Raw genomic sequence first — 67,884 nt, 5'->3', positions numbered from 1 at the left:
TGTCTTGCGGAGAGGTGGAGGGAGGGTCCAGCCTGGCCCCAGGATGGGCTGCCCAGGCGGACCAGGAGCACACCTGTGCGTGTGCACACACGTGTGTAAGAGCATGCATCCTTTCCTGTGCATAAATGTGGCAGGTGGGATGTGTCGGGTTAAAGCTTGGGCCCTGGAGTCAGAAAACTGAGTTCAAGTCTCAGCTCTGCCACTTGCTGGCTGTGTGAGTTGGGCAAGTGACTTAATGGGCTTGTGCCTCAGTTTCCCCATTTGTAAAATGGGATTGACAATGATACTGACTTGGGAGTGGGTGTGAGTATTCAATGGGTTGAAACGTGTAAAGCACTGATCCCAGTGGCTGGTAGTTTGTTAGAATTTACTAGATGGTCGTCATTGGTACTGTCATCCAGACCAAATCAAAGCTGTGGCACACAGATCTCTAGATCCCAGAGGGGACAGGTGCTTTGCACGTAGGCTCTGGCGTGTCCTTTCAGTTTTCCTCCTCAGTCACTGAAGACATTTATTGCCTGTCTATCATGGACCAGGTGCGGTGAAGCAGGGGTTGGAGGGGGAAGTAGACAGACTCAGTCTCTGCCCTGGTGAGGCCCACAGCTGAGTGTGCCTGGAGGGGGGATGGCAGGTGTGGACTCTGAGTGGGGCCTGAGAAGAGAAAGAGGACAGCAGAGCTCGGGAACATTGGTGGGGCAGGGAATGCCTGCTGCAGACCTGAGGCCACTCACATCTGCATGGATGGCGACAGGTGCAATGCAAGATAATGGGGAGGGGATGAGGTAGGGATTAAGTGGTATTTGATGGGAGAGGTGATTACTCTAGGTTCAAGGCACACAGGAGGGCCCCTCTGATGAGGTGGCATTTAAGCTGCGTCACCTCCCCCATGCCCCAAGGCTTCCTTTGCGTCCCCAGCCCCGCCCCTCGCTCAGTCTTAGCCCAGCATGAACACATCTGTATGTGATTACTGTTACCTCGCTTGCTCGGGCCCCCACTCAGCAGGGGGCATGTGCAAATCCATGCTGGTGTTTTTCCTGTGATTTTACTTTGCACCATGTGCCTGATCTGTTTGTAGGGGTGAGGGAAAGAAGGAGGGCCTGCAACCTGCTCTCTGGTCCTCACTGGGCTTCTAGAGTCCTTACAGTGCAGGAATGTGCCAGAACCTCACCCAAAGGCCTCTTGGGGGGCTTCCTGGAGGGCTGGCCAAGGCCCCTGTGTGATCCTTCCTTTGGACCGCCCCCTACCAGAGACATCTCTTCATGCCTGGTGTGTCCTGGTGTGAGACGGGGCTGGGGACCTGGAAAGGGAGTAACACTGGGTTCCTCTTGGCTGGCCTTGGCACCTCCCCGGCCCCCAAGGATACTTCTCCTTTCTCTGTGCTGCCCCTCCCGTCCCAGGGTCCCTTGAGGAAGGTGAGATGTACAGTTTCCTAATGACAGCAGACTTTAAGCCACTGGGAGGTTGGGACAGAGAGTGATCTGTGACCTTGTCTGCAGGCTCAGTGACAGTAGCAATGAGGACCACTGAGACGCCGGCCAGCACAGGTGCCCTGGCTCTGACCAGCCACGTGTCCAGCCCTGGCCTTCCTCCCTGGTAAGAAAGGCCAAGCCCTTGCTGGGGATTCCTACTGTCCCGGCTTTGACAGTCCCCTGATGGGGATGCTGAGGCTGGGGCACCCCTGGCCCTGGTGTGACACTTTAGTACCCACTGCAGGTCCCAGCTAGAGCCCAGGGCCCCTGGTACTGGCCTCTGCCTCAGTTCTCTGCTCTGTCTCCTTCCCCACCTCTAAGTGTGAGGTCCAATGTTTGGGTTTCCATGATAGCTCCACTTTTTACCAGCAGGGCGATGACACTGGCCAAGTTACTTAACTTCTCTATGCCTCAGTTTCCTCATCTGTAAAAAGAGGGTGATCTTAGTTACTATGGATATTTTATGGCAAAATTTAGCGGCATAATGTAACCACTTACGATGTTTGTGGATTTGGGGGCAGGAATTTGGACCGGGCACAGTAGGGAAATCTGTCTCAGCTCCGGGAGATCTGGAGCCTCAGCTGGAAGACTCAGGTGCTGAGGGCTGGGGTCACTTAGAAAAGCTCTTTCACTTACGTGCTGGTGTTCACTCACCAAGATTCAACAGAGACTGTTGGCTGGACTTGCGCATGTGGCCTCTGCATGTGGTCTTGGCTTCCTTACAATATGGCAGCTGGATTCATGAGCAAGTGTCCCAGAGAGAGAGCCAGGAGGAGACTGTGTCCTTCTTATGACCCGCCACAAGCATAATGACAGCACCGCTCACAGATCCATTGTGAGGAACACCTGAGATGAACTGGGTGAAGCATGAAGCCAGTGTCCCCACAGTGAGCGCCCAGCGTTGTCAGCCACTGGCTGTTCTCTCTTCTGCTCTCCCTCCTGTCTCTCTGCCCCTCACAGGCCTGCCTCTGGGGAACAACTTATGAGAACCAGCATAGGGGCTGCTGATAGCCCATGACTGGTGTCCTGAGCTTGGGATGCAAATGTAGGATATGGAGGGGTCTTCTAGGTGACCGTGTAACAGCCTCTTTCTCCTTGACCCCATTTCCTCAACCAGGCCCTTCCTGCTCTCTGCCAGCTTCCTGTTCCTGGTCCTGCTGAAGGCTGTCCTCTTCCTGAGCTTCAGCTATGCTGCGATTTGGTTGGCCTGGCTTCAGCGTCCCCTCGAGGGACATGTCCATGCACCATGATCAGCCCAGCCCAGAGCACCTGCGGCTTCCATCCCAATGGCTCCCTGTCTGGTGACACAGATCCTGGATTCTCTGCTTCAAACTCAGCCCCGACCCCTCCCTGGGATCCAGACTCAGCCCCAACTCCTCCCTGGGATGTGAAATCGAAAATAAGTTGGCCTCACTAGAGACTTTTGTGCCCAGAAGCTGAGTCACCTTTGCCAAATCCTTTCATGGGGTGGCCTGACAGAGTGGACATGGTGTAAGGACACATGCTCTGGACTTAGACAGATCTGTATTCAGACCCCAGTGGTGCTGACTTACCATGTGGCCCAGGAGAGGCTGTTTGATGGCTCATCGTCTGTTTCTTTGATTTGTATATAACTGAGATGATACATAGAGGGCTTTGACCACACAGGAGGAGCTCCCACATGGAGCTGCCATTACAATTGCTGGCTTGGGTCCACAGCAGCAGAAAGGAGGTGGGCAGGTGAGGGACCTGGGAAGAGTGAGCCAGGCCTCCTGGGCCTCCTGCTTGACTCCAGGCACAATGGGGGAAGGTGGTTTTATCCCCAGAGGGCCATGCCCACGTCTATCTGAATGCACAGTGCTCAACACACATTCAGTAATGGGTGAAGGGGATAAAGAATGGAGGTCTTGCCTTAAAGAGCAGATGAGAGCTCCACTCTTAGGTGCAGTAATGCTGGGAGGAAGGTTTCTTTGTGACAAGTTACAAACAGAGATGGGCTCAGCTCCTTGCTTGAGGGGCAGTGGCCAGACATGAAGGTGGCCTGACCCAGATCCAACTGAACCCTCCCCTCTCACTCTCCTTCTGTCCTCCATACTCAGTGGCCTCTGCCCCTGGGAAGGAGTTCCTTTCTCCTCCCTTAAGGTTCAGCCCTTATACCCTGGGTACAGAAGTCACATCTCAACTATTTCTCTTCTTGATCCCCTCAACCCCTAGATTTGCATGACCTCTAGAAGAAACACACATGCCTTCTGTATCTTCATCCAAGTTGGTAAAAGTTTTGAATGGGTGAGACTCAAGGTAGAGCCTTTGGGCATCCAACTACAGACTACTTACTAGGTAACATGGTCTCTTTCCTCCAGGACAAGGAATGTGGCAGGCACCCCTGATCCTGCCCCTCTAGACAGGTGTGACAACAAGCTATTAATTGGTTAGTGCATCACTTTTGGTTGAAGAAAGATATCCTTTTGATGAGTTAATTGGCGAGACAATAGATCTCTCAACTCTTAGCACCCTGAGTAAGAGGCTTCCTTTCCCTGGGCATGCTGGAGGGCTTACAAAGACATCCCAGTACGAGTTGAGGTGAAGTGAGTGTGACTCACTAGGCTCAACTTAGTGATTTGCTTTTAATGAATAGAATAAGGCAAAGTAACAGGGTGCTGCTCCTGCCATTAGAGTACAAAACGACTCTGGCTTCTGTTTTTTTGGCTTTCACTTGTTTGCTGTCATGGAAACCAGATGTCATGTTGTGAGCTGCCCTATGGAGAGGCCAGTATGGCAAGGAACTGAGAGACGCTTTTGACCAACAGCCAGGACAGCCCTGAGTTCACTGGTCTGTGAGCAACTGAACCTGCCAACAACCACGTGAACAAGCTGAGAAACAGACCCACCCTCGGCCCAGCCTTCAGATGAGATTGCAGCCCCAGCCAATACTGACTGCAGCCTTGTGAGAAACCTCTAGGCAGAGGTGCCCACTGAACTGCACTGGGATTCCTGTGAGATAATATGTGTTCATTGTTTTAAAGTAAGTTTGGAGGTAGTTATTATGCAGCAGAAGATAATCATCATCTCAAGAATGGGATTTTCACCTCCCTCTGCCTCCTCAGGAACTAGCACAGTGATGACACACAGGAGCACAGAAATGGTGAAGTCAAGCTGAAGTCACTGGTGAATGCAGGATTACCCTACCTGGGCAGGAGGCAGAGGTGGGTAGGGGATGTCCACGTGCCCACGTTTGACATAGCTGGTCTCTTTCGTTCAGTTCTCGCTTGTTTCTGGGAATCCCCGGAGCCATGACAATGACTCTCAGCTGGACTCTAAGACCTAAAACCCTGGAAAGTTCACATAGGCACTGATTAGTGATGTTATTCTTTGTGCCTGAGGCAGTGGGTCAGGCTGGACCAGGTCGTTGGTATTTTTCATGACAGCATGAAGATTCATGATGTGCACTTTGTGCCTGGTTTGTATCTACCTGATCAACCCTCTTTAAGACTCTTAAGTCTCAACTCGAGCGGGCTTCCCTGGGTGGAGACATCCCACACATGTCTCTGTAATCCGCAGCTGCAGAGAAATGCACATTTGTGCGAATCTTGCAGGGGAGGGTGACTTGGAAGCCTGCACCCCGCCCCTCTAGCCCTTGCCTGTGGATATCTCTCCTATTATCCCTGCACCGTGTCCTTTGCTGTCGTAAACCTTAGCCATGATGAAAAACTGTTGTTAAGTTATGTGAATCTTTCCAGTGAATCATCAAACTAGTGGGGGGATCATGGGACCCCTGGATCAGAGTGGAATGGTGTTTATAATGTAAAAAGAGGAACTTGTTGCTATAATAAAAAGGCAGTGTGCTCTGTCCCCCACTCCAGCTCCATTATTTGGCAGAATAACAGTCCCTTAAAGATGTGCACATTTAATCCCCAGAACCTGTGAATATTTTACCTTCCACAGCAAAAAGGATTTGGCAGATGTGATTATGTTGAGATGAGGAGATTATCCTGGATCAGCTGCTGGGCCTAATGTTACGGTAAAAATCCTGATAAAACAGAGACAGGAAGATTAGAATCAGAGAAAGGGATGTGATGATGGAAGCCTAGGTGGAGTGATGAGGGGCATGAGCCAATGCAAGAAGCCTCTAGATCCTGGAAAAAGCCAGGGAAACTGCTTTTGGACTTCTGACATCCAGAACTGTAAGAATGGTGTACGTCCCTGCTTCTCTCCATGGGACACTGAAGAGAGTGTTCAGGTCAAAGATGCTTTGAACCGTGCAGGATGTAAACCTTGCTCACAGCTGGACCAGAAACCATCCCCCAAGAGGACCTGCAGTGTGACCACAGCAGGTGGGCACAGCCTGCAGGGTAGGGCCCGAGCTGTGCAAAGCCACCCTGCTGAGAAACAAGGACAGCGTGGGATCCAGTGGAAATGGGCCGGGTGGCCGGGCCGGATCCCTCGCAGGTGAAGTGGGTGTGGGACAAGGTGTCATCAAGCTCCCCCTTGGGGCTGTGATTTGGGGTCATTTTTCTTTTTAGCAGGTTCTCCCCCTTTCCTGATATCTTCAAAGTTTAAAGGGAAGAAACAGCAGAGGAGGGAAACAGATTACAGAAAATATGGACAGGAATTGAGAGTGTGGAGGGCCGGAACTCCTAGGTGAGATGTCAGAAGACAAGGATCTGGATGTTCTGCCTTTTACTAGGTCTGTTTGTAGCTCTGCCCTTTCTGTGCCTCCAGGTGAGTGGGGCTGGGACTTGTCATTTATAGAATCTTCCCTGTGTAGGGACAGGGGATGGAGAAGAGGGGATATGATCAAGGATGTTTGGGAGAGCAGGTAATACACAGGTCTCATGAGAACACTTACCCACCTACTCAGGTGAGTGGGAGGATGTCGAGACCATGGCTGCTCACTGGGAACTGCAGAGGTAGGGGGTGTTTTGTCAGCCCACAGGTGTGTGTGTGTGTGTGTGTGTGTGTGTGTATGTGTGTGTGTGTGTGTGTGTTTGTATGTGTGTGTGTGATACCAGCTACTAGCATTATGCCGCAGTCTGTGCCCGGGATTTGGCATCAATTATCTCATTTATTCTTCACCACAGTCCTTATGAGGTGGATACCATCATCCTCACGAAGAAACTAGGACCTCAGCTGTGCCAGGCAGGAAGAGATGTACCTTCTGAAGGGGCGGGAGGCCAGTGAGTTAAGGGATCAACAGCCAAGCTTCTCATGAGGAGCAGATTGTGGACAAGCCAGAAGCTTGGCAGTTATGGGTGCAGAGCCTCAGAGGAGTAGACCCCTGATTCCTGAGGCATCTGGTGAAGCCGGATCACCTGGTCACGGGGTCGGGGAGGGTGATTGGGGCACCAAAGGACAAGAAACTAAACTGAGATTGGTGAGCTTAATGAGATGATACCTGGTTTCAGGATGTCTCCATGCTTCTGTTTTCATATCTGTAAAGTGGGGATAATGGTACCCACCTTATGGCTTTGTTGTGAACTTTAGAAATAATTTGGGCAAAGCTCTCAGCACTGGGCTTGAGGAAGAACAGGGTTGTTTTTACCAAGAACCCCGTCTAACCTCTTCCGATGGCTGCAGCTCTACCATTTACTGTTTCCCTGAGATGCCCTAGGTCTTCCCCAGAAGCTCCAGATTCCATCCCCACATGGCCAGCTTACGACTTTGTTGTCAACCCAGAATATCTGATTTTCCACTTACAGAGTCCTGCTTAAGAAGAAAGACCCACACCCTTCAGTGGTTGAATAGAACCCACTGACCCGGCCACCATTCTCTTCCCCAGAATCTTGAAAGGAAGTGAGAAATAGCTGTGATGATACGAGCTTTGAGACCCAGACACTTACTTTTATTAATTAAAACCAATTATGTGTTCTCTTCCAAGAATTAACTTTAGCATTTTTAATAAATATAATAACTGTGTTATAATAAAATCATACAATAATGATTTAGACATAAATTCTGAAGTTTAACTGATTTTGTTTCCCACTGTTTTTTCCTTTATATTGCTTCTTCCTCAAACTAAAATTATTTGGGTTGATTTCTCGGTTGGGTGAAGTGTATTGAATTATTTTTTCTTTTCTTTTTTTTTTTTTTTTAAAGACAGTATAAATGGATAGTGTACATTTGGAGTCCCTGCATTTTAAAAATGTGGTTTTGTTTTCCTCTATCAAGTGAGGCATTCGTGGGCATTTTCCCTCTCAAAATCCATGGACATTGCATACGTAAGTATATTTAATTGCATATATATTTAATCACACACATATTCATTTAAATATAAGCTACACCATACTCAGAGAAGACTGTATAAAACATCTATGTGTAGTTTGCAGAATAATTTTAAAAGAGGGTTTACATAATGACCAATGAGGTTAAGAAATTGAACAGAAATCCACTTCTTAGTCACACCCTCTCCATCCCCCACTAGAAATAACCATTACTCTGTTATTTGTGATATTCATTCCCTTGATTTAAAAAGTCAACTTTATTACAGTACACTTTACATATAGTAAAATGCACCTGCTTTATATGTATAGTCCAGTGAATTTTATTGAATCTATACATTCCTGTGACTAACACCATGATCAAGATACAGGACATTTCTTATTATCCCAGAATGTTCCCTTGTGCCCCGTTATAGACAGCCCACATGCCCACCCCAGGCAACCATTGGTCTGATTTCTATCACCTATGTCTTAGCTTCATCTGTTTTAGAACTTCACGTAAATCATTTTTCTTAATTAAAAATATCTTGCCACCTTTATATACATCCAGTATTATAGTTTGGTCTTGCCTACTTTGGGACTTTATATAAGTGGGATCATACGTACGTACTGTTTTACGACTTGTTTCTTTTATGTAACACTGCGCTTGAGATCCATCATGTTGCAGCTGTAGTTTGTCCATTTTCATTGTTGACTAAGATTCCACTGCAAGGATATACCACAATGTGTTTATCCATTCTACTGTGGATGGACATTTTGCTGTTGCCCAGTGTGCTCTGCAATTATGAGCAGGGCAACATTCTGTGCTCATGATCAAGAGAGTCTGTAGGACAGCACACTTGTCATTTGCCTGTTTGCTCTTAGATCCAAGAGCTTCCATCTCTCTCTCTCTCTCTCTCCATCTATCTATCATCTCCTGGCATACCTTATTTTCTTATGTTCATTGTGGAGTTCTATATTCCATCATAATCTTCAAAGCCCTTCTCCCACCTTAGGAAGTGGCACCAGTTTTATGGGCCGAGTTGTGTCCTCTAAAAACTCATACGTTGAAATCCTAACTCCCAGTACCTCAGAATGTGACTGTGTTTGGAGATAGGATCTTTAAAGAGGTAACTAAGTTAGAGTGGGGTCATTAGTGTGAGTCCTGACCCAATGTGACCAGTGTCCTTATAAGAAGAGGAAGTTTGGACACAGACACACACAGAAGGAAGACCATGTGAGGACCCAGGGAGAAGACAGCCATCTACAAAACAGGCCTCAGAAGAAGCCAACCCCACTGACACCTTGATCTTGGACTTCCAGCCTCCAGAATTATGAGAAAACAAACTTCTGTTGTTTAAGACACCCAGCCTGTGACACTTTGTTATGGCAGCTCAAGCGAAAACTGACACCCAGTGGGAATGGTGTGGCTCAAGTGGTAGAGTGCACACTTGGCATGCCTGAGGTGCTGGGTTCAAGCCTTAGTACCTCCTCTAAGAATAAATAAATAAGTAAACCTAATTACCTCCTCCCACCCAAAGGGAAAAAAACTGACACCTAGCTTTGCCCGGAGAAGACCTGGGAGTCACTCTGGATTCCTCCTTTTGCCGACCATCCTACATTTAGTCCATCACAAATCCTGATGGATCTGCCTCCACAGAACACTCAGGGCTGTGCACTTTGGTCCATCACTATGTCAAGCCACCACCACCTTTCTCCTGGATGACAGCAGAGCCTCTGACTCATCTTCGTGCTTCTGCTTTTTCCATGTCCAATCTGTTATCCACATAGTGGAGTGATTATTTTCATACATAAACCAGAATCCACATTACCCAAAACCCTTCAGTGGTTTCCCATTGCTGTCACTTAAAATACAAACTCCTTAACATACTTCACAAGGCCCCCTCTTAGCCTTTCTTACCCTCCCTCCCCGCTTATCAGGCTACAGACTTAACTGGTTTCCTTCCTGTTCTTTAAACACATTAATTGTTCTCTCATTTCAGGGCCTTTGCACGTGCTGTTCCCTCTGCTTGAGATGCTTCTTCCTTAGCTGAGGGTTTCCCAACCTTGGTACTGCTGATATTATGGGAGACTCTAACTCCTCGTGGCTGTAGGGGGTCAAGATGGCTTGATGATTCCCTAAGCCCATCAGTGAAGCTCCCCTTCACTCCATTCTGGGCTGTGGGGACTCTTCATGGATCCCAGCTTTTGAGAGTGAGCTCTGCTCCAGCTCCAATCTGGTATAGACCTGCAGCATCAGCGCCTGTCCCTGAGTGGCTGTTTAAATGCCAGCCTCTCTCCTCCTAAAGCCCACATGCATTTCTTTTTCTTTCTTTCTTTCTTTTTTTTTTTTTATTGAGTTATATTCAGTTTACAATGTTGTGTCAATTTCCAGAGTAGAGCACATTTTTTCAGTTATACATGGAACATACATATATTCATTGTCGCATTCTTTTTCGCTGTGAGCTACCACAAGATCTTGTATGTATTTCCCTGTGCTATACAGCATAATCTTGTTTATCTATTCTACACATGCCTGTCAGTATCTACAAATTTCGAACTCCCAGTCAGTCCCTTCCCACCCCTTTCCCCCCTGCAACCACATCCATTTCTAATAGTTCCCATTAGTTGTATGGTATTAGATCTTGCTCACAGTCCTGGCTTTCAGTTCTCTTAATGTTTCTGGCACCCGGGGATTTCCTTTGCTTGATTTCGACTTCAGTTATGTATTACAACTTTGGCGGCTGCGTTTTATACAGAATTTCTGTTTGGGTCTAGAAGGAAGTCTCTGTATTGACTCATCTACCATATTGCCAGCAATCTGTACTTTCTTACTGAATTGTAATGAAATGTGCCCACATTAGTCGTATTTTATATTTTTCAACCATCAGCACCAGATTTTACTTACTCCCATTTCCTTTATTTTTTAAACGACTCCCAGATCATATTGGGGAAAAAAAGGAAGCAGAAGAAAACAACATAAAAGCAGAACTAAGAAGGGACTGGAGACTTGTTTGATCCTCTCTGCAAGATCAAACAAATCCTTCAGCTGTTGTCCATGCTGAAAAAGTGATATGGGGGAACACAGTAATGCACCTACTGTCAGCTCAGCTCACTTTGGGTCCCCCAGGGGAGTGGGTAGTAACTACATGGGCACAGGACCTGTGTGGCTTGATTGTTCTATCCAAGGCTCAACCTATATGTCATATTTCATTAGACATAGTTGAAGAGGGAAGATAGCAAGTTACAGCAAAAGATTGGAATGGCAAATGATCCAGTAGAGAGTTCTAAAAGATAGTGAATGCTATTCTAAATGAAGTAAGCCAGAAAGAGAAAGAAAATACCGTATGATATCGCTCACATGTGGAATTTAAAAAAAAAAAAATAGAAGAGGACAAACGACCTTAAATATAAAACAGAAACAGACTCATAGACATAGAATACAAGCTTGTGGTTGCCAGCAGGGAGGGGAGTGGGACCCCCAGACTGGGAGTACGAAATTTGTAGATTCTGACAGGTACATATAGAATAGACAAACAAATTTATACTGCATAGCACAGGGGAGTTTACACAAGATCTTGTGGTAGCTCATAGTGAAAAAGAATGTGACAAGGAATATATGCATGTTCGTGTTTGATTGAAAAATTGAGCTCTACCCTGGAAATTGACACAACATTGCAAACTGACTATAACTCAGTAAAATAAAATTAAAAAAACACAATGCATATCCAATAAAAATAGAACTTAACACCTCAAAAAAAAAAAATAAAAGATAGTGAATGTAGAGGTTATGGAGAGCAACCTCTGGGGAAGAGAAGAAAAAGTAGAAGCAACTGATGGGATTGTCAGTGGAATTATATTTTCAGATACCTGTGTCTTAGAGAAAAATATGCTTCTGATGTGTCAGTTACATTGGAGGGAAGGTGCAGAGGGCTGAGAAACCAGGTGAGAAGCTGTTACAGTGGTCCAAGACCATCCTAAAAATATTTAACATTTACTGAACAATTTACTGTTCCAGGCACTGTGCCAAGTGCTTTGCTTTCATTCACTCATTTATTTCCCATAGGATAGGAATGAGTACTCTCACTCTACAGATGCAGAAACTGAGGGTGTGAGTGATTTAACAACATGCCCAAGGGTACATGGTTAGTAAATGATGGCAATGGGGCTTGTGTCTGAATTAGGTTAATAGTGTACATATAACTAGGAGAAGCTTCTCCACAGGAAGCTAGAAAGTTGAGTCTGGAGCCCAGAAGGGATATTAGGCTAAAGGAAGAGGAATGAGGTCATCTACATGGACGTCATGGTTGAGAGAGATTTGGGGAGTCCTAGCCCCAGATCTTTAAGTGGCGGTGTTTTATGATCCAAAAGTAGGCAGCCAGAGAGGCGAGGTGGTTGATTAGACTAAGAAATCAGCCCAAGACAGGAAGAGAGAGAGAGGCAAGGGACAAAGGGTCTCCTTTGTTGGAGTTTTTTGTATTTTGGGATTGACTTTCATGAAAACTCAGGGTGTGACCCAAACCTTATATTGTCACTAAATGAACCAAAAAACCAGCAGATTTCCCTTGCTGATTAGTCTTTTCTCTGAAGTGTCTTTTGCCATCCTTCCCCTTTTTTCTAAGGCTTCAAATTAGGAAGTAGCTAAGAGATTAAAAAGGAAGTGGATGAGAGAGAAATGCAAAGGAAAGTTGAACAAGTAGAAGGTGGCTGACGCAGGCTGTGTTGTAAACACCTGGATTCCAGCCGGGACCTGGATTTTCTGGGGATACCAGCCAGGGAGATAGGACCATGTGGTTGTCCCCAGCTCTGCTCCTTCTCTGCCTTCCAGGTGAGTGGAGCTGGGGGGGTGCTTTGGGAACCTGATGTTGCAGAGGGCAGACAGTGGGTGGAAGGTCTGTCCTGAGTTCACTTTGCCTCTGGGCAAAGTGTCAGCAGAAATGGGAAAGATACATCCATTTATCTATCTGTATATCCTTCTACATTCACCCACAGATCCTACATACCCTTTCTGAGCACCAACTGTGTGCCAGGACTGTTTTGCATGCTGTTATTAAGAGCAACTTCTGCACTCAGAGATTCATGGTTGAATGAGGGAGTCAGGTTACTATGCGACAGCATGGAACTTGGAGAGAAGAAATTCATTCACGTCTGAAGAGAATGCACAACAGGGGCCCCTAACTCTACTCTTAGAAGAATGTGGGTCTTCACTGAGGCATCACCGGAGGTTAGGCTTGAAGGATGAATGAGTTGGCTGAGTGAAAAATGGGAGTAGCTTATGCAAACGTGTGGAGAGAGTAGAGACCATGGAAAGCTCAGGAATTAGCAAAAGTTCTATTTTGTCAGAGCTTAGCTTAAAAGGGTAGGAAAGGTTTATTAGAAGGAATTAATAAAGGGTCTGGGATGCCAATCTAAGCTTCCACCTTAAATGCTCCCTGGAATAAGCTAATAAAATTGTCTCTCAAAGGTTGGACTTTCAGAAGAGAAAATCTTTATAAAGGCATTCAGAGTGCATGAGAGCACATTTTTCTGTGGGAAGTAAATTTATAATAAAAAATCAGAGGGTTTAATAACATCTGTAGAATAATTTTTATGTTGGGTTCCCTCATGAAACAGAACTTGCCCAACATTACAGACTTTTCCAGAAAATTGGATGGAAAAGGCAGAGATTTAAGAGAAGACCAGCTGAGTGACACTGACCAAAACTTAGATTTCTTATCAGGAAAATGAGAGTGGATTAGATGATCGTCAAGGTCTCCTAAGGCTCATCGAGATCTTACACTCAGAAAGACATGTCAAAGTGATGCATCTCGTTACACAAGAGAGGTGTCCAAAATGTCTTAAATGATGATGACAATGACCACGGATGTTTTGCGAATGATTAATAAAGTGGGCACCCAAGCAGTGGTGGCTGGAGGCAGCTTGCACTGGCTCACGAGAGGTGAGTGTGTTTTCCCAACACCACGTTCAGTTACAGCATGTTATTACCTTGAAATCAGTCATGGCGAGAATGTTTACACCTTGGAAACTGGCAAATCAGGGCTTCTTCCCCACCCTTCCCCAGAGAGCTGGTTTACTAGCGTGTCATTGCTATTTTTTTTTTGGCAGGGGGGAAGTAATTAGGTTTATTTATTTGTCTTTCAATGGAGGTACTGGTGATTGAACCCAGGACCTCGTGCATGCTAAGCACGCACTCTACCACTAAGCTATATCCTCCTCCTAGCATGTCGTTGCTTTTTAAAATCTTCTTCCTTAAATCTGATAAAATGACTTAAATGCTCCAGTCTGGGTGCAGTTAAACTGAAGATGGAAACCTCTTTCCACCCCTTTATGTGGAACTGGCTGATGTCTCCAGCCCTACAAGTTTATTTTTCCATCTAGGGTACATTTGCAGCTGACATTCCTCATGGGTTCAGATTAAAACACTGAAGTCATTTGTAAAGATTAAAATTTCAGTTCATCTTTTTCATCCCAGCTCCTGATCCAGCTCCCTCCTATCTTTCCCAGCATTCTCCTCCACCCCTGCACCCATCTGGGGTCATAAACACTGTTTGGGAAAATGTGATTACTTTAAATTTATGGAGGACACCCAAGAGGGTTGTACTGCTAATCTGAGAATGGGGAATGAGGGAGGGATATAAAGAAAGATGTTGAGGGCAATTCCAGAACAAGGAGAGAAAGGATGAAACTGGAGGAAGAGAATTCCCATATTAAGTAAGCAAGGATAGAACTCTTGTTTATTATGTGCTTTACAACCTACAAACACTTTCAAACCTATGACACAATTTAACCCTCTGAGCAACTTTAGGACCCAGGCAGGACAGTTAGCATTATCCCCATTTTACAGATAAGATGGTAAAGGGCTTAGCCTATGACATATCAACTAAGTAAAAGGATTGAAAATGAAATTCAGATCTGCCTCCTCCCAGGGCTCTTCCCTCTGGCCGTGGAGGTATCTAGAACCTCCATGCTGGTAGTATTCACAAAACTGCTCAAGGTGCTTTCTGCAGATCGCTCTGCTACCCCATCTACTGCTTCCATTGTGAACTGATCGCTCTCCTACACTAGCTCCCATGGACTGCAAGCCACCAGCAAAGCACTTTTATTAAAAAATACATGTATGCATCTATATAATCCTATATAAAGCCTGCGAATCTTGCATTCAGACAGCATTCTAGCAGAACAGAGGAGAGTACTCTTCTGGAATGAACAGAATCTTCTTTTTTCTTGACTTTAGGTGCCCAAAATCAGATTGGTCACGGCTCAATACCTTGCCATCATTGGTCCATGCAAAGCCCTTTTTTATATAATATAATAATGTGTAGTTTAACAAGCATCTGTGAACTCATTGGCCAACTTAAGAACTAGAAAGCTACCAACAACAGCTTTCTTCTCAGTCCAATCCTGTTTCCTCTTTCAAACACCAGTAACTTGATATCATTTGTCAACACCCTGCATGAATATTTGCTTCTGACATATTTATGTGTTGGATAGAAAATTGGGCTAAGGTATTAAAAGCCACCTTCTAAATCTGAAGGTCTGTGATGAAACCCAGAGATTTGCTTCTCCTCCCTTGAGAACACATGGAGAGCAGAATAAACAAGAAGTTACACTTTTAAAGAATAAATTTGAGTTACCAAAAAACCCAAAAAACAACCCCCCCCCCCCAAAAAAAAAAACTGGGATGCAGAGGCCTCACTCCAAATCTCATGCCTGGCAAGGGCTGCAGGGCTAAGGACAGGGCAGGACAGCCGGCAATCCCTGGTCCCACCTCCAGCTTTGTTCCTACTCTCCCTCTCCCCAAGGGGCAGGGCCCCTGTGCAGTTACGCAGCATTTCTGGGCTTACAGGGCCCAGGTCTGTACTGGTTCTGCTGACCACAGTTTCCAGACCCTCTGGTTTAGATCTTAAGCTCAGGTGTCCCTCCAGATCCCATCCCCCAGCCTAGAACAGTCCACACCTCCATGGTAACTTTCCCCTTGGGCTTTAAGCAGGTAGCTGCTGCTGAGGACCTTTGGGATGGAGTCCTGGGATGTGGCTTGTGTTTTCCAGGCTGCTTGTCCCTGACGGGCCCCAGCTCTGTGATGGGAACCATGGGAGGCTCTCTGAGAGTGTGGTGTCAGTACGAGAAGGCGTACAAGGGGTATAACAAATACTGGTGCAGAGGAAAGTATGACACCTCATGTGACATCATTGTGGAGACCAAAGGAGAAGAGAAAGAAGAAAGGAATGGCCGCGTGTCCATCAGAGACTACGCTGATGACCTCACCTTCACAGTGACCATGGAGAACCTCAATGCTAATGACGCTGGATCCTACTGGTGTAAAATTCAGAGAGTCTGGATCCTGGACGCGTTGTCATATGACCCCTCAGTCCAGGTTAATGTGTCTGTTTTCCCAGGTAAGAGCTCCCCTTGGTCCAGCAGCAGAGCTTATGGGATATCACTGGACCTGGGGACAAAGATGGGTGCTCTACTGAAGAGTGTCTCTGGGTCTTGTCCTCTGTCTCAGTAGCGTTGGGAAGAGTCTATAATATGGGCAGGGAGAAAGGGGGCTGATCCTTCAGCCTTGGCATGTGTTGCAGGCATAGCTCGAGGTGCCCTAATTCTCATAGAGTCTGGGCCTCACCGCATTACCTGGGAGGCCCCTCCATGCTGAGCCAAGGCTGTTTCCACTCTGCCTTTCAGCAGCTGTACTCTGCATACATACATCTTCAGCTTGCTCACAGAACATTGCCTCTACCACTCTGTCCTGGAGTTGATCTCACTCCTGTGTCAGGAGGCAGGCTCTCAGAGTGGAAGCCACTCTTTCTCCTATTCCCCATATGCCATATGGCCATGAAGTCGTGGCCCCATTCTCCCAACCTCCCATCACAACTTCCAACCTAACACTTTCCCACCTGCTTCCTTTAAAATTTGTGTCATGTGGCCACACCCACCCTCTTCCTCTCCCTAACATGGCCATCCATTGGCTTCCAGATTATTCCTCAACCTTCAGTGGGAACCTAGCAATTTCTCCACCCCAGTCCCTGGCATCATCTTGGGAGGTTTTCATGAATAACTTGTTAAACATCCTTGTCTCAGATTCTATGACTCTCAACTTCAGTGTCCTGCATTTCCACTCTTTCAGAATCCAACTCCATGGCAACAGTGCACATCTTGTTGTCACCCTGAACTGGTCCATGTCCACCAACCTCAAACATTTTACTTTCTCACAGTGTTCCATGCATCAGCCCTCCTGTGCCTTCACCCTACTAACCCCATTCTCAAGCTCACACACACTTCTGGTCCTTTGACCCCCTTCTCCGTTTTCTCCCAATGAGGTCTTGCTTCCCCCTTCCCCGCCCTGACCTCACTTCCCTCCTAAGCCAGCTCCAGCCTTCACGGTAGACTCTATATACTTCTCTTACCAGTACCGTCAACTCTCACGCACCATTTTCCTATCTGCCTTTTGAAACTCTTACCCCTGGATCCATCCTAAAATTACCCTCAGTGTGTGTCCGAGACTGAGGTTTCTTTGGATGCGGGGCTTTCAGTGATAAAACTGCAAAAGTCCCAGGCAAACTAGGGCAAGTTGGTCACCCTACCTAAAATCCATCAGCAGAACCGGGACAGACCTGGTCCCTGTGAGCCCCATCCCACAGTCTCTGTGAGGCTTCTGGGCCACAGGATGAGCTGCCTTCTTCAGACTCATTCCTGCCCTTCCTTCCTCTGGGGCTCTTCACCAGGCTGGGGAAGCCCCTGAGAGACCCCTGCTCTCACCCCAGGCAGAGTCAGACCTGAGATAGAGAAAGGTGGCACTTACGGCCGGGTCTGGAAAAGTCTCATGTGCTCAGGAGGTGGTCTAGCCACAGGGCAACTCCCAAGTCCTTTCTGTGAGTGGATGATTCCTTGCGACATGAGATCCAAGCAGTTGTTAGTACATGGCTGGGGAGAGAGCAGTGCCTGATGTGTGATTTTATCTACAGCACCAAGTACAACCACAGGGCGGACCACATGTCCAGCTGCACCTGCTCCCTTCCCGACCGTGAATGCTGGGCAGAGCCTCAGCACCAAGGAGGTGTCAACACGCTGCACAAGGTCATGGCTCAAGGCCTGGAGACCACGGAGGAGGGGGTCAGCAGCCTTAGGGGACCCTGGGGTGGGGGTTGGCAGCACACCAGGACCTTTTAATCTCACTTTCTGCTGGGTTTTCCTCCAAATCTGGTCCTAATTTTTATATTCTCCAAAGCTGCATTGGGATTCTGAGTGGAAAATGTCACCTCTTCTGTGAACGTCCTCCCCTGTGGTGCAGCTGCAGGGACACAGACAGAGGCTGGTTTCAGGTGGACGAGCAGCCCCTCCTCCCACTCCCACCCCTCCCCTTCTCCTGCCTCAACCAGTTCTGGACTTGGGGTCCTGGTTCCCTGGTCCCTAAGCTGGGCCCACTTCCAGAGGTCTTTGCTGTAACAAAGACCCTGCTACCAGGAGGTGCTTTGTGGGGTCTGTGGGGAGATGGGTTGGCTCTAAGTTGAAGTTTGGGTCTGTTCTCCTCCTCCCAAAGGCGCTCAGAAAAGGCTGTGATGCTGCTGCCATACCCTGAAGGGAAGGGAACTGAGGGACAAGGGCTTTACGCAGGGGTGAGGGTTGGTTAATACGTCAGCTGATAAAGGAAAGCTCTGTGTATGTGGGTAGAGGGGGAAGGGACAGAGAGGGTAAGCTTGAGAGTAGACTTCTGGAAAGCAGCCACCACATGGGCCTCTCTTCTCTCTTTGCTCCATCACCTCTCCCTAAGGAGAGTCCTGAGGGCGTTTCCTGACCAAAAGAGGAGCGCTGACAGGGTCCCTGGAGAGGGTCTGCCTGGCATGGGTCTTTTCCGGGTTTGATTCTGAGTTATCCAGGCTTTAGAGTCAGGGCACAGGGAGAGGTGGAGAGAGAGGTGGTGAGAGGAGGCAGCTCATTTCTTGTCACTGTGTCCCCTGCAGGTCCCTCTTCAGCAGCGTCCACTTCCTGCTCCTGATCTTCCTGAAGCTGCCCCTGTTCCTGAGCATGGTTGGCGCTGTCCTCTGGGTGAACAGACCTCACAGGGGCCCTGGAGGGAGAGACAGTCAGCCTGAGCAGGGGAATCCTGTGCAGCGCACCGTCCCCAGGAATGCCCTGTCCAGGAATACAGCCCTTCAGACTGGACAAGGGAGACCTTTGGACTCTGGACTCCAGGACGGCTAGGCAGCAGAGCGTGGTCTGGAGGGACTCAGGTCTTCTGGGGGAAGTGGTCAAGGGAGAGTCCTGGATCTTAGAAGACACTTGCTCTGAGCCCTTAGGCGGAGGAGGGCTGGGTCTCCTCTGCCCCTGTTTGCAGTCCTCTTTTCTCCTCCACAGACCCCCTGGTTCCTTGCCCTCTTGCCCACCTCCCAAAGGCAAGAATTCTCTGGAAGTTGCATGCTCAGAAGCCTGGCCTTTTTCTCCTCTCCTTGGCACAAAGGCTTCTCAGCTCAGTGTCCCCAGGGAAATAAACACCTCCTTCTTGCAGACAGGAGGTTCTCTGAGGACACAGCACTCACAGCTTCAGTCCTGGGCTCATAGGACCCCCACCCCCTCCTCAGGGACCGTCACAGGGGAGTTTGGCCCTGACAGAGTGTGATCACGAAGCTTCCCTCTGTCTTGCACCCTTGGGCTTCTTCCTCCCTTCCAACTCCTCTTGGGTCTCACTGGGCTTCAATCTCCCTCCTCTTTTTGTCCCTATGACCAATGCATCTCTGCCTGGCTCAGCCATGGCTGAGCATCTTCAATTTAAAGTTCTGGGGCCAGCTGGAGCAGTACTAGGAAAAGGAGGCAGTGGGTGCCCCTGTGTCACTTTTGGAAATCCTTGACTTGGAGGGTCTCCTGTGCATGGAGTTGACAGAGAGTCCGGCTTGATCCATGTTAGGAGAAGTCTGACCGTCTGTTGACAATTAACCCTTTTCACAGAAGAGGCAGATGTGTTTCCAGGCGCAGGTGCAGGTGCAGGTGTGGGACACAGAGGTGAGGAAATAACTTTTACCACATTGGGATGGTATGAGCCACAGCCACTACAGGCAAACCTAGCCCAGGAAAGGGCTCAGTTGGTTTTTGAATGCTTGTCTGTTGCTCTATCCCTGAGTTTGCAAGGAGAAGTTGCACAGTCTGTCACAAGCAAGCGTCACCATTTCCACTCAACTTTCTGCATCCAGACCAATCCTTTCCTCTGGGAGCTCCTCTGAGCATTGAGTTCTCATGCAGGGATGCCTCTCTCTGAGCCTGAGCGCTGATTGGCTCCCACAAGGGTGGGGACATTCATGGCATCTCAAGGAGATCTGGGGCTGGCCCCAAACTCAGCTGAAGGAAAAATTCAATCTAAAGAGGCTAATAATAATAATAATAATAATAATAATAATAATAATAATAATAATAATAAGATACACAGGGTGATGTAGGCAACATAATAATGAGCAAGAGAGGAGATTATGATGCACTTTATAAAAAAGATAAGCTCACAAGTCAATGTAGCATAAGAAGGCTGGTAAGAGCCATAGCACAGTCACCAGCAAGATGCCTCACGATGTCAGAGGGGAAAACATTATGTCATATTGGATGGATCAGTGGAAGGAGGTGACACTGGAGAATGATGTTAAAGGAGGTGTAGAATGTCAGCCGACTGGGGTGGGAGTGGGGTGGAGAGGAAGAAGAGAGAGAGAGGACGTACTTAGAGCAGCAGCAGCATAAGTGAAAACTGAGAGGCAGAAAATCACCATAATAGTCACCCGTAGAGGACTTGTCAGCAAACAGAGTGTGATTGTCACAGTTTCTCGTGGTGGAAGTGTGTCGGGGGGGGGGGGTGTGTGAAACTGTGGCAATGCCGTGGTAGCTGACTTAGGGGAACTAAGGTGGGGCTGTGCCATCAGGGGTTTGGGGGAAGCAAAGCATCTAGGTTGGCCAGGACCCCACTGCAGGTCTGTGTGAGGATCTGAGGAGGTGGTTGCCAGCAGAGCAGCATGAAGTGTGGAGCAGGGCTGGGAGGTAAAGGCTCCAGAGGCCGGGGAGGAGGGAGCAATGGAGACTCGTTGGATCTGCACTTTGGGAAGAACACAGCGCTCAAGGCTCACACCCAGCCTCGCTGAGAAACAGCCCCACCTTAACACCCCTTCCAGGCAGCCCCACCACCGTGCACATCAGACCCTTCCTGCCCTGGGCCATGGTCCCTCCCTGAGTCAGACCCTCTGCCCCTCTTTCAGGACAGCTTCCTCTGTGGTCCTGAGTCACTGTGAAGCAGAGGCCGCTGCGGGGAGGTGATAAGGAAGGAGAAATGCTTTTTGCCTTCACTTCCTTTTGTCCCAGATTCTTCCTCTCCTGCCTCTTTGCATACTTCCCTTGGCTCTGGACTGTTGGCCACTGTACTGCACCGAAATCCCTTATTCTAATGACCTCCTAAGTGACGTTCCCACACATCTCCCCTCTTAGGTGCTTCCCTCCCTCTGTCCCCAGCTCCCTCTCCCTCTCTTCTCTCTTCTTTGCTGAATCCCTCTCCTTGCCCTTGGGTCCCTGCACCCCCACCCCTCTCCCTAGCACCACCTCCACGCACAGGACTGTCACATGTGCATCTCTAGCCAACCTCGTCTCTGGCTCAGTTCTTGACTTTCAAAGTCAATGCTGTTTTGTGGAACTACCTACCCTGTTAGCCGCTCAGATGGGCTCAAAATGATAGCCCTTGTCATCACCAGTCCTCAAACTGAAATGTCACACTTGGTTCGTGGGTTAGGGCTTCCCTTCCCACCTGCCTCCGCCAGACTAGCCTTCCCAAGATGTAGCCAACCGAGTCTTCTTCCTGCCACTTCTCACCCTCAGAGGGCCTTGCAGGGATCGGGGGCTTGGAGGTGAAGTGACAAAGGGCTGTGCCTACAGGAGCAAGAGAGGGTGTGGTGGGCCAGTTCCGGGGAGGGAAGGGTGAGGGAAGAAGAGGCTGAACAGCTTCTGTTTGTGTTTACATCTGAGGGCTGAGCCTTCTTCTGGGATTGGGTGTTCCAGTGAGCCCTGGCGCTATTGCCTGCAGCCAAGAACTTATGAAGGGGCGGGGACAGGACTGCAGGAAACATCGACCCCCTTCCTCCCTCCCTCCCTTCCATTCTTAACAATTTTATTGAAGTGTAATTGGGATAAAATTGACTGCATACATTGAAAGTGCACAGTTGGAAGATTTTTTCTTGCTGTTTTTATTATTTTTCAAATTTTACGTATTGTAAGATTCATTTTGTTGTGATGTACAGTTCTGTGAATTTTTCACACATGCATTATTTCATGAAACCACCATCACACACATGCAACATAACTCCATCACTTTCCCCCAAACGTCTTTAACTGTGAATTCCATTTCTTAAATGGCAGGCAGTCAAGCTGGTGAAATTAGGAATTTTTAGGTGCTGATCTGGCTTCTGAGAACTGGGGTTCCAACTTAGTTCAGCTTTCCCAGCCTTGGAGGTGCATTCGGATCTGGCCCGTGCGCGCCCCCCAGCGGCCAGTCTGTGGCCCTGTTGGTGATCTTCCCCAAAGTTCTCAGTCTTGGGTATTTTCAAGGTCCCACTGGGGCACAGAGTTTAGGAGACGGGTGGATGGCAGCGAGCTGGGAGTTCTAGTAGGGTCCCTTTCTTGAGCTGCTCTCTCTTCTTGATCTCCCCGACCCCCCTTCCAGCTTTCAGAGCCCTCCACCCCACTTCCTGGTCTTTTGGCTGGAAAGCTGCGGTTTTCTCACCTCTGTTACCTGTGTACTTCCTGTGGCCAAGTCCAGGGTCAAGCAGAGGGTGAATAAAGGCAGAGAACATGCCACGACATCCCCCACCCCCCTTCTTCAGACCATGGTTCCTCTGCTCAGAGAGGGCTCTCCTCTTTCAGGGCTCTAGGTGTTGGAAATTCCAGCTGCTGCAGTGGAGTTGCAGCTTCTGCCCTGAGGCTTGCTGGGGCTGGGTGGGAGGGAAAGAGAACAAACAACAAACTCCACCCTTTTATTGTCCCCTCCGGCTCCCTTTTTCCGATCATCCTGGACTCTTACAGTCCCTGATGAGTGTGCAGTTTCAGCATCTGGGCTGCAGGGTTCACACTCAGGCAGGCAGATCTAGAGGAAACAGAACCAGAAAAATCACAGCTGGATTGGCCCTACTTCTGGTTGCGTTCCCCAATCCTTCAGGTGCCACCTATTCAGCAGAATTCTTAGATAGCTGCTCCACGCATGCATCCAGCCTGGGTTCTTATTTCCATCACTTAGATTACTCTTTCCGGATAAGACGAAATCTTACCCGGAACTGGAAGCTGCACCGTCAATGTGCGAGAGCAAAAAGCTGGAAACAGGCTCAACGGCCATCACTGCAGGAACAGTTAATTGTGGTGAAGCACCGCAATTCAGCATCAGGCAGCTGTTTAAAGAATTCAGTAAACATGTATGCAGTGACTTGGAAAGATTTCTGTAGTAAAATATTAAAACTGATTATTGGAATATAAAATACACACAGAAATGAACACATTGAAAGTGCACAGTTCAATAAATGTGCACAAATGAAACACATCCATGCCACGAGCCCCTACCCTAGTTCAAGAAGCAGACACTACCAGCCCCCAGAAGCCCTCTCGTGTTCTCCTCCAGCCACTGCCTACAAAGTCACGGTGTCACAACGTCCTTTCCCCACTAGATTTCTAAACAGCCTAAATTCATTTTGTTGGTTCTGCAACTTTATATGAATGAACCATACAATCCACACTCTTCTGTCTTGTTTCCTTTGGTCACCAATGTGTTTATGAGCTTCGTCTACACTTTCAATGCAGTTTTTATCTGCAGTTTGTTTTTTCTGACTATGATGCTATATTCCACTGTGTGAATAGACCAAATGTGTCCATTCTGTTGCTGATGGGAGTTCGACTAGTGTCAAGTTTTTGGCTGTCATGAGTAATGTTGCTCTCACGTGCTGGCCCACGCCTTCGGTGAACATCTGTATACCTTCCTTCTTAGCATTTAAGGGGCCCCTCATTTCTTTTATCGGGAAGGACAGTTGTGCTGTAGATCAGGCCTGGACCTAATTTTAAGAGAAGTGAAACTTCAGGCAGGGTTAATTTCTTAGCTTCACCAAGTGTTTTAGGGCAAGTGTTTCCTGGTAGGGAAAACTGAGGCCCTGAGACTTGGGCTGACACATCTACCAATGCACTTGAGTATCTGAATCCCCCCACCCTAGTTTCCCTTTGGGTCCCCAGAAGTGGCCTATCCACTTGTTAGAAGATAGGGGCTCCCCACGTTGAAGACTGTGCAGAAGTCTGAAAGGATGCTGACTACACAGCTCACGCTCATGCCCTAAGGACCTGGCCATCATTTCCCCTCCCGACCACCTCACCCCTGACTGACGTTAGGTGCCAGCGTGGCCCACCTAGGGATATGCAGGGCTACCAAGGGAAGAAGAAAATGAAATCGTACTGGCAGGAACCAGGAGGGTGTGTCTGGGAGAGAATCTCCAGGTGCTAGGCTGGGTGGTGGAATATAATGCTGACTTAGGAAGAGTCTGTCAACGTGAGGCTTTCATGCACACAACACAGGGACACTCTGCACACCTGCAAAGCCTGGGAGACTGGGACTAGTGCACGGCTGGGATGGCTCTTAGAAGCTTGGAAGCAATGAAGCCCCACGTTAAACGAAGTCCAGAAGCCAGAATGGCGGTGACAGAGTGTGGAAGGGAGGGTCATAGGCTCAAAGAATTTAGCATGCTAAGACAGAACTGCTATATCTGACCTGAAAACCCACCAAATGAGTATTATCCTTGGGAGGCCCTGGAGGACACTCCATTTACAAGGAAAGTAAGAAATATGCTGGTGAGGGGAACACGAGTATTACCAGAGGTTCCACGGTGGCCGGTCTCTCTGTGCTGGATTCACAGGTGGTGCCATTACACAACTGAGGATCAGTGGGGCTGACAGGGTTCCAGAAGAGCAGAAGGCAGGTGGTAGAACTTACCTGTCTAGGTCAAGGTGAACACACTTGGTGGACCAGGTATCGAATTCTGAATGGCACTCAGCTTCAAGGATTGGTGGCAATGACTAAAAGAACAAGAGGCAAGATCCAGATCGAAAGGCAGGTGAGGTCTCTCAATGGTCATTTTCTTGGTCTGGAAACATACCAGAAATGGAGCTCCCTGACAATGGGCACAATTCTCATATTGATTTCTTGGCCTGTGGGGTAAAAGTGATCACATTGGGGAAGGTCAAGTGGAAGCCCTGAAATGGACCCCCTGCAGTGACCAACAGAGTGAATGGAAATCAACATCCCATCCTGGAGAAATGTCAGAGGTCAGTGCCACCCTCCAAGTTTAAGAACACTGAGCAGGGGGACCATCATATGCATCTTTAAATCTCTAATGACACGGGTTGGTGGAAACCCACCCAAGGGGGAGCCAAGACACAGCTCTGTGTCTGTTGTGGTTGCTGCACTGGAGTCATGGACGCAGCCTGGTGTGTTGGTGCAACTGTAGATCTGGCAAATGCATCCTTTCCAACACCCACCAGGAAGGAGGAACAGAGGCAGTCTGTGTTCACTCAGCATGAACAACAGTATACTTTCATAGTCTTGTCCCAGAATGGTGTCCATTTTCTTCTTTTTCTCTGTCACAATATCATCTGAAGGAGCCTGGATCACCTGGACTTAGCCCACTGTGTAGGTGATAGCAATCTAATCGGTCTTGCTGACAAGAAGAGACAAGTAGCTAGATGTGCTCCAGAGACTGGGGGTGAACCCCCCTCAGATTCAGGGACCTGCTGTGTCAGTGGTTTCAGGGATTTGGTGGTCTGGGACACACTGGGCCCACCCCCAAGGAAGAGGGCAGGTGAAATATACTATATTTTGTGAGTTCTACCTCTAGCTTACCTGCCTGGTAGAACTCAAGGGAGGCTTTGAATTCAGAGTCAGCAGGTGTAATGGAGAGTGTGGCAGAGGTGGGCCTGAAAACTGGGGGAGCGATTGGCGCTCTGGTCAAGGAGCAGTTCCACAAGCACAGGCTTCCTTGCATATTCTCCCAAAACCTGTAGGCAGGCATTAACCCCTAGGCGAAAAATCAGAGAGTCCTTTAACTGAACAAAATAGGAAACCAGTTAGAGAGGATGGTGGAGTTAGAGAGGATGGCAGTTAGAGAGGATGCTGGAGACCAGCTTCAATCCTTTTATTCTGGAATTTAGAAGACTTCTCTCTGCTGCCATACTTTAAAGTGCAGCTTATAAGTCAGGAAGGGATGGGAGGCTCAAGACTCTGGGAGGATGAAACAGAACTACTATACATAGTATTTTGCTCTCATATACTCAAAAGATCGGCCGTTTTTTGGGTCATTTTCATGTGTGATCTGATAACCAAGAATTATCAGACATCTAAGAAAGGCCAAACCAAACCAAAGCCAACAAAAACATGACCACAGAGGAAGAGATATAATTCAGGCAACAGAAGAGAGTTTTAAAAACATCAACAATCAGAGAACAAAGAGCAGCTTTTTGAAATAAAAATATAATTTCTAAAATAAGTATTTCATGCAAGGGTTAAAAGTCAAAAGACAACACAACCCTAAACTAAAACCTCTGAAAAGGCGGGACAGAACTCACCAATATGGAAAGTGTGAAATAGAAAAGAAGAGACAGAAAGAATCAATCCAGAGGGGCCAGGGAGAAGGAGCAGGGTACACAGAGGGAGGGGAGCATCTGAAGGAAGAGGGGAGAGGTCACTCAGGAGGACATTAGAATAAGCAGTTTCATGCAGTGAGGTGGCCAAAAGCCCACAGTCGGAGGAGAAACATGCAGAGGTAGGGGAGGAAGCTTCTGGGACAAAAAGAGATGAAGGGAAAAGGCACTTTTCCTTCTTTATGATCTCTCCTTTGTGGCCTCTGATTCACAGTGACTCAGGATCTCAGAGGAAGCCGTCTAGAAAGCAAGGCAGCGGGTCAGGGGCAGGAAGGAACCATGGCCCAGGGAAGGAAGGGTGGTGTGAGACGCACGATGGTGGGGCTGCCTGGACGGACGGTTAGGATGGGGCTGTTTCTCCAGGGAGGCTGAGTGTGAGCCCTGAGCGCTGCGTTCTTCCCAAAGTACAGACCCACCTTGTGTCCATCACTGCCTTGACCCCTGCTCTGGAGGTCCTCTCCCCTCACTCCCACTGCCAGCTCTGCCCTCTCCTCTCAGCATAGATCCTTCAGCTCCTCGTGTGCAAACTCGCCCAGGCACGGATCATCTGTCTTTCCCATAATGCGCAAAGGTCTTGACACATCTCCTATCACCTAGTGCAAGTCCAACCTCGCCAAGAATGACACCCTTTTCTCCTAATATGTAAAATGCAGAAGTAGGTGTAGACAACGGGAAGCGAATCAGAGATAAATGCGAAGCAGACTCAAGTGGCTTCACTTGAGCCTTGAAGGAGGCTCAGGGTGTTCACCTCCGGCTTCGGCATCAAGTCCTTGAAGGGTACTGAGCGCGTGTGATCACCAGAGATGGGAGGCAGGACCACGTGGCTGCTCCCGGCTCTGCTCCTTCTCCTCCACCCAGGTGAGCGGGGCTGCGCTTCAGGAACTGGAGTGACTCAGGATGGGCAGGAGACAGAGAGGGTCTGTCCTGGGGGAACAGGGCAGGGAAAATTCACTCCTCCAGACACTTATTCATTATACAAAAATCAGGGTTTTGCTACCTCACAGGTTCTATGTTAGGTGCTGGGAAACAACCAAGAAGCGAAACTAAACCAAAACACCCCCCCGTCTAGGACAGTGCTTCTCAACCCTGGCTGTTCCACACAAACAGATCCAAGAATGAAAGAATGAACTAAGGAAGGGATCCACCCCTGATGATCACAGATGCTTAGGCTCCAGCTCAGATCCGCTTGGTCAAGGTGGGGCTCAGGCATCTGGATCGTTTTAAAGCCTCCACCACTGGTCTTGCCTTCCTCTAAAGAGCTCAGAGGACCGGGAGGTAGACAGGCAGTGAAGCCAGTGGGGGACAGGCTCTATGGAGTGTCGCGCAGCCCCACATGTCGGCCTGCCTGAGTTTCTGATCCGGACGAGCCAAAGACCTGCCCATGGTCCAGAGTAGTAAGTGCAATAGTGGAGACATGTGCAGGAGGCTGTGGCCCTGCCCTCAGGGTGGGAGGTGACAGGTGCATGGTTTGTGTTTTCCAGGTTCAGCTGCCATCACGAGTCCAAAAGCAGCGAGAGGCCTGGAGCGGGGCTCGTTGACTGTGCAGTGTCAATACAGCCCTGGGTGGGAGCTCTATGTGAAGTGGTGGTGTCGAGGAGCTGACTGGGGCTGCTGCAAGTTCTTTGTTAAAACCACTGGATCAGAGCAGGAGGTGAAGAAGGACCATGTGTCCATCAAGGACAATCAGAAAAATCGCTCGTTCACTGTGACCATGGAGAAGCTCAGGCTGAACGATGCAGACACTTACTGGTGTGGGATTGAGAGAATTGGAACTGACCTGGGGGTCCAAATTGAAGTGACCGTTGACCCAGGTAAGAGTATGTGTATGTGTGGATGTGTCTTCTCAGGGCCTGCCCTGTCCTGGTCCCTGGGGTCCATCTTAGGTGACTTAACTGTCATGCAGAGGGAACTGTCGCAGGGGGTGGGTGAGTCCTGAGGTCTCATAGGACCCCCCACTGGCCACTTGGGATGGGGAGGGATAGGGCTTCCCTTAGATGCTCTCATGGCTCCCAGGGCCTCCTCCGGGATGGGATCAAGCCCTTCTTGGCACATTATTTTTCCCTTGGCACAGTCAGTGCCTGAGTCTCTTGCCCAAGGAGATAAATATGATGGTCCCAGTTTCAGCCCATGGGCAAAAGGGACCCTCTTCCATGGACCCAGAGACCCCAATTTCTGCCAATGCTTTCCTGGGAGCTTTGGTGCCCAGGGGTTCCTGCCCCTTCTGAAGTTTGGGACTGGGACTTCATAGCTCCTGTTCCCACCCCCTGTTCCACATCCAGTCCCAGAGAAAGAGACCCAGCACAGCGGGGGTGCTGTGGTTAATTCCTGGGGTCTGTAAAGGCCTCCACAGTCAAAGGGCTGCATTCCGGTGGCTGAAATCCCATCCTGAGCCATTTACACATACGGGATTAAGGATGTTCTCTTCCTAAGTCCTTCTAGAATGCAAACACTTCTGGGCACGTTGGCTCAGGGGTCTCAGTGCCTTGGTGCGAATGAGTCTATCTGTTGGGCTCTCCTTCCGCTGACCCTTGGGCAGGCGGCACCAGCTCACAGGGCACCTGTGGCAAGGGGGGCGGGCACACAGCCAACAGAGCCCCCACCACACCCGGAGCCCTTGAGGCACGTTATACTTGCAAAGCACAGCACGATCATTGTCTCCTTGAATCCTGACAATATTCCTGAGAAATACGCATCCCCATCTTAGAAGCCTAATAACTTGCCCCAAGTAAAGGCTCTTCCTGAACCCTATGCTTTTGTTCAGGGCTGGTCGTGACCTTTGAAGTCACAGATCTTGGGTGTGTTACCCCCCAGGGAAGCCCCCATCCTGTTCCTCTCCTTGCTGGATGCATAGGATGGGGGGGGGAGGGGCATTGGCCGAGGCCTGGTCATAAGCAGCTGGAGTATCTAAATTTCAGCTGAACTCCAGCTGCCCGTGTCCTGGGGCAACCCTGGGCCCCTCTAACCTTCCAGGTTCTGCTTGGTGTCCTCCCTGGACCTGTGCCAGCCCCACCTGCCTCTGAGGCTCTGAGGCTCCTAGAGGCCAGGGAAATGTGAAGGTCCAGGCTATAGGCCCCTTGCCGTGGCCCTGCTCCAGAATCCTCAGGCCAGGGCAGCCCGTGCTCCCCCCATCCCCCAGGTTCAGAGCCACGGGCAGGGCTGGGGGCGGGTGAGCAGGCCGAGCAGTGCGTAATCTGGTCTGTACGCCAAGCACCAGGTGCAGTGCCGACCACCACCTCCACTACCACCACGTTCACAGCGCCAGTCACCACGGGAGACACCAGAGGCCACCCCTCCAACGGCGGCAGGTAAGCCAGCTCAGATTGTGCTGTTCCCGGTGGCCCACTCCTCCGACGGCGGGACCCTCTGTGGTCCCGGGTCCCAGCCAGAGCTTGTCTCCGGACCCTCAGGCTCCCTTGAGAGGAGAAAGATGCCAGGGCCTCTTCTGCCTTGCTCTCAGGCTGCACAGGAGACCCCTGATCCTTCGTCCTGGTCCTCAGTGCTATTTGTAGATTTGTTGGTTCATAAATTCATCCATCCATCCATCCATCCCATTTTAACTGAGTTAACCTCTCTGTGGCTGGCACTGCGTTCAGCTCGAGACATAGACCTGGAGCGTCCTCCCGAGGAACTCAGAGATGGAGACTCAGAGTGTGGGAGCTGGACGGGCAGGCGGCCCATGAGGGCGGCACGGCAGATCCTGGGAGGGCAGGGAGGGCCTGTGTAAGTGCTGTTTTCCCTAAGTTCTCTAACGGCAAGAGCAGCGATGCTCATATTTCCCTGCGTCCTTAGAGCACCTGGCGGCTCACAGAGGGGCTTTCTTGTCTTTACTCTGTTAATTCTTTGCCCCCGTCTAGACCACCACGGAATGGGTAGATATGCACTTCCCCATTTCACAGGGGAAGAAACAGAGCCTCGCTCAGGCTCCTTAGTGCCCTGTCCAGCCATTGCAGCTAAACGGGCTTTCTAGAAGATGAGTGGCCTGTTTCACTTCCTCCCTTCTCTCCCCTTGGTCCTCTCAACTTTGTTTCTTTTTCTTTGTTTTAAAGGAGGTACTGGGGATTGAACCCAGAACCTCACGCTAAGCACGCACGGTACCACTGAGCTCTGCCCTCCCCTCCTCAACTTTGTTTCTATTGCTGGGCCTTCCTGCAGAATCCCAGAGGGAGATCCCCAATCTTCCCACCCCCAGGAACCCTTTCCTTCCCCTTTCCCATTTGCTTTCTGTTTTGAAAGTTTCTTCCTACCAAAATGCTTTTAATAAGTAATAGTTAAGAAATGCCCTCACTGTATGAATCAAAGGCATACGTATGTACCAGTGAGGGTCTTTGATCAGCATGAGATGAATAATCCATTCATTTATCCAACCAATGAGCACTGAGCACCGCTCCTCCTATCCTGGTTTTAGGAAATACGAAGAGATGTGAAGATGAACAAAATATCCAGCCGTCTGCCCTCTGGGTACTTATATTACATAATTAACGTACCAAACAGAGTTAAGTACTTGATTGACGAGTTTATTCTACAAATTTCTGTGACTAGTGAAGAATAAGAGACAATTCGTGTATTAGCTTGGCTGCCATAACAAAGAACCACAGGCCCGGCGGCTTAAAGAACAGACATGTATTTTTGCACAATTCTCGAGGCCAGAGTCTGCGATCAAGGAGTTGGCAGAATTGGTTCCTTTTAAGGTCTCTCTCCTTAGCATGTCGATGGCCGTCTTCTCCCTGTGGCGTCACGTAGTTTCCCCTTTGTATGTGTCTATGTCCTAATCTCCTCTCCTTCTTATAAGGACACCTGTCCTTTCCCTCCCAGTAGAGCAGCAAGGGTAGCAACAGTGAGAAACATGGAAGGAGGGTTTAGGGGAGTGCAGGCCACTGTCAGCCTGGGGCCGCAGGCTGGCCCTCACATAGATTATTGGAATCCAGGACCTGGGCACCCGGAAAGATGGGAGGAAGGGGCCTGGGTGGCAGCTCATTTCCTATCACTCTGTTCCTCCCACAGGTCCCCGCTGGGCAGCGCCCACTTCCTGCTCCTGGTCTTCCTGAAGCTGCCCCTGCTCCTGGGCATGCTCGGTGCTGTCCTCTGGGTCAGCAGGCCTCAGAGGAGCTCTGGGAGGAGGCAGAGTCAGCCCCATGAGAACCAGTAGTCCCATGCTCTTCAACGTCTTGTCCAAAGAGAAAGACCCTCAAGTAGAAAAATAAGAAATTTTTATCAGGAAATGACTGTGGTCAGCAGTGACAGTGGTTCTAGAGGCAGCGTGGCCCTGCTTCAGGAGACAGTCCCCTAGTCCCTGGGAACCTGCAACTATGATGCTTGGGCCTCTGGGCCTCACTCTGGTGTCCCCCTTCTCTGTATAGCCTCCGGCCTTCCTTCTCTTGAGGCCTCCAACACAGGAAAAAAAAAATACAAGGAGAAATGCAAAAGAAAATGCCTTTCCCCTGGGCCCAGTTCCTGGAGGACATAGATAATCTCAGGCCTGTGAGCCGCCTGCAATGTAACGGACTAATTTTTGCATTCCATGGGGTTCAGGGCTTCAATAAATAATGGGTTTTGAAATTCTAGACCCCACGGAAACAGAAAAACTGTACTAAACGCTGATCACGTGCCAACCACAAGCGGAGACATGAATCTACAAGTGAACAGAAGACTCTGGCACCCCTGCCCTGATGTATTTTTGCCACTTCTGTGGAAGGAAACCCTGGTACCAGCTCCATCCCTCACCTCCTACGTGCATGGCTGAAGATGAGCATGGCCTCACGTCCCCTCCTGGTCACCAGAGCCCTTCCTGTTAATAGCTCCACATTTTCTTTCCTCTTTTGCATGTACTCAGTTTAACTGCTGCTCTCATTTGGGGTACCGAGGGAGATAACCCCATGCATTTGGGGGACGGTAGGGGTAATTCATCAGTCTGACACCTGAGTTAGAACAGACCAGCAGCTGTGAGCTACGGGTGCCTGGGGAGGGATGAGCCTGGGAATACGGCTCCTCATCCTTCTAAAGAGCCCTAGACCAAGATTCCTCAGATGTGAATTAAGCTCTTTCTGACGATTCATTGTGGAGGAAGGGAGAGGGCACCAGGAGCTCCTTAATGAAGAGAAAAGGACAGCTGTTCCCTTCCTCTTAAGCCCCTCTTCTGGGCTTTGACTTCTGGGCAGCTTCAAGACCAAAGAGGGAGGCCCCTAGAGCAGAGGGACCACTGAGCAGGGGCAGGAGAAGCAGGGGCAGCCCAGGCCAGGAAGGACAGCTTAGGACACAGCTGGAGGAGACCTGGTCTGCAGGGAGACCCTGCTCCCTGCTGGGGCCCTGACACCCAAGCCAAGCAGCCCCTCACTTGAACTCCCTCTGCACTATGCTTGGGCCCCAAGTCCCCCTTTTACCTTCTTATTTTTAACAACGTATTTAAACCGCTGCTTCCCTGCCCTGAAAGACGACGGCTTTTGCATCTTACCTAACTTTGCCCTCCCTCCTCTTTCCAGTACTGATTTGGTTAGTGTAGGATTTTTGTATTTATGAGATTTTTATTCTATTCTGTAAATGTTTGATATGTAAATTAAAAAATAATCATTTAGTTCTTTTTCTAGTTTTCAATCTATTCATTGCTCACCATAGCTTCTGTTTTCTCATGATTTAACTTTTCCGTTTGTTGGCAAATTTTCATCACAATGTAGTTTTTCTCTTTTTAAATGGCTCATGGGTGCTGTATTTCATAGTTCTTGCAGCCATGAGATTGTTGCTTGCTCAAATAGTTGAAAAACAGCAACGCTGAGTATAAAATTCGTGGAACTCCCTGTCTTTTCCTCTGAACGTGTAGATTTTCCTTCACTGTCTCCTGGGATGCAGTGTGGTTGTGATGTCTTTCCATCACATGCACAACTTGCTCTCTCTGATTTGATATCCTTTCTGATATGAGCCCATTAGATTCTATCGTTATGCTTGAAGGTCTGTAATTTCAGAATATTTTTGGTGTCCATCATCAGTATCAGTTCTTTCCCTGGGACACTGTGGACTTTCAGTTGCAGATTGAAGATCTCTTTATTTTAGGTTCATTTTAAACTTATAAATTATTTTTACTTTTTTCTTAGGGAACAGCCAGCATACAGTTGTGGAATCTCCTTTCTCTGCTTCCTGGACCCAAGTCTGCTTCTCCAAACAGTTTTATATTGTGTTGCTTGAAATACCACTTTGTGATATTTCTGCCAGTCACCACTTGCCTTTGGAGTAAAAGTTGGCATTTGCCAAAGACCAGTATGGGGAGGAGAGGTAGCTGGGAGGGGCTGGGAGCTGGAGCAGGTTTGTGGCCTGGCCTCCCCCTCACCCTGAGGGCAGGTATCCTGTTGGTTCTCAGCACACACAACATCACCCGCTTCATGGCTCTGTTTTGCAGTCCATTGCTCCTTCCTCTCGACTCTCTACTTCATCCCCCTTCCTCCAGCAACTTCCTCTCCCTGCGGGTTCAGTTCAGGTCATGCTTGATCAACATGTCAAATCTACCAATCAGACTTGGGAAGATAAAAAATTGACCACATCCAGTGTTTGAGGTGGGGTTTGGCATTTGTTAACACATTTAGGCATGGGTAGAAATTTTTACATCCATCTAAATTGGAAAAGTGCACAGACCTCTAACCCAGCTATTTTATTTACAGGAAATTATCCTATCTTCACAAATGTATATCAAGTCACACATGCAAAAATATGCATTACAGAATTGTATGTAGTTGCAAAAAAACAAAACAAAACTTGAAAACAGCTTAAATGTCCATCAAGAAGGAAAGAACTAAATCATGATATATATAAATTATGAAATACTATGAAACCATTAAAAGCAAAAATTTATAGGTATTGATATGGAATGATTTTCAAAATACTTCAAGGGGAAATAGGGAAGTTTTAGGACAATATCAAAAATGTGCTATTTTTCTGTGATGAGGGGAAAGAATTTCAAATGTTTCTTTATGTCTCTCAATAGAATTTTACAGAATTTTTCAAAATCTGTCCCACATCTTTCTTGAGCTGATTTTTAAGCTTCTTAATATTTTTCATCACCATTGTATATTCTCTTCCCCACTGAATTGTCTAACTGGTCTACTGCTGACAAAAAAGCCAACTTACTCAACTCTGTGGTTGGTTGGTTTGATATATTTTGTTCGACTCTCTTTGCTGAGAAATACAAACCCCTTAAGGATGGCTCAGCTCTGTCTCCAATAACCTCCCTGCAGCACCCCTAGATGGGGCCTTTGTGGCCATGTTGTCTTAAGTGACCTGCGCAGCACCCTCCAACCACAGCCACAGGACAAGGAACTGAAACATTCAGACCTCTGTTGAAATTCTTGAACTTTATTTTAAAAGAATAAGAGCTGAAGGACAGTGACTGTTGTTGTTTAAAGATCATTCTGCCTAGAGTATTGAGGAATGGACTAGATTTGGGCAAAACTGGAAGCAGAGATAATACTAGTGTGCAGATGTACTAACACAGATGAAATAACAAGGGTAGCCTGGACTTGGGTAATTCCAGTGGGTACTGAGAGAAGGGAACACCTTTAAGAGATGTCTGGGAAGCACCCACTAGAGGAATTACTGAATGATTAACCTTGCGGCATGTGGGAGAAGAAGGCTGGCAGGATGACATCTGGGAATGGGGATGACATTTGCTGGACTTGGGAACCCAGGAGAAGGAGCCGGTTGGAAGGGGAGGGCGAAGAAGAATGTGGTTTGCATGGGACAATGTACCAATGAGACTTCCCATAGATGAGGTTGAGTAGGCAGTTGATACATTAATCTGAAACTTCGGGGAAATCTGTGAAGGAAAAACTGATGTAAGAATACTAATGGCAAATAAAATTATGGGTGCAATGAGACCACCCAACAGAAATGGATAGAATAAGGAGGGACAGGTAGGATGGAAATCTCACAAATGGATAAAATTTAAGATAGGAGCAGATGAAGAATGTTTCTTTCCAAGTAGACTAAGAGCAACCAGAGAAATAGGAGAAACAGCTGGAGATTCAGTTGCAGAAAATTTGGGCAGAGGGGTGGGGATGCTGCAAAGAGGTCAAGTTATTTAAGGAGTCAGATAGGGTTTAACACAGATATGGTTGGAGGCGTAGTTTTAATACACCCACACAAAGGAAGTAGAGTCAAAAGATTTATTACTTACAGGTCTCAGAGCTGGATTGGGAAGGCAGGAGGAGGATGGTGGCAATGATCAGGAGGAAGGGCAGTCCTCCATCCCAGGTCACAAGACAGCAGGAGATACAGAGCAAGGTAGCAAGCACCTGTTACTGATAAGGTGTTGGGGCAGAAGTCATTGATTTTTTTGCAGCTTTAACTCTAAGTGGTTATTTTAAAAGGTGCCCTGGGAAAACCAAGGTGGGAACTTATGGTGGGAATCTTAAGCTCAGGTCTTTATCGAAATGTCCAGACTCTGGGTGTGAGTAGGGCTATCGTACTGTAAAATGCCTAGGCAACAAGTCAGAAAAAACAAAACTGGTTTTCTCATAAGCCATTTTTCTCATCAGACATGGTCATGGTCAACATGCGTTTGCTCTGGTTGATGTATACACGGTTCGTGTTCTCCCCCTGCTTTGAGCCAGTGGCCTGAACAAGGATGATGCAGTTATTCTGATCCGCGTCTCGGCACCACCACTTCACATAGTTCTCCCACCCTGGGCTGTAGTGACAGTGAGTGGTCACTTGGAAAAAGTAGAAGGAAGGAAATGATGAAGAAAAGAACAAAAATTAATGAAGTAGAACATAAACATAAAACAGAGATCAACAAAGCCAGCAATTGTTTTTTTAAAAAAAAAAAAAACCTTCATGAGATATTTGTGATAGAAAGAGAAGGGGTCTAAATAATCAACATCAATCATGAAAAGGGGGACATCACCATATACCCTGCACTTATTAAAAAGATAATTTGAGGCTAAGATAAGAAAAGGACAGGATGATAAAATGATATCTAAACAAGTTTATGCCAATAAATTTGAAATTTTAGGTGGAATAACAAATTCTTGGGAAAAACAATATACTAAAATTAGCACAAAAAGAAATAAAAAAGCTGAATAATCTTACAACTATTTAATGAATCAAATCCATTATTAGAAATTTCCCCCAAAGAAAATGCCAGGCCTATACAGTTTCAATGGAGATATTCACTAAACATTTAAGGAAGAAATAATGTCTAGTTTATACCAGAAAATACTGGAACAAAGGAAAAGGGGATGCAATCCCCAGTCCACTCAATGCAATTAGTATAATCTTGATGCCAATCCTACAAGGCTAGTGAATGCAAGAAATATCGTGGGCAAATATCACTCACGAACATAAATGCAAAATTCTGGAACAAAAAATCACATGAATCCAGTGATATACAAGAAGGATAATCCATTGTCACCAATTTGGGTTCATGCCAGAATGCAAAATTGTTTGAACATTAGAAAATCAGTAAGTGTAACATGCTACAATAACAACATAAGAAGAAAAATCGTGATTATCAGACAGAACTATTTGCTAGATTTCAACAGCCCTTTGACCCTGGAGGCCTTTGCAGACCTCAAGAATTAACCACAGAGACCATGACTATGCTGGGTCTCTTCCCCCGCTGAAACTGGATATGGAACAGAGGCTGGGAACAGCAGCTATGAAGTCCCAGCCCCAAACTTCAGAAAGGGCAGGAAAGCATTGGCAGGAATTGGGTTCTCTGGGTCCATGGAAGAGGGTCCCTTTGATCCATGGACTGAAACTGGGACCATCACCTTCATCTCCTTGGGCAAGACTCAGGCACTGACTGTGCCGAGGAAAAAATAATGTGCCACAAAGGGCTTGATCTCATCCTAGAGGAGGCCCTGGGAGCCATGAGAGCATCTAAGGGAAGCCCTGTCCCTCCCCATCCCAAGTGGCCAGTGGGGGTTCTATGAGACCTCAGGACTCACCCACTCCATGTGACAGTTCCCTCTGCATGACAGTCAAGTCACTAAAGAGGGACCCCAGGGACCAGGACAGAGCAGGCCCTGAGGAGACACATCCACACGTACACATACTCTTACCTGGGTCAACAGTCACTTCAACTTGGACCCCCAGGTCAGTTCCAGCTCTCTCAATCCCACACCAGTAAGTGTCTGCATCGTTCAGCCTGAGCTTCTCCATGGTCACAGTGAACGAGCGATTTTTCTGATTGTCCCTGATGGACACACGGTCCTTCTTCACCTCCTGCTCTGATCCAGTGGTTTTAACAACGAACTTGCAGCTGTCCCAGTCAGCTCCTCGACACCACCACTTCACATAGGGCTCCCACCCAGGGCCGTATTGACACTGCACAGTCAACGAGTCCCGCTCCAGGCCACTCACTGCTTTTGGACCCGTGATGGCAGCTGAACCTGGAAAACACAAATCCATGCACCTGTCACCTTCCACCTAAGGGCAGGGTCACAGCCTCCTGCACTGCAGAGAGTTCCAATAAACCTAAGGGCTTCATGAGTTGAGTAACAGTGAAGGAAGAAATATACCTTACACATAAAGATCTTTTGTCCTTCAAACTTCCACTGGGTCAAGCTACCATGAAAATCCTATAAAAGCACAACCACAGATCTCAAGGAAACAAAATGTTGACACTGATTAATAATAGCTTCTTATAGTTCACCCCTTCTCCCTGTGTATGGCCAGTAAGTCTTTATATTTCGATCCATGTTTTTAATGCAACCATCTATGTTATGCTGGTCTGATGGGGAGGAAAGACCAGAGGACCCATTTCCACGGAGGATTATTTTGTACTGATGACCTCAGAGGTCCAGGTGAAGAGGCCCCATCACCCAGCTGTTCCTAAGAGAAGCTGTTCCTAATGGTTCTAATTGCTTCTAGTGGTTCTACAGTAAACCACCCTGGCAGGAACGCCTCTGAAGTCGACCAAAACAGGGATGCCAGTTGGCGCCCCCACACTGTGGAGTCCACATCACACAGGTCTCATCGTCTTCCCAACAAATCGCTTTGGTTCCTTTGACAAAAAGCAAATCTGTGAGTTATTGATGGATTTCCCATTCTGTTCCACTGATCCACTTGTCTGTCTTTATGCCAATCCATCCTGTCTTGAACACTGTAACTCTGCAGTAAGGCAGATATCAGGGTAAAGCAGCATTTTCTCACATGTTCTTCTTCTTCTTTCTTTCACTTTCTGTCCGGGCTCAACTCAGACCCATCCTCATACGGGAAGTTTTTTTCTGTCATTTTCTTTGTGCATCTTGGTCACGGTTGATAGCAGAGAACTGCTACTTTCACACAATTGATCTGGCAGACTTCCAGTTTTTGGTGTTCTGAGATCAGAATGTAAATGGTGCAAAGGAATTTCTGTTTCTTTAGGATCTTAAAAAATTGTCTGTAAAACTATCTGGCAAATTCTTTATTGGAGCAGATTCTTTTTTCCTATCAATATTGACCTATTCAAGTTTTTAAAATTGTTCTCGGGTCACTTCTATTTTTTTTTTTTTTTTTGGTTTTGTTTTTCCTAGAAAGTTACCTATTTTACAGAGTATGTAGTAGTCAAAGTTCTCTAATAATGAAGTACCCTTTTATCCTTGGAATTATTACTAACTGTATTAGACCTTTTTTTCTCTACTTACCTACAGGTTATTTTTGACATATATCTTCTCACAAATTGCTTTTTTAAAAGCTGGAATTCTCTAATAAAAAAAATCAAAACAACCAGGTTAAAAAAAATAAAGTACCCTTTTATAATTAATTTTATCATACTATTATAATGACATATTTTCATTACACTCGCCATTTGATTTAATTGATTACATGTGCGAGGAGATATCTTCCTTCACTGTTTTTGCTCCCGTTCCTCTTCCTCCTTCCTTTTTCCTGTATTAAACCATTTTGAGATTTAGTTACTAAATGCTACTGTTTTTATTTTGAAATTATTAATATCTCATATGTATAATTTTATTCCTTGCAATTATCACTTGCTATCTTTTTCCAATTTGCTAAGTTAAATACTATGATAATTTTCTTCCTTTCTAAAATTAACTAAAGCGTGTTTAAGGCTAAGAATTTACTTTTTTTGCCCACTTTTAAAATTGATATATAATTTAAATATCATAAATTTTACTCTTTGAAAGTTTATCTTTCGGTAGTTTTTAGGATATTCACAAAGTTGTGCAACCATCAGCTCTATCCAATTCCAGGGCGTTTTCATCACCTCAAAAAGAAGCCCTACTGGGGGTAAGGGAGTAACTCAGTGGTAGGGTGCATGCTTAGCATGCATGAGGTCCTGAGTTCAATCCCCAGTACCTCCACTGAAAAAAAAAAGAAGCCGTGTGCCCATTCACAGTCACTGCCCCACTTCACTCTTCCCTGAAGCTTTCGGCAACCTCTAATCTACCTTCTGTCTCTGTGGATTTGCCTTTCTGGACCTTTCTTATAAGTGGAATCATACAATTTAACAAAAAGGTTTGCACAAAGATTTGTTACATAATTATTTACCATACAAAAAATAAAAGAAACAAGGCTAACTTCCATCAACTAGGAGAATAATTATACAACGAAATAGAATGCAGACACTGATAATCGTCCTTGGAAATGAGAGCCGAGAAGAGAGCCCTCATCAGGAGCCGCATAGGCTAGCGCCTTGATCTTGGACTTCCCAACCTTGAGCGCTGTGAGATGAGAAATTTCTACTGTTTAAGCCACTCCAGTCTATGGTGTTCTGCTACGGCACTTCAAGCTAACTTATACACATGTATGTCTCTTTACCCGGATTAATTTCCAGATTAAGCTAATAATAACATGCAAGTTTCCCGAGTGATTTTCCACATGCAAATCTTCCCATCAGAGTTTTGTTTCCTATATAGATGTTGAGTAAGTCAATGGATGAATAAATGGGGTCATTTTATTTCCCATGACAACCTCCTTCCCTGAAGAGACTCTCCTTGCACCATGCCCCGAGCCCTGTGGTTCCCGTTCCTCAGGGGCTCCCCTGGGAGAATGAGAAGTTGCAGAGCCATATGGTCCTACTTCCCTAGAGTCTGTCTTCTCTGAGCATCAAGGACCAGCTGCCCCTCAGGGACTTGACATCGAGCCCAGAACTAGACACCTTCTCATCTCTGGTCTCTCCTCCACCGTGACACCCAGCCCCCACCCCGCCGCCGATGTGTATCCACTATTGTGCTTACTACTTTGGACCATGGGCAGGTCTTTGGCTTGTCCAGGGCAAAAACTCAGGCAGGTTGATGTGTGGGGCTGCGCGACACTCCAGAGAGCCTGTCCCCCACTGGCTTCACTGCCTGTCTGCCTCCCGGTCCTCTGAGCTCTTTAGAGGAAGGCAAGACCAGTGGTGGAGGCTTTTAAACGATCCAGATGCCTGAGCCCCACCTTGACCAAGCAGATCTGAGCTGGAGCCTGAGCATCTGTGATCATCAGGGGTGGATCCCTTCCTTAGTTCATTCTTTCATTCTTGGATCTGTTTGTGTAGAACAGCCAGGGTTGAGAAGCACTGTCCTAGACGGGGGATGTTTTGGTTTGGTTTTGCTTCTTGGTTGTTTCCCAGCACCTAACGTAGAACCTGTGAGGTAGCAAAACCCTGATTTTTGTATAATGAATAAGTGTCTGGAGGAGTGAATTTTCCCTGCCCTGTTCCCTGCCCTGTTCCCGCAGGACAGACCCTCTCTGTCTCCTGCCCAGCCTGAGTCACTCCAGTTCCTGAAGCCCAGCCCCGCTCACCTGGGTGGAAGAGAAGGAGCAGAGCCGGGAGCAGCCACGTGGTCCTGCCTCCCATCTCTGGTGATCACACGCGCTCAATACCCTTCAAGGACTTGATGCCAAAGTTGGAGGTGAACACCCTGAGCCTCCTTCAAGGTTCAAGTGAAGCCACTTGAATCTGCTTTGCATTTATCTCTGATTCACTTCCCATTGTCTACACCTACTTCTGCATTTTACATATTAGGAGAAAAGGGTGTCATTCTTGGTGAGGTTGGACTTGCACTAGGTGACAGGAGATGTGTCAAGACCTATGCGCATTATGGGAAAGACAGATGATCCGTGCCTAGTCGGAGCAGCCAAGGATTCTGCTAAATGAACGGTCGCTGGAGGATTGGGGAAGGAAACCATAAGGAGTCAGACCAGTCCAGATGGGAATTTTCTGGTTCTGTTTCCTCTAGATCCCCCTGCCTGGGTGCAAACCCAGCAGCCCACATCCAATGACTTGAAAACTCAAGACGGGACCTTCAGAGCTCAGGATGAGCAAAACAAGAGGGCTGGGAAGGAAAAAAGTGATGGGGGGAGGTGGTAATTCCCAGAGTTTTCTTGGTGTTTGTTTTCTTTCCCTCTCTACTCCTGCTGGCTTTTTTTTTTCCTTCTAAATCTGGCAATCTTAGCTGTGACCCAAGATACACCTCCTCAAACCTGCATAGGTGACAATTCTCTGTAACTGCTCAAAGGCCTGCTTGTCATCCTTGTTTGGAGCAATGTGTTCAAGGGGAATGCCCAGGCCAGAAATCCACATGTCATCCTCCCAGCCTTCTCCCACGTGCCCCAAGGTTAATCATTCAGTAATTCCTCTAGTGGGTGCTTCCCAGACATCTCTTAAAGGTGTTCCCTTCTCTCAGTACCCACTGGAATTACCCAAGTCCAAGCTACCCTTGTTATTTCATCTGTGTTAGTACATCTGCACACTAGTATTATCTCTGCTTCCAGTTTTGCCCAAATCTAGTCCGTTCCTCAATACTCTAGGCAGAATGATCTTTAAACAACAACAATCACCCTCCTTCAGTGGCTCTTATTCTTTTAAAATAAAGTCCAAGAAATTCAACAGAGCTCTGAATGTTTCAGCTCCTTGTCCTGTGGCTGTGGTTGGAGGATGCTGGGCAGGTCACTTAAGACAACATGGCCACAAAGGCCCCATCTAGGGGTGCTGCAGCGAGGTCCTTGGAGACAGAGCTGGGTTTGTTTTACTCAGCAAAGAGAATCAAACAAACCACTTCAAACAAACAAACCAAAGAGGTGAGTAAGTCGGCCTTTTCCAGGGAGACACACACAAATTGACGGCATTTTTATTTATTAGCAGTTGAAAGTCCACAGTGTCTCAGGGGAGGGAAAATAATGCTGATGATCCACACCAAGTTTATCTTCTAATGTTTTATTGAAGAGTTTTATTTGCATCGATATCTGGAAATGAGGTTGGACTATATTTTCTTTTTCTTGTGTGTTACCTTGGTCAGGTTTGAGTATCAGTATTATGCCAATTTCACCAAAAAATGTTGGCGTCCCCTCCTTTTAGATGCCCAGGAACGGCTTCCGTAGTGTTGGAAGCATCTGTTCTCAAATGCTTTGGAAGGATTCACCTGTGAAATCACTGGGCTTTGTCCATCATTTGGGGGTTGAAGTCAGGACCAGAAAGAGTAAGTTCTCAAATTTTTCCATAGTATTTTAAGAAAACATTTCTATTTCTTCTGCAGTAAGCTTAGTTCATTTATAAGTTCCTAGAAAATTACTCAGTTTACAAGAAGACTTTTGTAAAATGCTCTCCTGCAATTCCCTTAATTTTCTCTTTATCTGGGACTATTCTCCGTTTTAATTCCTCTGTTGTATTTCTCCCTCATTTTCCTCCACGCCCTGGAAAGTCAGTCCTCGGGTTTATTCACGCTTTTACTGCTTTTCTGTTTTCAAATGAACTAAATCCTGCTTTTGTCTTTCTTCTTTGTTTTCTTAGACAGAGAGTGAGAAATCTTTCCCTTCTTATAAGGCCACCCATCCTATCAGACCAGGGCCCCATCCTCATGACCTCATTTAACCCTATTTACCTTCCTGGGGACTCATCTCCAAATCCTGTCACGTAGCTAGGGGCTTAGGGCTTCAACATACGAACTGGGGTTGCGAGGAGACACAGATGTTTGGTCCATGACAGATGATTAACAAACATCTTAAAATTTAAATCAAACTCTGATCTTTGTCCCCAAACCAGCCTTTCCCACTTCAGTTCATTGCAATTCCATTCTTCTACTCAGGCTTTAACCCCTGACCCCTCTCTTCTGCTCATCTGCTGTACTGATCTGGTAGGATGTCCTGTTGCTCTTCCTTCAAAATGCCCATCTCCAGGCTCTGATCCCTCCCTATGCACTCCCTGCTCTTGGCTGAGTGCAAGTCACCACGACTGTTGGACTTTTGGAGACTCCCTGGTCTCCCAGTCCTCACATTAGTCCCCTTCCTCATCTGAACAGTCTGTTCTCCATCCGACAGGAGGAACAATGCTTTGAAAATGTGCGTGGGACGCCACTCCTCCGCTCAAGACCTTTCACGGTCCTCGCTTCACTCTGAATTTCTCTTCAACCTCATGTCCGACTAACCTCCCTCCACGCGGTCTTTGGCAGCCTCCCTGGACTCCATGTGGCCCTTGATCAGTACCACCAAGAGCCTTGACAGCCGGCTTCACGGGGCTGCACCCTGTGTGGTTGCACCGGCTACTTAGAAGGGTCCCGTGGTTGGTCTTAATGCTCTGTGGCCACCATCTTGAAATTCTTAATAATTCTAGAATAAGGCATTTTCACTTTGCACTGGGCCCTGCCAACAGCTGGCCTCATCCAGAGAGGGCCTAGTCATGTCTGGCCACATGGGACTACTCACGGCAGCCACAGAAATGGGCTATTTACAGAGGGGAAGACTTGCTTGGAAATCTTGATAGAAATTAACCGAGCCTGGCGTGGCTGTCTGGGCTATGCTGTGATTTAGAGAAGGGGGGGTGAGCCTGCTGATTGTGGGTAAGGGATGGGAAGGGCATTATCTTCACTGGGAACGGAAACAGGAATCGCCAATTCAACTATGTTTGATGAGGATGAACTTCAGCAAATTTTCAGCATCATTACCAACAGATGACATGATGCACTGGGGCCCCAGCTTCCCTCATTTTCTCACCATCTGTGAGAAAAGCACCAAGAGGCTGACAAAGGAAGCAGAAAATTGCCGAGAAAAGCAGAAGAAGGAGCTGGGTGAGCAAACCCTGGATGAGAAATTTCCAGCCTCAGGACGAGCTGTAGCTGAGGGCATCCCCCAGGGAGTCGGGGCCATGTAGCTGCTGTCAGCTCTGCTGCTTCTCTGGGTTCCAGGTGAGCGGGGCTGTGCTGGGTGTAGGGAAGTATGCGCTGGCAGAAAGGGTGGCGATGGGAGGAGGAGAACTAAAGGCATAAGGAAAAAGGGGATGAGGTGTCTGTGTAAAAACCCCAGCTCACAGTATTTCCTCATTGGGGTGGGATGAGGGCGAAATGTAAAATGTTTCCCACAGAGTGAGCCGTTCTAAGCCCTAAGTAAATTTGGCCACTTGAGTCATTATTACCATCATTTTTAAAATCAGGAATAGCATCTTGATACACCAGAGAGATGAGGAGAAGTTACCCCTCCCCCTGCCTTTCTCCTTTGGTAACTGTAAGTTTGTTTTCTATGTCTGTGAGTCTCTTCGTTTTGTAAATAAGTTCATTTGTAACATTTTTTTAGATTTCACATGTAAATGATATCATATGATATTTGTCTTTCTCTGTCTGACTTACTTACTATGATCATCTCTAGGTCCATCCATATTGCTGCAATGGCATTATTTCATTTTTCATTTTTTATGGCTGAGTAGTATTCCTCTGTGTGTGTGTGTGTGTGTGTGTGTGTGTGTGTGTGTGTGTGTGTATCTCACATCTTTATAATACAATGTATTATAGTACATTATACTTTATAATGCAATACAATATACTACTACTAAGTCCCCCTGTGAATATCCATTTATGCATCTCCAGGCACTGATGCATCTCCACGTGGAAGCCTATGTCTGGCCGGTGGAGGGTGTGGGGGTGGGAGTGGCCTGCCCCTGTCTGATTCCTGGGGCTCTGCACTGTGGACCCCTGGAATGTGACACTGCTGGGAACTTGTCATCAGTCCTGGTCTGAGAATTTCCATAAATGATGGTGGAAGGAGAAATTGAACATTTCTTTTTGAGGCTCTGGTGGGACAAGGAGCTTGATGTAGGGGTGGGCTAGGGTGGGCTGGGGGAGGTGGCCATGCTAGCTCAGGGTCAGGGTCTGGCAGAGCATCAGAGGAGAGGGGGGCTCTGAGTGTCCCTCCCAGGGTCTCTCACGATGTTTTCGATCCAGAGGAAGTGGTTCCCAGATCTTAAAGGGTGGGGCTTCCGCAACTGAAAGAGCCTGCTGAGTCCAAGTCCAGCTCTGAAGCCCCCCGTGTGCCTCGCTTCACCGGGCCCCGCCCCGCCCCCAGAAACGGAGAGAATAGCGCCCCCAGAGCCTGAGCCGAGAACAGCAACGATTGCACAGAGAGGGCTCAGGGCCGCTGCCCCTGCTCCCTAGAGGCCCAAGCCTGAGTCTGGAGGTCTTCAGGTTGAGGCCTTTTGCCCCCTCCAGCAAGGTTCCTCAACCTCAGCACTGCTGACATGGGGGCTGGACCGCTCTGTGTGGTGGGGGGCTGATCCGCGCGCTGTAGGATGTTTAACAGCATCCCTGGTCTCTACTCACTCCATGCCAGTAGCAACTCCCCACCTCAACTGAGACCATCAAAAATGTTTCCAAACTTTGCCAGATCTCCCCCGACACGCAATATCACTCTTGGTTGGAAGTTAAGCCTTTGTTAGTCACATCGTTTGCAAATGTTTTCTCCCAGTCCATAGGTTATCTTTTCGTTCTGTTTATGGTTTCCTTTGCTGTGAAAAATCTTAAAAGTTTAATTAAGTCCCATTTGTTTATTTTTGCTTTTATATCTATTGTCTTGGTAGACTGACCTAGGCAAACATTGCCAAGATTTATGTCAGAGAATGTTTTGCCTATGTTTTCTTCTAGATTTATGGTGTTCTGTCTTATGGTTAAGTCTTTTGGCCACTTGAGTTTATTTTTGTGTATGGTTCTAGCTTCACTGCTTTACATGCGGCTGTCCAGCTTTCCCAGCACTACTCACCAAAGAGACTGTCTTTTCCCCATTGTATAGCCTTGCTTCCTTTGTTGAAGGTCCGTTGACCTTGGGTTTGTGGGTTCACCCTTGATTGGGAACCACTGCTTTAGGGACTGTTGATGGGAGAGGCAGACAGCACTCTGATGTAGAAAACAGGCCACTTTAACTTGCTGGGAAGTAAAGTGAAAAAATGCAAGACGTTCAAAATGAAGAAGCAAAAAGTATGGTTTTTATTTTGATTTTAGGGTGAAAAATAGCAAAAGCCTCACAATCTGTGGATGACAGGATTGCCTGGATGGCTGAATGGGTGGATGGAGGGAGAGGGAAAGGGAAAGGGAGGGATGGAAGGATGGATGGTTGGACAAATGGACAGACATAGAGATGGGCGATAAGTAGATAGATTGCATACCCAGTTCTTTTTCAAAAGTTTAGTATTTTGCCAAAACCATTTCTCAACAGCCCCTTGCCCTGGGTTAACCGCCTTTCTGTCAAAAGCAGATCAGACAGCAGCTGTTCCGTGGAGCACTGATGACGCCTTGGGTGTCTGGAGCCAGCGTGACTCTCCAGGCAGGAAGCAGAGAGTTTAGGGAGCTGGGTCCTAGTTATTTGGAACCAGGGCCTCCAGAGTGACTGGAGGAGGGAGGACAATGTCGTAATCTTGGAGGTGGCAGAGGGCCTGGAGATGAAGCCCCAGGCATGCCAAGGCTAGTGGGGAGCTGCTGAGGAGTTGGGGAGGGAAGGAACCTCTGGTGGGTCATCAGCGTGGAGCAGGGAGCCCCCCAAGACATAGGGTGATGGCAAGTGTTGCTACAGGATTCTATCCCAGGAGGGAAATCAAAGTGTGGCTGTCCTTGGATCATGGCCAAGAAAAGCCCCTTCCTAAGTGGCCTCTTTTTATCCCATGGCCTGTGTCCTGTGTGACCCAGACCTGTGAGCAGAGGCTCCATCTATACCAACAGGGGTTACGAGCCTGGGGCCCATGGATGAGCATTTGAGAAGAGGGCGTAACCAGAAGCTGGAGGCTTCATCCTAGCCCCCTGTACTGCGCTTCACCCAGTTTCTCCTGCTTCCCATTCTTATTTTCTATTTCCTAGTCCATTCATCCATCCATTTATCCATCCATCCATCCATCCATCCATCCATTCATCTATTTATTCAGAGTACACTCAGTGGCTTCATTCAGTTCTTGGTGTTTGATGGGGACAGGTGTCCCCTCACAGGACTGACAATTCTGGGGACCCAGAACCTATCTGGGGCCACCACAGTCTTCTCCCCCTCACATTCCAAGCTGGCTGAGCTCACACAGGCTGGGTGTGGCCTCTTAAGCCTCATAATCCACACCAGATGGCTCCTTAGCTCTCCCCCTGGGGTCTGCAGACAGCTCCTACCTCCCTGGCTCCTGACCCTTCCTTCCTCTGGCTTCAGGGTGACCTCCGGGCTTCCAGAGGACCTGACACCCAAGGCTCCTCTGGCTCAATTTCTTCAGGGTGAAGACAAGACTGATCGTGTTTCCCACGCTTTTTGACTCTGAGTGGCCCCCACAACGTGACAGGCACCGTGAGGGGATCCCGGAGCATGCAGTGTTGGTACAAGAAGGAATATAAGGCCTTTTACAAACACTGTGGCCGACAGCCATGCTTGCTACTTTGGCACCGGATTGTGCAGGCCAGAGGCCAAAGAAGAGGTGAGGTGCGGCCAAGTGTCCATCGTGGACCATCCTGGGGACCTCACCTTCACCGTGACCTTGGAGAACCTCACTGCAGCCGATGCAGGAAAATACAGGTGTGAGGTTACAATGATCCTGCAGGAAGGACTCCTTGGCTTCCTGCCCGAACCCTTTTTCCAAGGTTCAGGTGATTGTTTCCCCGGGTAAGACCCTCCTTTTCTCTGGTGCCAGCGATGAAGGAATCTGAGCTCATCTCTGCAGAGCATCCAAGGAAATTTCAATCCAGGAGAGAAGAACTGAGCTGGTGTTTGTGCATCAGAGATTCAAGACCAAGTGTGTCATGTAAATGTGAGTGTGTGGGAAGTGTGTGTGTGTCAGGTGTGGAAGAGTGAGTGTGGAAGAGTGTGAGGGTGTGAGTAGAGTGTGTGTGACTTCCAGGTCCCTACCACCGCCCTAGGTCCTGACACTCTGGACCTCAGGGATTGGGAGGCTGGCAGAGTTGGGGAGGGCCCTGTATCATCAGCTCCATCAGGACTGAGAGGCTCTTGCCACCTCCCTGTCCTCACAGGGCTTTATGTGTGGGGATGGAGGGTCCAACCAAGGGGTTCCCTTCTCACTCCCCCTTGACTTGAGCTCTCAGGATTTAGGCCTCTCCAGAGCCAGGGCCCCAAGTCTCACCCAGGGTCAGGAGAGGAACCCTGAGATGGTCCAGGCTCAGAGGTGACCCAGACTGCTAGCCTCACCCCTCTGATGGCCTGATCCCTGCTCCAGAAATCCAAGCTGCAGCCCCAGCCCTTCCCCCTGGGCCTTTCCTCAGCCCCTGACGTCTGTGCTAGCCCCGGGGAAAACCCATTTCTTGCATTTTCCGGAGGCCCTGGCCACTGGGCTGTGGGCCAGAGGGGCTTTGTGGGAAAGCCCAAGAGGGGGCCCTCAGCCCTCTGTCTGGCCTCAGTTTATGTCTCTGTCTGTCTGTCTGGCATCCTCTCTGACTTCTGCACCTTCCCTCTCTGGACTCTTGGTCAGGCAGGAGGGAGCCTCAAAACCCCTGGACCCAACAAGGCAGAAGTGGTGGTGGGGGACCTCTAACGCAGCATTTTTCTTTTTGAATTCTGTTTCTTAATCTTTTTATAAGCCTTTCTTTCTTTCCTTCCTTCCTTCCTTCCTTCCTTCTTTCTTTCTCTCTTTCTCTCTCTCTTTCTATCTTTTCTTTATTTCTTTCTTTTCTATCTTCTTTCTTTTCTATCTTCTTTCTTTCTTTCTTTCTTTCTTTCTTTCTTTCTTTCTTTCTTTCTTTCTTTCTTTCTTTCTTTCTTTCTTTCTTTCTTTCTTTCTTTCTTTCTTTCTCTCTCCCTCTCTCTCTTTTCCTTTCTTCCTTCTTTTCTCTCTTTCAGCTTGTTCTTGTTGCATAGGCGCTGTATCACCCCTTATCGATCTAAGGATATTCTTTTTTATTCTTCTGCTTCCTGCATTGTCTCAGCTTCCTCTGAGTTTCGTTTTTTCCTTTGTGTTGGTTCCTCTTTTTCATGTTTCATGAGGTGTTCCTCAGAAGGTCTTGTCTATGTGCATTTCAGAATGTGGCCATACTTGCTTTATGGATTATTAAATTTATAAAACTGTGAAGAAGGAAAGAAGAATCTGAGACTGGCCCTGAGCTTGGAGCTGAGGGAGGGGCTTATGGGGGGTGCTGGGGGAGGCGCCTCACCTTCAGGTGACTGCCGAGACACTCGGCTGTTTTCCTCCGGGTCCCTAGGTGTCTCTGTACTATGTCCTTCTTCCTGGTTGGCCACTGAGCCAGTGCCTATTCTCCAGTCTCCTGCCTGAGGGAATGCAGGTTAAGCTGCCAATGTCTGAGGATCTGGGTGTGCCAAGGGGGTCCCACTTTCCAGAAGGCAGATTCCACCTACCTTCCCTGTTTGGGGCTGGTGGTGCTCTCTAGCCATCAGCCATGTGAGGCATCCCTGCTTTCAAACTCCCCTGAAGCAAGCTCCACAGTCTTCTGTGGGGGTAGACAAAGTCGGGTGGGGGTGGTATGTGGACGCACTGGCTGGGGGCTGGGACCTAACTCCTGTGCTGGCCTTCACGCACTCCTGTTTTCAGCGAGATGAGGAACACTGAAATGCTTACTGGCAGAAGGCGATGATTCTCCGGTCCTGGTTTAAAAAGTGTCCACCCGGCTGCAGAGCAGAGGGAGAGTCTCCTGCACATTGGTCAAGCCTGGGTCTGACTATGGGGGGACGATGGTCCTAGAACATCTGTCCAGCCCCTTCCCTGAGTTCCCTCTGCTTCATGAAGTCAGATCCATGCAGGTGACAGGTAGCCGGTTGGAGAGAGGGCACTGGATCTCTGTTCTTCACCTTTCACTGTTCCCCCCCACCCCTCGGCAACAACCTCCAGCAGCAAGGACACCTGGACCTCTCAGCCAACACCAAGGGTAAGGTGCACGTGTCCCAGGGTCTTCTACCATCTGGATGGCTTCTTCCCTAGGGTAGGGCTTCCTGGACACAGATTTCCTTGGTTAGTCACCACTCAACAAATATTTAATTTACTTGCTGTGTGCTGGGAACATATCCAAAGGCTTGGGAATATGGCAGTGAAAAAAAAAGGCAAGGTTTGCTCTCAAGGAAGTTTCTCTCAAATGGGTAGATGTAAACAGGGGCAAAATGGATAAGACAGATGATAGATAGATAGATAAATGGATAGATAGATATGGATAAATGGGTGGATGAATAATAGATACATACATAGGAATAGACAGATGACCGTTGGTAGAGATGGAGAGATGTGACAGGATGGATAGATAGATGACAGATAAAGGTGGTAGATGGATAGGTAGGTAGATAGTTGGACAGGTAGATAGATAGAGGAAATGTCAGTTAATGGTAATTACTATGGAGGAAAATTAAGCAGGTGTCTAAGGACAGGGTGAGGGTGCATGGGAAGATGATGGAGCATGAAGAAGGCTATTTTGATGCTGAGTGAAAACAAAAAACAAAGAAACTTGTCTTAGTTTGGGTTTTCTCAAAACCAGGTCCTAAGACAAGGATTTAGGTGCAATTAGTTGCAGAGGGGTGATCCCAGGACATATGGTGAGGGAGAGGGAAATGGGGAAAGACAATGGAGTGGACATGAATGAGAGAGTTGTAGCAGCCGGCCTCAGTCCCACTGGCCACCCTCAGAGAGACAGTGTAGAACATTCCTTGGAACTGTCCCACTGCGGCGGGAGGAAGCTGAGGTTGTGATCCACACACATCCGTCCTCGTGGTGGGAGGAGACTGCGGGGTTGCTAATTTCACACAGAGTGATGACAGAAGGCTTCTCAAACAAAGTGTCATTTAAGCAGAGATCTGAAGGAAGTGGGAGAGCCCATCAAACAAGAATCTGGAGAAAGAGTGTCCAGGCAGAAGGTCATTAGTTGGGGCGTGAATTCTGTGGCATGTCTGGCCTACTTTGCTCAGTCAGCCATGTGCCCCCAACCCTGCCCTGAAAGCTAGAGATAGCCCTCGGGCAAAGGATGCAGGAGCTTGAGGTGGGAAACCACAGGCGGGTCCAAGACTGTCCGCAGCTGTGAGCAGCTCAAGTGGGCAAAGAGGATACAGGGCAGGGGACCAGGATACGTGCCAGGAGGGAAGTAATCTTGGAGAGGACCTGGAAGGGCATCTGCTGAACCCTTAGGCTGCAAGCCAGGAAGAGGGTTGGTGGGGAGATTAAACAAAGGCTCAGTGTGAGGAGAGGACACAGCATTTGTGAGGAGCTGGAATGAGGGCAGGTCCTGGGACCCAGGAGGTGAAAGGTGAGCTTGGAGAGGTCACTCCATGGAACTGAGATTGTCGAACCATTTAAGCAGAAGAGCTGCTCCCATGAAGGTACTTAAGCATGAGTGAAGACATTAATTTGACTGAGGAGTGGTTCTAAGAGGACATTTCATCCTTGAAGTTGGTCCCAGCGAGAGCTGAGTTCCTGGGAGTGCTGATGGCTGATAGATCAGCACGTGGGTTCAGAAAGCTGTTTCTGGGGCCAGGGTCCCTACATCTCTCCTCCTCTCTGTTCCTCACCACCACATCCTCCTGCACCTGTCTGCTGGGTCCTGACACTCGAGTTCAGTAGTCTGTGGCCCTCAGCACGGGGTGCTCTGGCCTTGGTACCAACCAGGGGTGATGTCGATACTGACTTTGAGGCCACGGGACCTGGGCACAAAGAGAGATGGGGAGGGGGCGGAGTCTGGGCCAGTCACCATGTCCCCCACAGGTCCCTGCTCAGCAGTGTCCACTTCCTGCTCCTCGTCCTCCTGAAGGTGCCCCTGTTCCTGGGCATGCTCAGTGCTGTCCTCTGGGTCAACAGGCCTCAGTGAGCAACTGGTGGGGAAAAAAGAGTCAGCCTGACCCAGACAATCTGCCTCTCCCCTCGCCCATCGACAACCTGTCCAGAGACACAGCCACTCAGACTAGAGAGGAAGGAACTTCTGACCTTGAACCTTATATCTCTTTTTACCTTATTGCTAGAGACTTATTTTAAAAACTAAAAATTGTAATGAAATATATCACATACACAAAAGTGTGTATATAATGTATGTGTCTGGTGCTTGGCTGGGGAGGACGGGGGAGAGCCTTCCACTAAAGCCCCCAGAACTCCTAACTCCCTAGGAGAGAACGCCAGGCACAGCACGTCTGGCCAGGGGACCCTGAGGTAAGGGGGCTGCTTTTCTGTGATCTTACTCACCTGAGTACTTTTTCTCCCAGGTGTGGATTCTCAACTTAGGATTTCTTTATTCCTTTATTCATTCTTCGAATACTCACAAAGAGCCTAGTAAGTGCCAGGCGTGTTTCTAGGTGTCAGGGGTAGAGCCATCGCCAAAACATGGGCTTTATATTCTAACAGGGGTTTTCAGAAAATAAAGAAATAATACTGGTTTATAATAAGCGTGATGGAGAAAAACAAACCAGAGTTCAGAGGACGGGGTGACAGAAGCCAGGGATGGCCTCTCGGATGACAGCATCAGGCAGGTGAGGGAGCGGAAGTGGAAGGTCTGGGCAAAGGCAGCGGCTGGGTCAAGAAGGAGCCAGGGCAGTGAGGACCCTCATAAGCCCTCTCCCCCACTGTGTTGTTTCCTCTAATCCAACGTCAAAAACACTGTCTCCATAAAATAGAGCCTCTTTCTCTCTGAGAAGTGGGTAGAGATGCAGTTTACCTTGTTGGGAGACTCTCCCGTGTCCGAGTCCCGTGTCAGTCAGCGGGCTTGCTGGTTGAGGAACCATGGAGAACTGACTGTACAGGAGAGGAGCCCCCACCCCCCCGCCTATCTGCCTTCTCAGTTCCACACCTGGGTCTCCTAAAATTACCTGCAGGCTCAGAATTGCTCCAGCTCCAGAACCAGGAAGCAAACACCCCAGCCTGAGAATCCCCTGCTGGACTGGGAGCACCCAAAGCTGCTCACTCAGCCAAGCCAGCCGGGCATCTCTGCATTCCCGAGGGTCTCATCTCTTGCGTACTCCAGTACCCTTAAGTCTCTGCACTCAGCGCTCTTAGGCCCCCTCCTTGGGTAGTGCATTCTTAGAGGACCCACCTTATTTTTCTGTCTGTGATTTCTGTTCTTGCAAAGCACCCTACTCCTACCTGAAACAGGAGTCCAAACCTGAGCTCAAATCTACCTCACTCAAGACCAAATCTCCTTTTCCAAGGGACTGGAGCCTTTCCTTGAGGTCCAGCCTCTGTCGGGAGGGATCTGGAGGGATGGTTGACACAGCCTGATACTCAAGTACAGGAGCATGTCTGTTTCCTGAGCCTGTGGGTAAGAACAGAAATTAACCAGAGCAGGCTTGTGGCAGTTCTTCAAGCCACCAACAGATGGCGCGAGTGACTGTTTGCAGAGATTCACTTCTTCAAGGACTACAAATAATTCTGCTCTAACAAGAGGGTTTCTCAGCTGCTGGGTCCCTCCTGGCTGCCTTGAATATCCTGATCCTGGCCACTAGGAGTATTTGAACTAGACCCATTGTATCCTGACAGCCTTTCCTCTCCAGGCTGGGTCCTACAGCTCCATCTGCTCATCCGCCTGAACCATCTGAGTAGGGATCAACTTGTCTCCTTGGGAACTAGTCAGACGTGGACTCAGACATTCAGGGGTCAGGGCTCAGGGCTCAAGGTACAAGCAGAAGTCTGGAGCCCAATGGGCAGTTCAGCCTGGAGTAGATCAAGGCCCTAAAGACCCAAGCCCTGGCGGAGGGGACAGAACCAGGCAGGAAAGACGAGGTCACGACGGAGTCCAGTCCGAGTCTTCAGCTCTACTGAGAAGCAACACTCACGCTGCCTCTCTGGATTTCTTACCCTCTGGGAGCGGTGGAGAGACCCAGGGCCCCCTGCTGAACACTTTCGGCTAGCGGGGAACTTGGAGTGGCGGCAGCTGTCCGTGTTTCTTCATATTGTCCGTGAACAAGGGAACCAGCTCTATGATCAGTGCCAGGAAAGGCCCAGGGGAGCATGTGAGGATGAGAAACCGAGGTGCAGGGACCAAGAGAGACGGGTAGAAATGGGGGAGACGCCAGGGGGCAGGGTCTGTCTTGCAGTGACAGAGGGGGAGACCTGCAGTCTGGCCCTGGCCTAGCACCCCACGAAGGGCCTCAAATTTAGTCTTTCACGTTATCTCTAAACCAAATGATCTACAGGACCACAGGGCTGCATTGACATAAGTGTTCATCCTACATGCATGTGCTTTATGCCTATCAAACCACCAGTAAATTAAAATTTTAATCCAATAATCATTTTATGGCCCAATTAATGATACTTTATGGCCAATTACGTTACACAAAGTTGATTTGTGAACTTTATACATTTAAAATATACGACTAACAAGGGCCTACTATTTAGTACAGAGAACTCTATTCCATATCTTGTAATAACCTATAATGGAAAAGAGTCTGAAAAAGGAGACAGATATATATGTATACATGTATAACTGAATCCCTTTGCTGTAGACCGAAACATTGTAAATCAACTGTACTTCAATTAGAAATAATAATGATAATTTTAAAAAATTAAAAATTAAAATATACCACAAATTTGTAGCCCTAATTTGGTGTCTCTTTTTTTGAGATGCTGAGATGAGCGTCAAAAAATGTAAGTGGCTCAGGTTTCTCTGGACCTTAGAGAGGCCCTGAAAGCCACAGAGCATGAAAGCAGGTACCCCTGATTCTCCCTCAAAGAAGGACAATCATTTGGCTTTAATTTGATCTTAGTTTAATTATTTCTTCCCTTGGGAAAGAGAGACCCCATTCACTCTGGATGGTCCCCATGCTATTTAATGCTCAGCCTGACTTTTCAGGCTTTTTGCTCTGTTTCCCTAGAGCAGCCCCTTGAAACACGAACATTTCATCAGCTCTGAGGAATGTCTGCGTGAAAGTCACTCTGCAGGTGAGAGGGGGGTCGGCCTGGGGAGATCGGGGGTCTCTCTGTGTCGAGTCCTCACCAGGCTCTTTCTGAGTTAGGTCTTCATGTGCAGTCTTGAGATCTGAAGAAGGAAATTCCTGGGGTTCTCTAGAGAAATAGAGCAAGAGATGTATGTATTTGAAGATATTTAGTATAAGGAATTGACTCACACACTTATGGAGGCTGGGGAATGCCACCATGTACTGTCCACCAGCTGGAGACCCAGGAAAAATGGTAGTGTAATTCATTCCAAGTTCAAAAGTCTAAGAACCAGAAGCAGGGAGCAACCAGGCAGGAAAGGCTGAGTTCCTCCTTCCTTTACCAATAAAATCCATCCTTTACCCAATAAAATCTGCCTGTCATGCTGATTTTTTGGGTCAGATTGGATGCGATGCCCACCTCCACTGGGGAGGGCAACCTGCTTTACCGAGTCTACGCATTCAAGTGCCAATCTCATCTGGAAACATCCTCGTGGACACACCCAGAAAAAAGGTGTAATCTGGGCACCCCATGTATGTGTCAACCTGACACCTAAAATTAACCATCACAACAGGCACTCACACCTAAAACCAAATGCGTTTCCTAAGTTACTGCTGCCATTGCCCTGTCCACCTGTTGGATCTTCCAACCTATCGGCAGAAACTGCTTTTAGTTCAAGAAGTGTTTTCTGAAAAGATGCACCAGGGAAGTGAGAGAGTCAGGAGAAACCGTGGTGAGCGGAAAAGACAGGAAACAGCAACTCCTGGGCCGTTTCTCAATATGGGTTACCATGGCCACCAGCTGCCCAACATTCCTCTCATTCTGTTTCCTGGGTCTGAATTTTGTGCTTCTCCCTTTTGCTAGCCCTTGCCTACTCTCTCTTTCATTTTTTTTTTTTTTATGGAGGTACTGGAGGTTGACCTCCTACATGCTGAGCATGCTCTCTACCACTGAGCTATACCCACCCCCTACACTCTCTCTTTCAGAGTGACGGTGCAGTGGAAAGACACTTGGGCAGTCATGCCAGAGAAATCTGGGTTCAGATCTTGACACTGTCACTTATGGTTTACAATACTCTTCCAGTCAGTTTGCTTACCCTCTGATCTGTTGGAAAGGTAGTTTGGAGGAAGGGACATTCATCTATGTCCTCTTCGCTATGTGAAAAAGACCAAAATAACCCGACAATACCTCCCCGCCCCCAATCAAGCAAACGCTCAGAGGTATAAATTCATGCTTACATTGTCTGCATGTGTATGTGTTCATTTTTTATATTTGTGCTTTGGTTTTTGATTTTTTAATTCTTTTATTGCAGTATAACGTATAAGCAGTAAAAGGGCATGAGGGGGGTTCGGATGGTGAGGGATGTCCCCATGGTCCCCAACTTCCCACTCAGCATCTTCCATGAGTGAACTCTCATCCATTCTCAGTTCTCTGTCCTGAATCTCATGATGTAGTGCACTTTCAAGAGAAGAAACTGAAAAGTGAGGTATGCGGAGGGTTGGTGACAGCTGCTCCAGGTCTACGTCTGGGGATCAGCCCGCCAGGAGGAAAACTATGTCCTGGGGGCTTGGTACCCTGATTGGGAACCCAGAACCAAAATAGGACCTTTGGAGGCATCTGAGGTCATAGTACCATCTTGTGTGGCCAGAAGAGTTGGGGGTCCCACAGGGGCAGAGCTCCATGGGTGCCTGGAGCTGCAGGTTGGGGGACACAGCCCCTCTGTGGTCCCCACCAAGGCCAGAGAGGATGGATGAGTCTGACATCCAACCCTGGGACTGTCTATCCTGACCACAAGGAAATGACAAATCACAGAGGGTGGGGAGGCCCCACCCAGGAAGGACCCAGGTTGGCCCTGCTGTGCGAGAGTGCCTGTGTGAGAGAGAGAGGACCAACTGGGAGCTGTGGGGAGGAGGCAGCATCCCCGACCGAGGGACCCTGGACTTGTCCAGTCACTGGATTGAGCCCAGGGCACTGATCCCGGGATCCCCAAATCTCCTGCACCCTGATCACCTGAACTGACACGGGGCTGGACAAGGAAGCAGAGAGGCCCAGAAAAGCAGAAGTGAGGACCGGAGTGAGTCCTCTGAGGAGGGTCCACCCTGTCCCTGCCCAGGGTCTGGCGCTGCTGCAGGTGACATCTGTGCTGGAGGAATGACCCCGAGGGACGGGGCCCTGTGGCTGCCTTCAGCTCTGCTGCTTCTCCACGTCCCAGGTGAGGGGCTCAGCCCTTTTGGGGGGAGAGGAAGGGGCGGGGGTGGAGGTGGGTGAGCAGCAGCGCAACAGGAGGGAGGGAGGGCAGGCAGAGAATCTTCCAGGAACAGCCAGCACCTGCCTCAGCAGGGACCACGAGGATTCAGTGCACAAGGCAGGTGAGTCTCATCCACTGGGCTGGATAGGGCAGCGCCAGTGAGAGGGGACGCCTGTGGTGGTCACACCTCAATTGTCACAGTCAGAAATGACATCTTGGGGCATCACACACATATACTCACAGAGATTTTCCCATCCTGATCCCATCCTGTCTCCAAGGACACCCTCTCCTTTGTGAGCAGGCTACTCCCCGCTCATCCTCCCCAGGGTCTGAGGAAAGGCTTGTCTCCTGCCTCAGCCTCCTCCAGACCCCAGGGGTCCTTGAGGGACCCACACCCCAGGGTGACCCTGACCCCAGCTCACCTGATGAGGAGCCGGACTCGGCTGTGTTTTCCAGGCTGTTGGTCCCTGAGTGGCCCCCGCAGAGTGACGGGCATCAAGGGAAGATCTCTGAGCATGCAGTGTCAGTATGAGAAGGAATTCATTAAAAATAACAAATACTGGTGCAAATTCCCATGTTTCCTACCAAGGAGGATGGTGGAGACCAGAGAGCCAGAGAGAGAAGTGAGGAGTGGCCGTGTGTCCATCAGGGGCCATCCTGCAAACCTCACCTTCACAGTGACCATGGAGAGCCTTGGAATGGAGGATGCAGGAATTTACCTGTGTGGGATTCACACAGCACTTTCATTGAACTCCGCCTCCCAGGTTGCCCGGGTTGTGGTGTCTGTGTTCCCAGGTGAGCCCCTGACATCAGCACTGGGGCTGCCTGATCTGTACCTGGGACCCTGACCCTCAGGAAAGATCTGGAGTAGGAGCGTGGGGTGGGGGAGTCAGGGATCAGGACCCAGCTTGTGAGTGGTCTGCCTGCTCACAGCGCATGCCCACCTCTGGTTCTTCTAGATTCTCTGTGTCCACCTCGGAAGCTTTCCTGGGTGGAGGGGGCAGAGTGAGCCCGAGTCTGGGGACAGGGTGCCTTCCTGTCCTCACAAGGGTGGAATCCACTTGTAAGGGGACCCTGTGTCTCTTCCTGGCCCTCTCTCAGCTGTCCCTGTAGGAACGGGCCCATCAGGGCCATGAGAGGACATCCCTGTGTCCCCCTTGTTGCCGCCCCAGGAGGGTTCCCAGGGCGGCAACCTCACAGCAGTGGTCCCTGGGGGTCTCCACAGAGAAGGATGGGGAGGAACCCCAGAGCCTGTGTGGGTGTCTGTGATGCTGTGGAGACCACGCTGCCCCTCCAGGCTGGCCCTGTCTCTCTGTCTTTTTCTGGCACCTCGTACCCACAGGAGCAAACCCAGAAAAACCCCAGAAAACCCCAGAAATTGCTCCCCTTAGGCAAAGGGAGAAGGGTGAGGAAACGGGCTCTAAGGAGATGTTCTGGCCCCAAATCGACCGCCATGTGCTGCAAATAATTCCTTAATAGAAGGCTGGTTTGGTTTCCCAAGCGCCTAAACAAGATCGCCTATGTGTTTGCGCTGTCCCTTGAGTTCTCTCACCCTGAGGTTGTCTCCGGTTCCTCTGAGGTCCCTCCCGTTGGTCCTAGTTTTGCTCTCACGAGAGAGGTCTCCCTTACACGCCCTTTGCCTGTTGCTATTTACGAGTGAGGAACCGAAGGTTCGCTGGACTGCGGCGTGTGTGAGGGAAAGGGCTGTCCTTTGACCTCGGGGCAGGCCACGTGCTGCAGGGTCCACAGAGGTCTGTGTCGCTCTAGATCTTTCTTTCTGGTCATTCCCCACCCCCCGGGGGGGGCCCCAGGCCTGGCTGAGAGTTTAGGGGCTGAGAGCAAGACGGGTCTCACCGTTCAGCGCAGACTCTGCTGCACATCTGTTTCATTTGTGTCTCACTCCAGCCATCAGCCGCGCCCGAGGGCCCTGGCGGCTCCGTCGCTCTGCATCACTCCCTGTGCAGTGAACATCACCCTGTCTGTCCCCTGCCAGGGTGGGTGAAGAGGACAAAGGTGTGGCCGTGGCTGGGGGTGACCTGGAGCCAGGTACTCCTTCCATAGACTCTGAAATCTCCTGGTGAGCAAGGACCACGCTGTATCTGAAAGTGCTCACCTGGCCAGGATGCACCTGGAGAGCGACCGGGGAGGGGGACCCAGGGTGCCGGTCATGACCCTGGGTGCAGTCGTGGGGGATGCTGGACACAACACATCTGTCCAGACAACCTGAGTGACCTTGACTATGTGAGCAGAGCCACACCAGTGATGGAGAGTGGGGACCCAGGGAGAGGGCACCTGGCCTGACCTGTGCTTCTCCCTTAGCCCGTGTTACAGCCCCCAGCCCCGAGAGGTCCACAAGTACCCCAGCTTCTCTCACAACCCAGCCAGCACCCACCAGGAGCACCACGTCTCAGCAGGAGATCCCTGATTCCGGTCAACATTCTCGGTAAAGGGCCCGCATCCCAGGACTTTGGTGCCAGGGCTGAACTTTTGGAGGCATTGGGCAGGTACCAGTTTCTCCCTGTGAGTGAAACAGAACAGTCCCTGCCCTCATGGTCATTGTGCTCTACAGGCAAGCAGACATCAAACAAGTCTCTGCATTATTGATTCCTGTACCCTAGATGGTATAACCAAACGTGGAAGGCTTAGGTAGAAATCCTTCTCCTGGCCCAGGTCCCACCAGGATCCCTGGGTCTCCCTCACACTTTTCTCATGGCCACATCCAGCCCTATGTCCACAGTACTAAGTCTTGGGGGAAATTCTTAGGTTGAAGGTCAGGGCCCTACAGGTCCTTCTGTGGGGCTGCCCTGCCCAGGATGGGTCCTTATGTGGACTGTGGTAGCCACAGGACCTGGGCCCAAGGGCCAAGCAGAGTGGAGAGCGTCAGGACCTCCTGTTGAGGGTGGGGCTCACTGTCTGTCACCCTGTTGCTTCCACAGGTCCCTGCTGGGCAGCATCCACTTCCTTCTCCTGGTCTTCCTGAAGGTGCCTCTGCTCCTGGGCATTCTCAGTCTGTCCTCTGGGTCAGCAGGCCTCAGAGGAGCTCTGCAGACAAGGAGAGTCAGCCCAATTATAAGAACCAGTAGCCCCTGTGTTTTCTGATGTCCTGTTCAGGGAGGCAGTCTGCCTGGTGGATGGGAATGATCTTCTGACCCATCAGTCCTGCATTGCTCTCCACCTTTCTCTCAGAATACTGTGTTTGTGACCTTCTTGGTAGCTTTTTTCTAGTGCATGATTCTCATAAACCAAGAGGGTAGCTGACCAACAGGTGCTTCTGAACTACAACCAGAGATCAACATTGCGAACACGCCTTCCAGCTAATCCACGGAGCATCACTAATGTGCTGAACTCTCGGGGGCTCTCCCTGACATCTTCAGTCCCCCAAGGGATGCAGTAGACTTGGTTTTGGTTCCATTTTCCTGGTTTCCAGGCAGTTCTGTGGCTTCCCCCTGACCTGTGCTACCACGGTAACCCCTACTCACAAGTTTGGGATTCCCCCATGGGGAATCTTCCAATTGCTGAGTCCATGTATTTTATTATGCACCCTGAAGGTCAGGAAATAACACAGAGGATCACGGTCCATGCGGCCCACCTGAGTCACAAATCCATCGTTCCTTGACCTCCATAAACCTATGCTCTGTCTCATAGACCAACAGACCATGTTGGGCTCCTCTGATTGGTGTCAGTTCACAACAGAATTCTGCATTCCCTGAACAATCTCATTACTCCCTTCCTCATGCTGAGCCAACCAGATTCGTGTATTCAGGTACTTTGCAGATGGCTCTAGAAGAATAATACTATTAAAATGTTGCAACTTAACAGAGTCCTTTCTTCCTCCTCTTCACGGGTCACTGACCCCTCCCCACATCATGCAAGGCCTGTGGTGTAGAACTGGTTCTAGTTTGCAAACTGTTTTAGTAGCTGAGTGGGTCTTCTTTTCAATAGCCTAGTTCTCTACTAGATGTCCAAGTAAAGGAAGACTTGAGTAGGCTGCCCACTGATTCAGTTCAAGGTGCACCATGGTGAATTTGCCAACACTGATGACCTCTGAAAGGCTGGTTATTATTGCGACTCTTCCATTCCAAGCAGCCTAGACCTGGGTAATTGCACCTACTTTTTCATCCAGCAAGTATGTTGAGAGATGACCAAAGAAGCAGGTGGTGAAATATACCACACCGTAGGCCATTTTCTAATTGATGAGCATTCATTTTGCCTCCATTTTTTTTTTTTTTTTGCTGGATGAATCATTTGCAATAAGCATCTTTAAGTATATACATATATATGTTACATATATATTTGTATATCTCCTTTTCGAGGGTTGAGTTCCAACAATGAATAAACAGGAGAAAGAGCTTAGCTTTATGGAGCTCACATGCCGGTTGGTGGGCTGAGGTAATTAACAGATGAAGCCCCGTGTTCTGATTGTCTCCACACAGCTCATGGCAGTCCCCAGAGACCCAGCGCTCGCCTCAACACCCCCACTCCAGATCCACGTATGCGAGCATGTGGAAATGTACAAGTCCAAGTTGAAGAGTATCTTTGAGTAACATAAAATAAGGTAGGGTATTACTGGTGGGGGGGGAGGGTATAGCTCAGTGGTAGATCATGTGCTTAGCATGCACGAAGTCCTTGGTTCAATCCCCCGGTACCTCCATTAAAACAAATAAATAAGAAATTACCTCCCCACCCTACAAAAATAAGATGGGGTGTTATTGGTACAGTAGTAAGAGGTGACTCTTATCAGGCCCATGAATAGGGTGATATTTAAGCAAGGTTCAGAAGAAAATAATGGAGCACCTGGAGGCACCTGGAGGAAGAACCCTCAGGCAAAGGAAAGGGCAGGTGCAAATGTCCTGCCACGGGAGCATTTTAGACCTGGATCCAGGAAGACCAGAGAGCTGATGCCTCCATGGGTCAGGTGGCACCAGGGGCTCCAAGAATCATTACCTGTCCTGTTCCCCAGCTTGAGGAGGAAAAGGAGCAGCAGTGTTGGATAACTCAGTCTTCTGAAAGCAGGTGAGAGCTGAGGGAATGACTGAGTCATTCATTCATTCAACAGCCCAGTTGTTGAATTGCGACCAGCACGTCCAGGAAGGACACCGGGCAGGAAGCATGATGTCGCCCCTGCACTCATGGGCCACTGTCCACATGGAGACAGACATGGAACCCCAAATCACAGGTCTGATGAAAGCCAAGAGGGAAGTGTCAGATGGGCCAAAAGGAACCATCAAAAGGGAGCCAGCCTAACCTGGGAGGGTCGAGGAAGGTGTCCAGTTAAGCCCATTGGCTGAGTCAGGCAGAGGAGGAGGAGTTCCAGGGCCCAGGCAGGTCTGGAAGTGGGGAGGGCGGCAGCACGGGGGTGGATCTGTAGTCAGGATGTTGAGGCGAGCGCTGGGTGTCTGGGGACCACCATGAGCTGTGTGGAGACAGTCAGAACACGGGGCTTCACCTGTGATGAGTGGGAGCCACAGAAGGGGTGAAGCAGAGCCAGCTGCCTCCACTGCATTCCTCAGTGCTGCGCACTGGGCTGCAGGTGCTATTGCCCCGGACAGGAAGTGGGGAGGGTAGGAGATCTGAATTGGAGGAAGCAAGCAACCTGATTTGTGCATGACAAGCTTGAGACGCTGTAACAACAACCTACCGGAGGGAAGGAAAGCAGGCCCTCATTACCCCATACCACTTCCAAGGGAAATATGACATCAAGAACCAACACATCGTGTGAACAAGACACTGAGTGAGGACAGTCCTGCCTCCCATCTGCTAGGCAGGTCCGATCCCAGCTCTGCACCTTGAAGAGGCTCCTGGTTGTCACTGGGGATCCGAGAGGGGCACCAGCACTCGGTGCCTTTGGGGTCTCTTGTAAAACCTCCCTCTCTGTGCCAGTGAGTCGAGGGAGGCTCAGTCTCAGCCCCCGAGGCCCCCAACTTCCCATCCTTCCCACTCAGGTCTTCCACCTCTGAAGTCTTACCCATTCACAGTTTTCTTCCCTGATTCTCAAAAGGGAGTAGAGTTTGGCAAGAGGACAAGAATGAATTAGGGGTCTTAGAAGGTTGGTCACTGCTGCTATGTGTCTAAGTCTGGGAAGCAAGGTGCACAAGAGGAAAGAAGCCACAGCCTGAAGGATTGGTACCCGGGTTGGGAACCCAGAACCAAGACGAGACCTTTGAAGTTGTCCGGCATCACTGTGCCAACGTGTGTGGCCGGAAGAGGAGCTGAGGGTCTCACAGGGGCAGAGCTCTGTGGGTGCCTGGAGCTGCAGGTTGGGGGACACAGCCCCTCTGTGGTCCCCACCAAGGCCAGAGAGGATGGATGTGACTGTCTGTCCTGACCACAAGGAAATGACGCATCACAGAGGCGGGAAGGCCCCACCCAGGAGGAACCCATCTTGGCCCTGCTGTACGGGGCTGCATGTGAGAGAGAGAGGAGCTGCTGGGAGCTGTGAGGAGGGGGCAGCATCCCTGACCGAGGGACCCTGGACCTGTCCAGACACTGGATTGAGAGAAGCCCAGGGCACCAGGTCCCTGGACCAGCCGGGCTGCCTCTCTCCCCATGCCTCCTGCACCCTGATCAGCTCCAGTCACTGTGGAAGATTGTGAAGACATAAGACAGGGCTGGACAAGGAAGCAGAGAGGCCCAGAAAAGCAGAAGTGAGGACTGGAGTGAGTCCTCTGAGGAGGGTCCACCCTGTCCCTGCCCAGGGTCTGGCGCTGCTGCAGGTGACATCTGTGCTGGAGGAATGACCCCGAGGGACGGGGCCCTGTGGCTGCCTTCAGCTCTGCTGCTTCTCCACGTCCCAGGTGAGGGGCTCAGCCCTTTTGCGGGGAGAGGAAGGGGCGGGGGTGGAGGTGGGTGAGCAGCAGTGCAACAGGAGGGAGGGAGGGCAGGCAGAGAAGCTTCCAGGTGTGGAAAGGGAGGACACCCCAGGTGTGGTCTGGCTGATGGGGGGTGACTGATGTGAGATGGGGAACTTTGGGGGGTGACCCCCAGGGCATCTCTGACCCCGGTCCCCCTGATGAGGAGCCGGACTCGGCTGTGTTTTCCAGGCTGCTGGTCCCTGAGTGGCCCCCACAGAGTGACGGGCGTCGTCGGGGGATCGCTGAGCGTGCAGTGTCGGTATAAGAAGGAATTCATAGATCATATCAAATTCTGGTGCAAATCCCCGTGTTTGTTATCATGGAGGATGGTAGAGACCACAGAGTCAGAGAGAGAAGTAAGGAATGACCGCGTGTCCATCAGGGACCATCCTGCAAGCCTCACCTTCACAGTGACCTTGGAGAGCCTTAGAATGGACGATGAGGGAACATACTATTGTGGGATCGATATACCATTTTCACTTGACCTCACCTCTGAGGTTGAGGTGTCTGTGTTCCCAGGTGAGCTCCCCCACTGCCCCACCGGCACCAGCACCAGGGCCGGTCACACCTTGACCCTCAGAGAAGAAGTGGAACAGAAAGGCTGGACAAGGACGTGAAGAGGGGGTTGGGCAGTGGCTCGGGACACGGAGTAGGTGTGTGCGCCTGCCCACGTGTATATCTCTGTCCCCGTGTGGGGCCTGCCCTGGGGCTCCCCCCGACATAGGCGAGGCTGGCAACTTCCTGGCCCACAGCGAAGAGTGTCCTGCGCTTGGGCCCCTACGCTGCCTGCTGTCCTGCAAGGGCCACGTCCACTCTGAAGGGGACCCCATGTCTCTTTCTGGACCTGTGCTTGGTCCTGCCTGCAGGGAACCCGACCATGACGGCATCTGCTGGTCTCACTCTCACACGGCCCCGCCCCACACAGGCCAGCCCGGACCCTGGGGCCCCGAGGACGTGAGATGCACCCTCACTCTGTGCCCTGAGTGGTGCCTGCTTGAGAGTCCACACCCTGCGCTGATCTCCCCAGCCCCGTCCCCAGCTCCTAGTGTATGTCCTGCTCTTGTGCTGGCCCCAAGGTCACCAATGATCCTTCCAGAAACAGAAGGGCCTTCTGTGGTTTTGAGGCCTTCTGTTGTAACCCTAAGGAAAGCACAAAAGGAGCCCAGACCCCTGAGTTGGGCTTTCTCTGTTCCTCTGGGGGACTTCACCTTGCCCCGCCGGGCTGACCCTGCCCCTCTCTCTTTCTCTGCATCTCAAAGTGCCCACCTGGCCAGGGTGCACCTGGAGAGGGGCTGAGGAGGGGCCCAAGGTGCAGGTCAGGCCTGGGTGCAACCACAGGGGGATGCCAAACGCAGTACATCTTTCCAGATGACCTGAGTGACCTTGCCTGTGTGAGCAGTGCCACACCAGTGATGTAGAGCGGGGACCCAGGGGGAGGATACTGGGCCTGACTCATACTTCTCCCTTAGCAGCCAAGAGGTCCACAAGCACCCCAGATTCTCCCACGACCCTGCTAGCACCCACCTGGAGCACCGTGTCTGGGCAGGAGACCCCCGATCCTGGTCAACACTCTCGGTAAGGGGCCCGCGTCCCAGGGTTTCGGTACCTGGGTGACTTCTCTGCGAGGTGAGCAGGCAGGGTAGAGGGACTTGGGTCATCTGTCTCTAGGTCCCTCATTTAATTCCACACTTAGTTGTGAAGATCCTACTAAGTGCCTGGCGCTCTTCAGTGGGTACAGTTGTGAACCGCCCGGACAGGAAGCTCCTCTGACGGAAGCTGTGATCTAAGGGGGAATTCACACCATGAACAAATCAACATGTAGTTAGTATATAAATACGGCAATTTGTGATAAATGCTACGGAGAGACAGTCACCACTGAGGTTTGGCGAGAGCCTGTGTGGGAAGGTGACTGGGTTTGCTGTTTAATACACGATAATCAGGAAAGCCTCGCTGATCATCATTTGAGTGGAGATCTGCAGGATTTGGGGAGCCTGGCATTCATGTATGTGCAGGAAAAAAGGGTCCAAGCAGAGGGGAAAGTGAGTACAAATGTTCTACAAAAGGAACCTGCAGGACCCCTGCCCAGGGCAGGGCAGGAAGCAGATGGTCTGGGCATCGGTGGCCCCTGCACTCCAACCCCTGCCTTTCCCAAGCCCCTGTCAAAGTGTCATCCTGTTGAAGAATCCAGGCCCTTGAGGGAGGATGGAGCTGAGGGAGGTCATTCATTTATCCCATCAACTACTACGGACCTTTGGAGGTACCAAGGCAGTACCAGTTTCTCCCTGTGATTAAAACAAACAGTCCCTTCCTTACAGGGAACTGCTATTTGTAGGAGAGCAGACATCAGACAAACAAGTCTATTATTGATTCCTGTGCCCGAGATAGGGTACCTCCCGAATGTGGAGGTTTATGAAGAAATCCTCCTGTCCAGGTCCCGTCTGGATGGGTCTCCCTTGCGTCTATCCAGTGGCCACGCCCTGCCTATGTCCACAGTCTTAATTCTCAAGGGCAATTATTAAGCAGAGAGAAAGGGGCAGAGGCACACAGGGTGGGGCTGCCTGCCCGGGGGTGGTATTTATGTGCATTGTCATGGCCTCAGGGCCTGGGCACTGGGGTAGGGGAAAGTCGAGGGCACCAGGGCCACCCTCTGAGGATGCCACTCACTGTCTGTCACCATGTCCCCCACAGGTCTCTGCTGGGCAGCGTCCACTTCCTGCTCCTGGTCTTCCTGAAGATGCCCCTGCTCCTGGGCATGCTCGGTGCTGTCCTCTGGGTCAACAGGCCTCAGAGGAGCTCTGGGAACCAGCAACATCTCTTGCCCATCCATCCCGACCCAGGACCACAGCCTCCTCTGGTGGATGGTAATGACCTCTGACCAATAAATCCAGCACCCCTGTCGTGTGTCTCTCAGAATACTCCATAAACTTTTGGGAAACAATTTTTTCCTGCAACGTCTCATGCAAACAAAAGAATATACCTAATAAATGTACTCTTCCAACCAGGCATACTCTTCAACACTTGAGTGCTCACCTTGCTGCTTAAGTCATAAACATCATGAATACTTCTGAAGCCCTAAGCTCCTCCTCTAACTCTGAATGAGGGGGTCATAGTTTAATGGGTGCAGGGTTTCAGTTGTACAAGATGAAAAGAGTTACAGAGATGGATGGCAGTGATGACTACACAACATTATGCAGGTATTTAATAGCACTAAACTGTACACTCAAAACAGTTGAGATGGTAAATTTTATGTTATATGCATCTAACCACAATTTTTTAAAAATTTAAAAATGTCTTTTAATAACATCATATTATTTTCTCCTTAGAGCTTGTTCGCATATTTGCTAACTTTAATTATAAATCTCTTATGTAGTTATTGTTATTAAAAATGGTATCTTTTTCATTAAATTTTGAAGCCACACTTTCCATGAGTGACATTTGGACACAGATCATGTATCTATCACACGGATCATGTATCTATCTAGCA

General features: G+C 49.1%; 6 protein-coding genes across 16 annotated transcripts in view; 5 read left to right on the top strand and 1 right to left on the bottom strand.

The window, feature by feature from the left end:
* LOC105065682 (CMRF35-like molecule 5) overlaps positions 1-7,453 on the top strand; it is a 9,183-nt gene extending 1,730 nt beyond the window's left edge. Inside the window, exons 3-4 of the mRNA XM_010950808.3 lie at positions 1,497-1,593; positions 2,587-7,453. Coding sequence (XP_010949110.3) covers positions 1,497-1,593; positions 2,587-2,719 — 230 coding nt within the window. The 3' untranslated portion in view covers positions 2,720-7,453. The remainder of the gene's footprint in view (positions 1-1,496; positions 1,594-2,586) is intronic.
* Positions 7,454-12,307: 4,854 nt separating this feature from the next.
* CD300E (CD300e molecule) lies at positions 12,308-21,808 on the top strand. Of its 4 annotated transcripts, none has more exons than XM_010950988.3 (4): positions 12,308-12,470; positions 15,691-16,038; positions 17,605-17,716; positions 18,601-21,808. In XM_010950988.3, exons 1-4 carry the CDS (start codon positions 12,431-12,433, stop codon positions 18,839-18,841), a joined length of 741 nt encoding a protein of 246 aa, XP_010949290.2. In that variant the 5' UTR covers positions 12,308-12,430; the 3' UTR covers positions 18,842-21,808. The 4 variants fall into 4 exon arrangements, with proteins under 4 accessions (XP_010949290.2, XP_074199733.1, XP_074199731.1 ...); XM_074343632.1 differs by having other exon boundaries at positions 17,605-17,752; XM_074343630.1 differs by lacking the exon at positions 12,308-12,470 and adding an exon at positions 12,498-13,580 and having other exon boundaries at positions 17,605-17,752.
* Positions 21,809-27,009: 5,201 nt separating this feature from the next.
* On the top strand, positions 27,010-32,885 carry LOC105065811 (CMRF35-like molecule 5). Of its 6 annotated transcripts, none has more exons than XM_074343627.1 (4): positions 27,010-27,175; positions 27,799-28,128; positions 29,532-29,622; positions 31,880-32,885. In XM_074343627.1, exons 1-4 carry the CDS (start codon positions 27,121-27,123, stop codon positions 32,055-32,057), a joined length of 654 nt encoding a protein of 217 aa, XP_074199728.1. In that variant the 5' UTR covers positions 27,010-27,120; the 3' UTR covers positions 32,058-32,885. The 6 variants fall into 6 exon arrangements, with proteins under 6 accessions (XP_074199728.1, XP_074199729.1, XP_074199730.1 ...); XM_074343628.1 differs by having other exon boundaries at positions 27,011-27,175; positions 31,319-31,880; XM_074343629.1 differs by having other exon boundaries at positions 27,012-27,175; positions 29,574-29,622.
* A 1,750-nt stretch (positions 32,886-34,635) lies between these two features.
* LOC105065812 (CMRF35-like molecule 5) lies at positions 34,636-41,181 on the bottom strand. Of its 2 annotated transcripts, XR_012499637.1 has the most exons (4): positions 41,027-41,181; positions 37,360-37,689; positions 35,472-36,006; positions 34,636-35,111 (listed from the first exon to the last, which is right to left on the bottom strand). XR_012499637.1 is itself a non-coding variant. In XM_045513411.2 (3 exons), exons 1-3 carry the CDS (start codon positions 41,079-41,081, stop codon positions 35,810-35,812), a joined length of 582 nt encoding a protein of 193 aa, XP_045369367.2. In that variant the 5' UTR covers positions 41,082-41,181; the 3' UTR covers positions 35,447-35,809. The 2 variants fall into 2 exon arrangements, 1 of the variants encoding a protein (XP_045369367.2); XM_045513411.2 differs by lacking the exon at positions 34,636-35,111 and having other exon boundaries at positions 35,447-36,006.
* A 2,992-nt stretch (positions 41,182-44,173) lies between these two features.
* Positions 44,174-52,016, top strand: CD300H (CD300H molecule). Its single transcript, XM_074343625.1, is given in 3 exon segments — positions 44,174-44,403; positions 47,663-47,916; positions 47,918-52,016. Coding segments are annotated over 2 exon segments (297 nt in total). The 5' UTR covers positions 44,174-44,403; positions 47,663-47,812; the 3' UTR covers positions 48,111-52,016.
* An 11,759-nt stretch (positions 52,017-63,775) lies between these two features.
* CD300C (CD300c molecule) lies at positions 63,776-67,658 on the top strand. 2 transcript variants are annotated; one of them, XM_074343624.1, is made up of 4 exons: positions 63,776-64,343; positions 64,590-64,919; positions 65,873-65,975; positions 67,089-67,658. In XM_074343624.1, exons 1-4 carry the CDS (start codon positions 64,283-64,285, stop codon positions 67,273-67,275), a joined length of 681 nt encoding a protein of 226 aa, XP_074199725.1. In that variant the 5' UTR covers positions 63,776-64,282; the 3' UTR covers positions 67,276-67,658. The 2 variants fall into 2 exon arrangements, with proteins under 2 accessions (XP_074199725.1, XP_010949121.2); XM_010950819.3 differs by having other exon boundaries at positions 63,883-64,343; positions 65,870-65,975.
* Positions 67,659-67,884: the final 226 nt, after the last annotated feature.

The sequence above is a fragment of the Camelus bactrianus genome, chromosome 16 (genome assembly GCF_048773025.1).
Source record: "Camelus bactrianus isolate YW-2024 breed Bactrian camel chromosome 16, ASM4877302v1, whole genome shotgun sequence".
Taxonomy (NCBI): Eukaryota; Metazoa; Chordata; class Mammalia; order Artiodactyla; family Camelidae; genus Camelus; species Camelus bactrianus.
The sequence above is the reverse complement of the archived record's forward strand: the minus strand, read 5'-3'. Positions and strand labels throughout refer to the sequence as shown.

Excerpts from the sequence above, each read along its gene's own strand:
- CD300C (XM_010950819.3), top strand. The coding sequence starts at position 64,283 with ATGACCCCGAGGGACGGGGCCCTGTGGCTGCCTTCAGCTCTGCTGCTT. Across the intron at positions 64,920-65,869 it reads TGAGGTGTCTGTGTTCCCAG|CAGCCAAGAGGTCCACAAGC; the intron begins GTGAGCTCCCCC and ends CTTCTCCCTTAG. Across the intron at positions 65,976-67,088 it reads GATCCTGGTCAACACTCTCG|GTCTCTGCTGGGCAGCGTCC; the intron begins GTAAGGGGCCCG and ends TGTCCCCCACAG.
- CD300E (XM_074343630.1), top strand. The coding sequence starts at position 13,484 with ATGATGATGACAATGACCACGGATGTTTTGCGAATGATTAATAAAGTG. Across the intron at positions 13,581-15,690 it reads CTTGCACTGGCTCACGAGAG|GCTGCTTGTCCCTGACGGGC; the intron begins GTGAGTGTGTTT and ends TGTGTTTTCCAG. Across the intron at positions 17,753-18,600 it reads TGGAGACCACGGAGGAGGGG|GTCCCTCTTCAGCAGCGTCC; the intron begins GTCAGCAGCCTT and ends TGTCCCCTGCAG.
- LOC105065811 (XM_074343626.1), top strand. The coding sequence starts at position 27,121 with ATGGGAGGCAGGACCACGTGGCTGCTCCCGGCTCTGCTCCTTCTCCTC. Across the intron at positions 27,176-27,798 it reads GCTCCTTCTCCTCCACCCAG|GTTCAGCTGCCATCACGAGT; the intron begins GTGAGCGGGGCT and ends TGTGTTTTCCAG. Across the intron at positions 28,129-29,525 it reads TGAAGTGACCGTTGACCCAG|CACCAGGTGCAGTGCCGACC; the intron begins GTAAGAGTATGT and ends CTGTACGCCAAG.
- LOC105065812 (XM_045513411.2), bottom strand. The coding sequence starts at position 41,081 with ATGGGAGGCAGGACCACGTGGCTGCTCCCGGCTCTGCTCCTTCTCTTC. Across the intron at positions 37,690-41,026 it reads GCTCCTTCTCTTCCACCCAG|GTTCAGCTGCCATCACGGGT; the intron begins GTGAGCGGGGCT and ends TGTGTTTTCCAG. Across the intron at positions 36,007-37,359 it reads TGAAGTGACTGTTGACCCAG|TGACCACTCACTGTCACTAC; the intron begins GTAAGAGTATGT and ends ACTTTTTCCAAG.